This window comes from Amaranthus tricolor, chromosome 14 (assembly GCF_026212465.1).
Source record: "Amaranthus tricolor cultivar Red isolate AtriRed21 chromosome 14, ASM2621246v1, whole genome shotgun sequence".
NCBI classification, from domain to species: Eukaryota; Viridiplantae; Streptophyta; class Magnoliopsida; order Caryophyllales; family Amaranthaceae; genus Amaranthus; species Amaranthus tricolor.
In genome coordinates this window covers 550,263-611,210 of record NC_080060.1, presented here as the reverse complement: position 1 = coordinate 611,210, position 60,948 = coordinate 550,263, and the positions used below count along the sequence as shown (strand labels likewise).

General features: G+C 30.9%; 5 protein-coding genes and 1 pseudogene across 5 annotated transcripts; 3 read left to right on the top strand and 3 right to left on the bottom strand.

The window, feature by feature from the left end:
• Positions 1-4,869: 4,869 nt before the first annotated feature.
• LOC130800105 (serine/threonine-protein phosphatase 7 long form homolog) lies at positions 4,870-6,690 on the bottom strand. The gene is made up of 6 exons (XM_057663457.1): positions 6,657-6,690; positions 6,471-6,568; positions 6,055-6,392; positions 5,815-5,968; positions 5,300-5,737; positions 4,870-5,220 (listed from the first exon to the last, which is right to left on the bottom strand). Exons 1-6 carry the CDS (start codon positions 6,688-6,690, stop codon positions 4,870-4,872), a joined length of 1,413 nt encoding a protein of 470 aa, XP_057519440.1.
• Positions 6,691-8,220: 1,530 nt separating this feature from the next.
• On the top strand, positions 8,221-13,663 carry LOC130800177 (kinetochore protein SPC25 homolog; annotated as a pseudogene).
• Positions 13,664-14,197: 534 nt separating this feature from the next.
• On the bottom strand, positions 14,198-18,054 carry LOC130800176 (galactinol--sucrose galactosyltransferase-like). The gene is made up of 4 exons (XM_057663568.1): positions 16,402-18,054; positions 16,045-16,222; positions 15,117-15,484; positions 14,198-14,764 (listed from the first exon to the last, which is right to left on the bottom strand). Exons 1-4 carry the CDS (start codon positions 17,641-17,643, stop codon positions 14,198-14,200), a joined length of 2,355 nt encoding a protein of 784 aa, XP_057519551.1. The 5' UTR covers positions 17,644-18,054.
• A 5,063-nt stretch (positions 18,055-23,117) lies between these two features.
• On the top strand, positions 23,118-29,336 carry LOC130800175 (uncharacterized). The gene is made up of 10 exons (XM_057663566.1): positions 23,118-23,335; positions 23,705-23,813; positions 24,333-24,432; positions 24,712-24,763; positions 24,859-24,983; positions 25,053-25,142; positions 25,768-26,040; positions 26,993-27,198; positions 27,882-28,100; positions 28,381-29,336. The coding sequence occupies exons 1-10, from the start codon at positions 23,235-23,237 to the stop codon at positions 28,474-28,476; spliced, it is 1,371 nt and encodes a 456-aa protein (XP_057519549.1). The 5' UTR covers positions 23,118-23,234; the 3' UTR covers positions 28,477-29,336.
• A 14,404-nt stretch (positions 29,337-43,740) lies between these two features.
• LOC130800174 (short-chain dehydrogenase TIC 32 B, chloroplastic-like) lies at positions 43,741-50,774 on the top strand. Its single transcript, XM_057663565.1, has 8 exons — positions 43,741-43,972; positions 44,870-45,101; positions 46,033-46,112; positions 47,068-47,221; positions 47,967-48,045; positions 49,266-49,353; positions 49,725-49,771; positions 50,343-50,774. The coding sequence occupies exons 1-8, from the start codon at positions 43,846-43,848 to the stop codon at positions 50,526-50,528; spliced, it is 993 nt and encodes a 330-aa protein (XP_057519548.1). The 5' UTR covers positions 43,741-43,845; the 3' UTR covers positions 50,529-50,774.
• Positions 50,775-51,443: 669 nt separating this feature from the next.
• LOC130800173 (oleosin Ara h 10.0102-like) lies at positions 51,444-52,207 on the bottom strand. The gene has a single exon (XM_057663564.1). It carries the CDS (start codon positions 52,144-52,146, stop codon positions 51,622-51,624), a length of 525 nt encoding a protein of 174 aa, XP_057519547.1. The 5' UTR covers positions 52,147-52,207; the 3' UTR covers positions 51,444-51,621.
• Between the last annotated feature and the right edge of the window lie 8,741 nt (positions 52,208-60,948).

Sequence of the window (60,948 nt, the reverse complement as noted above, 5' to 3'; positions counted from 1 at the left end):
TTCTGTTGAGTTTGCCACTAAAATTGACATTTACAATTATATTATGACGAAAAATATTATATCCTATACGGTAAATTTAAATTTATTAAGCTTTTAGCAAAAATTTTTAGTAAAGTGATAAAAAAAATAGTAGGATTGAAAAGTATGACCTAAGATATGGACTACTAGTACATAGAAGTAGGAGCACTAAGAGGCCATTATGTACTCTACTCATTTACTCCGGTGTAGCCAACAAATGAAGACAGGACACCCTAGCTAATACCTTTAAGTTGTCTACTTGGTTAGGGCAAAACCAAGCATGCCACTCATATATCTTGGAAATTAATCCTACCCTAGCGTGGCTTGATCCTATAAAACTCTTCCTTCACTATAAAAAGAAGCATTTTTAGCGAGAATTATGTTTTATTTCAGTTAGAGTGTGTATAGTTTTTCTAAGGGGAATTTAAGTTCGATTCTTGACGTCTCAATTTTCTAACTCTCTCCTTATCTTAGCCTACTATGTAGATAAAACACATTAGTACATAGGCGAGTTAGATTAATTATATTGTTAATATTACTAAAATTTAATTTTAAATCAGCCAACATTCTAACACATCAATATATTATATGTGTATCAAAGTAAAATATATTTTTTTATTATTAATCTTTATCTTAAATTATCATCTCTAAAATAAAATACATAAATTGATTATGAACTTAATATAAAAATCATAATTATCCATTTTAATAACAATCAAGTGAAGCCTTAGCACAAAAGACTATAAAATCAAAGGATTGTTTAATTTCTTTAGCTAAAGATTCTTCTACCTATAATTGAACTCAAATATAATGATTCTTTTACCAATAATTGAATTAATTCATATAATGGTGGAATACTAATGGTCAAAAGACATGTACAAAAGTTAGATCAAGGGTATCATGACTTATGCAACATCAATCAAGATAATCTAGATTAATTAGGTTTTAATTGAATTAATTAATTAAATGATAATTAACATAAAATGGTACGTGGGGACGATCTTCATGTAGCTAATTAAGATAGTTGCTAATACAAAAATAAGTGATTTACAAAGTTCATTAATGATTAATAGGATCTTAGACTAGTCCATTATGAGCTAAATCAAACTCTTTGTTGCCCTATTTCTCTAGCTTTTTTAGCTTTTCTTGATGATTGAATGTTTTAAAGTAACTTCCAAATTGGGGGTATGTCATGCATATTTAAATTAGCTAAATAATTAACTACATTTTGGATAGGTTAATAATTATAATGAGTTATAACTGGAATTTTAAACAATAATTTATAATTCTCTTTATTTGTGTAAAATATTTTAAACATAATAAACAAAGTGAAATAGAAATAGTAAAAAGTAGTATTTTACCATAAAAATTCATATAACAACTGATTATTTAAAACTTTAGAATAAAGGTTTAAAATCGATATTTGTAATTTATTGGTCATATTTTGATAGCTAAGTTGTATTCTTTTTAAGGATGATTTGTTTGCTACCCTCTTAATGCGTGTCAAATAATCACTTAATACCCCTATAATTAAAGGGTGTTAAATATTTGTTATAATAATTTATATTATTTTAATTTGTTTTTTGATAACTTGTTTTTAGACCCTTAATTTTTGAAGTAAGCACAACGTACTAATAGTAACTTTAGTCCTTAAATATATATTATTGTATATTTTTATCATGTCATCATCGTCAAAAAAATATACTTTTTCTGTTCCATTATACTTGTTACATTTGACTTTTTATGCAAATTCAATGATTTATTTTGATCATTTATATATTGAATTATGCATAACTTATAATTATATAAAGTTAATATTATGAAAATATGCAATCAATTAAACAATTAAACAATTCAACTAAGATTCTAATTGACTATATTTTTTTGTATATGTTGTATTTTGTGACTTTAAATTATAATTAAACTTATAAAATAAAGTTACATAAATTAAGTAGGTTACAAAAACATATAACAAGTTCAAACCTTTGCTTAACATACACCAAATGTAAACTTCATCATCGGGAATCACCATATATCAAACATAGTAACAACAAGATTTTGTTTGTGACTTGATATCAATTCTAGGTGAGATGCTCTTTCCTAAAACATTATTTCCTCCCTACTACGGTGCTTGGGAATATAAACCGGAAATATGTTATGAGATACAAAGAATTTCACTAAATTTCTTGCACAAGGAGAGAAAACCTTAAATGGAAATTTACAATCGAGGATTGCAATTAAGTTCTTTCTGTAAAGTGCTAGAGTGGATAAGAAATTCAGAAATCACATGTATATTCCATGTATATCTCATATAAGAAATAAGTTACACATGCCTTATACATTTATAGAAGAGTATACAACCATTCATGAAGTAATATGTCCCTGTATGAACCGCAATATCGATTCATGAATCAATGTAGATATTAAATCAATCCATCCTAATTATTCAGTTAATATAACCATATTAGCCGTAGGTAGTTATTGCATAACTAACAAAACTGAATAAAACGAACATTGCAAAAACCAGTGTGAAACTCGCGACCCCCGAAATGTGTTTTTTTTCAAAACATGCTTCGAAACACTCGTGACCCGCGAGCCTTTTCGTGATCCGTGAAAAACACTTTCCACAAAATTATTAACTTTGCAATTTTGGGATATTTCCAATTAATTATTTATTTAATTAATTTATTTGATTTAATAATTTATTATTTCCGATAAACATTATACGATCTAAATGACAACAGTATACATTAGTCACAATGTATAAAATAAGTTTAAACGATGAATAGTACTAACAACTGTAATATATGAAGTATTTTAAAATTTAGAAATATATAGTGTTAAAAATTATTATTTTTAATCCCTTTAACACCAACTGCTACGTTTGACTAATAATATTTTGGTATAGTACTCATAGAACATAGAAGTTACGTTGAAGTAGTGAAAGTGGATCGGTCCAAAGAGAAAAAGCTCAAATTAAGATCAAAGTTCCACCGTCCCTAACTCTATTTAAAGGTATTTGTTAGAACAAAAAAGAGCACAAATAAAAGTAAATTTAAATGGAAAACTTTAAAGGTGTTTGATATTTTTTTTTTTTTAAAAGTGCGAAATTTTATGATCAATATTTTGATGTTATGTTCCAATGACCAATGTATATATTAGGTGGAGTATAACCTTATTTAACTTACAATATATGCTATAATTTACACTATATTTATCCGATTTTCTAAATCTCTTACTGCTAAAAAATTTATTTTTAATAATATTAAAGCATCATCCTAATGCATACGATATGTAACCAAAACGTTGAATAAATATGTTGGATGAATATATTGTTCCCACTTTTGATCCATATATTCAAACTTTCAATGGTGTATTAATATTTAATGTATGCACTTAAATAAAATACCTTAAAAATATTATCTTTTTTTATCCTTCAAAATTGACACTTACGCTAATACTGTTGCTGGTGGAACGATCAATGCTTTTTATTTTCCTTCTTTCGGCCAAGTAATAAAAAAAAAAAAAACTTTTGGAACATGTGATTTTTGTCACAAGCTTAACTAAGACTGAATCGAGAATATTAGTACAGGATGATTGTCGAACACTAATTTATGCACAAAAATTGATTAAGCTTTATTGTCATTTTTTCATATTTTATATTGCACAATTTTAATATTTATTGGGTTTTTGATCAAATAATTTTCAGACCATAATTAGAAAAGTAAATACCTAATTAAATTTTTCACCAAACACCATGAAAATGTTTAAATCAAAACAAATGACATTATCTTGCAAGTTTGTAGAAGAGAGAAAATCATTATACATGATTTTGTTCTGTATAAGATTATTATAAACTATTTGAAGAAAAATAAGGATGAGCACTGAACACCATTTGAGATGGATAAAAATGCGTTACAATTTTCAAAATTAAATCGTTTTACATTAACAACTCTAAGCTGTATTTAAGGTGTATAACTAATGACCAAATCAAAACAAACGAGTATTTTCTTGATTTGAAATTAGATGATCTAATATAAATTTATTAAGGTATAATTGTATTTGATCTCAGAAAAAAAAAAGATATAATTATATTTGATTTGCATCTGTTCGAATTTGGCCTTGGTAATAATATGTATATCAACCCACTAGAATTCCTTTAAAAACTCTTCCGTCTAAATAAAAATGCTATAATTTTCCATTTCATCCGTTCCATTAAATCAATTTACCATTTATATTTTTTTTTTTCAAAAAAATGTTTTAAGGCTTTTCGGACAAGGTCATGCTTTTTGATCACAATTTTCCGGGTTTGGGCTTGTAGGTTGGCCAATTGGGCCAGGTCATATACGAAGCCATAAGTAACATGTGTATTGGGGAATTTTTGAAATTCTTAAGTGAAAAAAAAAAATAATTAAATAAACTAACTTTCAAACAATTTCCAAAAGTAAGCGTCCGTACCTCAAAGCTGTGCTTTGGAGCTGTTCGCAGTTACTAACTGCGAACAGCATATAAGACAAACTAGCTGTTCGCAGTTAGTAACTGCGAACAACTATTTTGTCTTATATGCTGTTCGCAGTTACTAACTGCGAAAAGCTAAGTAAATTTTTTTTTTCCTTTATTTTTGAGTTGTTTGTTGTTGTAATTGCACTAGAGACATTAGAATAGATAATTACAAGTCGATGTATCTTTAAGGCGACATGATTCATCGCCAAAACTCCGATCATTCATAAGTCAATTAAAATATATATGCAACAAAATATATACAAATGTTTGAAATATACAAGTCAATTAAAATATATATATATATATGTACATAGTCGATCCAAATACACAAAAGGTAATCGTTAACGCTCATGAACCCTCATCTACCCTATCCAACTGGGTTGGTCTCCTTCGCCTCCTACGATAGAAAGAGGCGTTCGCGTGACGCACTGGCAGTGGAGGGGACTGGTACTGCGATGGCTGTGATGGCCCAGCCTGTGAGGTCCCCGCAGCGTCAACGGGATATGAATGATCCATCTCCTCCAAATGGTAGTCATAAGAAGGAGAGCATGCCATGTGCGTATGGGAGGTAGTCGATGAGTGCTGTGCAGCGACTTCCGGTATGAAGTGCTGGAACTGCGAGCCGAAGAGCATGTCATGTGCAATCTCCCTCACCGGCTCCTCCTGGCTGTACCGCATCACGTTTGCCGCACCTTGTGCCTGCAATTAATATTTAGAAAATGTAACATTTTATTATTTAATTGGCAACTTAATCAAATAAATACAAATGAAGACTTACAAATTTGGTCATCGCAGGCGCAACAGGTGCGTAATGTGCTGCTTCCAAGAGGGCACGTGGTGTCATCCATCGGCGCGTGATGGAGAGGAACCACGGCATATAGTCAGGTGTAGTAGGTGCGCCGACAACATCGATTGGCGCACCTTGTGCCAGCAGCTCAAGTCTATGATCCCAACGAGCGATGTGGCGCCCGTTGATCTCCATCCAATTTGCCCCAGCTTGATTTCTTCGCGAAATTAGGTGCAGCTGGGGTTTAGTGTCACAAGGCGGTGGAATGCCCTGTACCAACCCATATTGGCGCATTACGCGCTCTGGTAGATGTACTTCGACAATGTCGAAGCATATGAGTGGCACATAAGCCCTCCACGCCCCGGAATGAATCCCCGAGTGTTCGAGTACAGCTGTGTAGGCTTCCGCTGGGTATGGGTCCCACAAAAACTAAATACATGTTATGAAAAAGGTAAGTGATATGTTGATTAAATTGTACTAATGTTAATGAGTACTGAAATGTTTACCTGGTTGGGTCGTAGGAGGTCTAATTGATCTCGGTAGAATCCTAGACCGCTGCCGGTGTGCTTGCGCGTCCGGCGGGCAAAACTCCACCTCGAACCGTACGGAACATCGGGGGCTGGCTGTGGTGGAGGAGCAGTATCACCACGACCAACGGTTCTATAAGGTTGGCCGATAAGAATATGCTCCCACGCCCACAGCTAACGATCGCAAATGTAATTAATATGTAATTAATCAAATGTAACGGTGGAGGGCGTTCTCCCAAAATGCGATGCACCATGTCACGCCAGCCTGATAGCTGGCGTCCGCCTGTACAAACGGCACGTCCCTCTATGGGAAGCCGCGTTAGTAAGGCTACATCAAGCAATGTGATGGTAGCCTCACCTAGAGGGAGATGAAATGTATGCGTCTCCTGACGCCATCTCTCGACCAGTGCCGTGATAATGGCACGATCAACTCTGCCGTATGCTACGAGGTGAAAGTCGTATAACCTCGTTAGCTCTAAGTATGGGATGATCCTATCATCGATCACCCATGGAACAGAATCTGGATGCCTGGTGCCCAGCGTTTCCGCATCAGACACCTAAGAATATTGAAATATAAATAAGTTACTTGTATGTACGCAATAGTAAAATGTAAATCATAACTATCGTAAACTAACCTGGGCATCCCAAAGAGGAGTACTCCTGTGCTCATGCTGCAAGGTTAACACACTAGGGTCTACGGGTCCTGGAGCTGCTGGATCCATCTCCTGTACTCCTGTGTTCGAGTTAGTTTTAGTTAATATTACTATTATGTTCGTATGACCTCTTATCGATCATGGGCATGAAGTAATGTTCGTATGTACTTGCATAACTTTGACTAGTAACGTTCAAATCCATGTTCGAATTGCAAGCAAACAACTTACGTCTTCCCCCAACATAATGAACTTTGCCATTATTTTCTCTAATACAACCATTCCAACAACATACTATAGTGACGCAAAATGATGCCATTTTCTACATTAATACAAAGAAAATCAACATCAACATCAACTCATGTCCATACAAGTACATTATATTCATTTGATTATAATCTTTTTTGATCTACAAATTATTCAAATCCATAATGTAGCCAAGTTCATACATATATAATACACATAATCCAAATAATAAATCAATTCATAAGTTCACAAATAACATTTCTAATACCAACATCAACATCAACATTTTCTAATAATATTCAAATAATACAACAACATTACTTCAAAATCCAACATAAAGCTATAAAAACAATTAGAAATTACCTTCAATGCTTATGGATGATTAAGATTAGTCTTGATTTAACCACTACAAACCTACATTTGAATAAATAAACAAATTTGATTAAAACCCTAAAATCCAAATATACACCAAAAAAACACAAAAAAATTTACCTTTGCGCAAGCTATAGTATCCCACACTAATTTTGAAGTGCCAAATTGAAAGAGGATTGCACGATTTGATGGAATGAATCAATGGTTTTAGAGGGAGAAGGTGGAAATGTCGAGTGAAGTGGGTTTTTGAATTGGGATTTTGCGAAAAATAGAAACTGATCTGATTTTGTAGATCAGGTCTGTTCGCAGTTAGTAACTGCGAACAACATATAAGACAAAATAGCTGTTCGCAGTTAGTAACTGCGAACAGCTAGTTTGTCTTATATGCTGTTCGCAGTTAGTAACTGCGAACAGCTCCAAAGCACAGCTTTGGGGTACGGACGCTTACTTTTGGAAATTGTTTGAAAGTTAGTTTATTTAATTAATTTTTTTTTTCACTTAAGAATTTCAAAAATTCTGTATTGGGCACGTTTTAGTTATCTAGCTTTTATTTCAAAAAATTGACGTTTAAGTTTCTATAAGTATCGTTGTATGGTGAAACATGTTTATATAAATTAGTCCGTTTTGTATGAGACTGTCTCATACAAGAATTTGTGTATATTAATTTAATATATTTTAATCTCTAATAGAGTGGCAAAGTTAACTTTTAAAATAATTTATCAAACAATAAACAACTAAAATAAAAGCTTTTAAGTACAAAAGTGAATGATTCAATTAATTTTGTTAAGCTATTTAGTCTAATTTAAAATTAGTTTACGCTAAATCTGTCTTAAATATGAATTTGTCAAGTTTGTGTTCTTCAAAAATTGTTTGTATAGAGTTATATCATATATATTTTTTAAATTATAGCTTGGCCAAAGGAAAAAAATAAATGTGATATTCAACCCAAATATATTTTTATGATAATATTTTATTTTTAAAAAGTAATACTTGAACTGAGACAATGTCTTTTATATAACTTAAATTAATTAAAAAAAAGTTATAATAACTACTCTTCAATCTCCCTAATTTTTCACCATGAAGGATGAAAAAAAGTTTAAGATCTACTTGGAAAAAAAAAAACTGTTTTAAGTTCTTAAGCTTAGTGTCCGTTCAGAAGTGGAAATTTTTAAAACTCAATTTTAGTTTCGAAGATAAAAAGGCGGGCTAAACTTCTTCGTTCTCCTTTTTTCTCCTCTCATGGATTCCATGCAAACGAAACCACAAGTAACAGTTCGGTCGAAATTATCAGAGCTACGACGATTGTGCGACGACAAAATTGAAGTTCATCGGCAAAAATTGACTCAATTTCAGTTTCAATTGAGATATTTCTGCAATCTCACAAATCTATATCTCAGTTAACTGCTCAAAATGAAGGTTTCTTTCTTTAAAATCACTTCTATAGAGAGAAATTTATTGTTTCGTGTTTTATTTTTATGATTTTATGCTTTTTTGTGTTTATCTGTGTGTAATTAGGGTTTTTTGGAAGTCTATAAAAAAAATATGCTTAATTTGATAATTTTAGTTGATAATGCATCATCAATTGGCTTTTTGCAGTAACATTGGGAAAACTCAAAGTTGAATTGAGAGAATTGGAGGATGAACTGGTGAGAGCTTTATTAGGTAGGCTGTTAATGATAGCATGTCTGCTTTCTTGTGTATATTTAGATATCTTTGAATCAATTTCTTTTGCTGAGCTTAAATTTTCTATGCAATTGGTAGTTTGTAGGCTTGTAGCTTTACAAATCACTTGTATTGATTGTTGCACGTTGATAATTATTGCAATTTGTTTTTTTTTTTGTTAATGAAGTTTGTAATATTTGTTGATCTCACTGCTTAATCAAAGATCACATCTTTACTGTAGTGAGAATTTAGATCACAATAATGCCTCTTTTATAGCCGTAGAAGCAAAATTTACTTGGTCTCTTAAAATTACTATTCATATTAGATCTTGAGATTCGGACATTGTATGGACCCTTCATGTTGGGCAAAAAAGTATGGTATGTTTAAACAAAATAGCTGTAGTACACTTAGTTTGCACCTGTACTTCTCTTTGATAAGTTTACGCCAAGTGTAGGCAACATGTGCATAGGTTTTGATGCTGTTAGTGTATGGGTGTGACATGAGTGCACAATTGTGGAACTGGAACAACTTTGCTGAAGCATTTTCTTAGAAGCCTTGGATACACATGGGTGTTTGGTTGTGTTGGCTAAAGAAGGAGACAATATGGGTAGAGTTGAAAAGGATGATAGTTTCTTATTTGGTGCAAGATATGGAAAAAAGAGTTTCATGGAGTAGTGCGCATGGCAAGATGGTCAAGAGTCCCAATCCTAGGGGTGCTCGTTGGAGCGACCGATGTGCTCGAACAAACACAAAGATCAAAATGACTCCAGAATGTTACTTTCTCAGCTTGCTTGGACTTGCTGGGGTGTTCTTGCTTGAGCGCCCCCTTGCGATGCATCCTCTGTTTTTTGCGATTTTACTTATGTTTGTCATTGTTTTGTACTTAGCGCTTTAGTTTATAAAGGGGTTTACGCTTGGCCTAGATTACTATCTTTCTAACCTCTTGACTAAACATAACTGCCTCTCTAATCTCTCTCTCTCTAATTGTAACCATTCTATGAGTTCATGATTTAAACTCAAAGTATTTACTCTATAATCAATCAAAGCAAACCGCCACCAAGGAGGACGTGTCTCGTTTATTTTGCATTACTTGTTAGACTCTCATTACTTAGTTGTTGGATCGAAGTTTTCATTAAGAAGCATCCAACGACTGTTCTTGGGAGTTCTTTGCTTCCTAAGTTGTTCTAGTTTAAAACAACCAAGTTTAAGTGTTTAACATTAGATGTGAGTGTGACAATGACAATAAACCACCCAAGGTAATTGTAACCTTTGTTAGCCGAAATGTAATTCATTTCGATACATGGAACAGTAATGAGAATGCAACCTAGAGTGACTCGAGAAAAACTAGGTATGTGATACATTATGTATAGAATGTAAATTTAATATCAAAAGAAATCAAAATTGTCATTTGTATTCTAAAATTTTGTTTTTAAATATCCTTTTTCTATTTAGAGGTTGTATCTTCTCGATTTCCTCTCTTTTATCTTCCTTTAATCTGTAGATGGAGGCCAAAAAGGCTTTTAATTACTACACTATTGGTTGAAATATCTGTTATTGGGACGTCACCTTGAGACCTTGGGGTGGTAATTCGCGGGTGATCTAGGATGGGCATTTCGGGATTGTGGAACAGGTTATGTCTCTCGTCCCATCTTATTATGACTGTAAATCTATAATCAGTAATCAAGTGACTTTGCATGAACGACCCTTGCGTATTTTGAGGTAAGAGTGAACTCATCATAAGATTTATCAAATACTTGGCAGTAGGTTGTCAAAATAAAATCACGCTAGCCATCCCACAACTTGATTTCCTGATTGCTCGATTGGCATGCATCATAAACAATAAAAGCATACCATGCATGTTACGCTATTGTTGTTTGTCAACTAATCAACTGACCTTATTCTGATTACTAGAATTTGGTGGCTAGTTTCTAATGTACAATGATTGCATCATTTACTAGCATAAGTGATTTTGGTGAACAATTGATATATGAGTCAAGAGAGTTAGCAACTTCATTTCGAAATTAGAAAGTTGTTGATGCAGTTTTCTTTCTATTGATAGGTAAGACAAGTAAAGAGGCCATGCAGATTGAAATCAAAGACTGCCTTTTTGACGCAAGAGCAAAAGTGGATGAGCTTCAGAAGATTGTACGTGATCAAGCAGCTCAATGTTGTCTGAACAATCAAAAGGTAAGTATTTTCACTTAGTTGACTCAATTTTTGTTTGCTGAGAATACATGTGTCCAGACTACAGAATTAGTGTAATACTCTTCTTTCTCTTGCGTAGTTATGAATATATGATTAAATGAAAAACAATATGGCCATGTTGTTCTGGGTTGATATTAATTATATTTTTCTTCACTACTAAGTCAAATGAAGGTATGACATGGTTTCTCCACCAAATTGCTGTTTTCAGCCCTCTAGCTAAATTAAAAGCCAAAGTAAATATCTGTGCCTATTTTTTTTTGCTGAAAAATATTGAAGTCAGAGTAGTGTTTATGCAAGTTCTACTGATTGGATAGCAAAATTTGAATAAGACTAAAGGCATATCGTAGCATGTCATGCCATTGCTACACCATTTATTGTGTTTATTTTCTTCACTTTTAGATGATCAAGAGTCAGTTGTCTATTACCGTTTTATTTGTTTGATAACAAATAAAACCAATCATAGAATGACATTCTTTGCACTGCTGTGTCTGTGTTATACTGGACATAATAGTCGCTTAAAAGAAATTGTTGTAGGGCTATATATTTTTTAAAACACAATGTACACTTATTGTTTTAAAGTGATCACTTATAACCTTAAAGTGATCATTTATGGGTTTAACGTGATTACTTTTAATAGTCGTAAGTGATCAATTATAACTTAAAGTGATCACTTAAAACCCTTAAAGTGATCAATTAGAGAAATTGGTTAATTATATGGGTTCATCTCATAATGAGACGGTCTCATACAAGACTTGTTATACAAAATTTGAGATTTTCTTATATTTGCCTTTTTCCTTTGTTTTAAAATTTCGAAGCTCTTGCCGGGTCCGAAGAAAGAAGTCTTGAAGCTTTAAGGAGAAGAGAAGTATACAGGACACAATTACATGGTACAGCAGGGTTCTTGGTTTTCGTATCAACACAGGACAAAGTAATGTAAAAAGTTTTCTATTAATGAAGCTTTTTTATGTTATGTTAATTATAACTGCCTTAACGGTCTCTCTCAGACAGGTGTAACATTCTCATTTATGAACATCATTAAAAAATGGCCAAGTGAGGAGTATTCTTTCACCATTCATTACGTAAATGAACTCTATACTCGTAACTCGTAAGTGTTTTACTTGTGTGTTACAATGTGTTGCAAGTTAATTGTTCTTCTGTTGCTTTTGTTGGATGGTTAAGGATTTCTAATTTCTATTGAGTTTAATCTTTGATTATGATGAACATATTGCAGTGCTTGATTGTAAGCCTCACTTGAATGGCGTTGAAGAGCTGGTTCATGAGTTAAACAAAAGCAATGATTTATTCAGATTTGTTAAAATTACAAGAGAAAGATTGCAGGCCGCATCATCAGGTATGCTCAAACTCTGGTGTTCCCACTTTTATTGATATTTGATAGCATAGCAGACTTGTCAAATTGTCTTTGTACTTTGTATAATGATACATATTTCTTTAGTTCTTAAGAAGCTGCTTCATAGCTGTTGCCACAAATTGTAGAGATCAAGTAATTTTAATTGATTTGGAAGTTTCAATTTTTAAATGCTTGCTTCTGTATCTTGACTTGATAAGTTGTTTGGTTGGTCTTCTAATTTAAGGACCATCACGTCGTCTAATGCATAGATGATTCAATGTTTCTCAGGGTCTATATCTCACTTCATATATCAGGACCAAGTTTCTGCGTCACCTCACAGTCATGGAAAAGGCTCCATATCACCCCATCTCTTCCTATCTCCTCGACGTTCTCACCTTGTGGTATTAATTATAAATGTTTATGTCTATGCAGTGCTTTTTACACATCAATCTAACTTGTTTGCTAGTTAGAATTTCAAATCCCACATCCATTTTGAGTACTTGTTCATAATTTATTTTTTCCCGCTCTTTCTTTTCTTTAACATTTTTTCTGTACGAGTGTGTTGCTATCACCTATGATAATTGACGTGTCTGTTTGACCATTAAAATGTTGGGTATGATTTCCATACATTTGGCTGTGTTAATTTTTAGACACGAGTACACAAGGAATAACGAAGAGTTGACGTGACTTAAGTATCCACAACTTAGTGCTCATTAGGTTTTAAATGGTAGTACTAGTACACAGGACATGCTAATCTTTGGTAAAGCAGAATCAGATCTTAATACTAACAGACTTTTTGAAAAACAATGCTCAAGCCATTTAGATTATATACCCCGTATGTCTGTTTTATTTGCTTTTCTTGGATAATCTAAAGAACAAAATCCAATTTTCCCCTTATTTACATTCTACATTTCTCTGCTTTTTGATTTGTTTTCATGAATTATTTAGCTCGTTTTCATGTGCATAGGAAGGTTAGGAGTCTAGTGAATTGTATTATCCTGTGGGGGACATTTATGATCTTTGCACAAACAGTATATACCATTAATCTATCTCTGCCTGATTGCGTTTCGTGTATCATCTAGGATGTTAAAGAAATTGATTTATTATTGTGCTTGAACATTACAGGCAAAGAAACAGAGAATGGTTTGAATATGATTCAAGTGCCCAGAAACTGGTAAGTATTTAAGTTCTCATAACTACTTTTGCTTAAGATTGTCTACAGTGAGATGACTTTAAAACTAAGATCTCATATCCTTATATTTTGTATTGATTGGACTATTTAACCTATGTATGAGACGCATCACGTGTCTTATAATAAAACCGTCTCATATAACAATTTGTGTAATTTCTTTAAAAGAACATCAACTTCAGCTTCGACACATAAGTTGTAATGTAATCGTAAGTTATAATGTGATGCTAGTAATGAAAAGTCAAATTTCTATTTTACTATGTTAGTGAAGTACCTTATTATCTATTTTAAGTACATGCAAGATACTAAATCACATAACATAAATTGATAAGGAATCTTAAATTTTAGTTTATGTGTGTTTATTACCTCCTTAAATTTGTACTAAAAAATTTTGTTCACCTGTAGTTGATCTTACAATTCAATGGTGTGAGCTAGATATATACTTTATGTATCCCTCTTATTATACACAAGAGAAATTAAGTTGGAAAGAAAGTATAAGTTTGTGGACGATATTAAAGGGAGTGAGACCATTGTCAAAAACAAAAAAAGTGTAAAATCAATAAGACAAATTAAAAGAAAAAGTGGTGCAAAATAAAAGAGACTGAGGAAGCACTTCTATATGCCTATCATATAAAAGAAAGATTCAGTTTAATCAAAAAGTGTTAATTGTGTACAAAAAGTTTCACCATCCTAAAATTCATATTCAAGCATAGATTCTTTAGATAAAGAACCTTGTGGTGTTATTTGAACACTAACCATACAATCTTCATATAGAAATTCAACATCCTTACCATCAACACGACACGATTTTGGTTTCTCTGATGAGAACACCTTAAATTCACCAAATCCTTTTACTCCGATAGTTACTATGTTTTCGTCATCTCGGAATACAAGAGATTGAATAGCACCACTAGTATTTAGCATGTTAACTAGTCCGATGGGAGCAAACTGGATTAGTTTTCTCCCTAGGAGTTTTAATGGAGAGACCGTTAAAAGCTCGAAATCGAAGGCATTCAAGGATAGTTCCACGTTCTCATCGAGTTTTAAGAGTCTTAACCACTTTTCCTTAAAAGCATAAACCACGAATAATTTTTCTCCTTTGATGGAGATCGGGTTCTTTCCTTTGTTCCATTCAACATCTTTGGGGTTTGTCAAGCATTTTAACGCGTGTGAGAATTCGGATGCTGCTTTGTTGCGTCGCGTTTGGGGACACCATCCCCCTCCTTGGCAATTGAAGGCTCCAATTACACCTGTATACTGTTCCATATGTATTTATATATAATACATTAGAAATATATGACATCATCATCATCAACCCAATATTCCGTTCGAGCGCAGAGTTCAGGTGAGGGAAGAAACAGACAATCCATACCTGTACCCCTCAAAAGAGAGAACCAGAGGAATGTAATCAATATTACCTCTGAAATATAGGACACTAGTTGATTAACTATTTATAGCATCTAGCTCTTGAATGTGACGGTTTCATGTTATATAGGACGATTGCATAATAATCGAAGATAAACTTGAATAGTTACAAGTGGTTTCACAAAGATGTGCTCATGTGACGGTTTCATAAAAGGTTTACTTAGTTCAATATTTCGGGCATTACCTTGTTAAGGTTCCAAATCTTGAGCATTGTTTTGCCATCATGTAAAGGATCCTCAAATAAGCAATCTCTTGTAGGAAGAGCATAATGCTGACACCTTAAGATTGAACCATCAGGCAAAACCAACCTCTTAAGTAGCTCGAAATTGTGTTGTCCAACACAATCACTAACGTATATGGGACCACCGGAGATGGCTCGTGAGGCGGCGTGAAATTCGGCACAAGGATGAGTAGATTGGAACATATCCCAATCAGGGTGGATGAAATTGCCCATCCATAAGCTATTGTAAGCACAATGCACCATGTGAAGACCTTGTAGCCAATATGTCCCATTTGGGTCTCCATTTGGATCAGTGCACCAAAAATCATCCCCTAATCACCAATCGACTCAAAACTTATTATTTTAGGTGTGTAAATTAATTCAAAACTCCTGGTAATTCTTAGCAATTAGCTTAAGTTAAAAAAGTTAAAAAACATTTATGTGAAGTTGTAGATAATTTTTACTATTTATAGTCAATCAGAAATAATAACTATTATTAGATGAGTCTTATGTTAGGTGTAATTGACCAGCCCTAATATGTATCCAACTATCCTCATTTACATGTTTATTAACATTAGTGATGGCTTTTTAAAGCATAAATTGACTCAAAAGTTCCTCAGCAATTTAGGTATATAAGTATAAATTGTATTAGATTTCTTAGCTATTAGCTTATTTAGTCATTTGAACTTTTTCTCAACATAGTGTTTGCTGTTTAGAATCAATTGAACAATCATTCCCTTATCAGTTATCACAATAATATAGAAGTAGTATAGTTAAATACATTCGATACTGATAGTCAATTAATAACGTTAAAGTAACGAAATATCTCAATTCGGTTTAGATATTGTTATTAATGTTGTTTGTTTATTGATAGAGAAAAGAGATGGCTTACCAACACGTCCAAGACATATGGATTGAGTACCAAGTAACATAAAATCGTTACAATGTTCCATACTTGCAATAACACCATTTCCTTTGAAATGCTTCTTTATTGATGCGGTGAGTGCCTTGTAATATGCTTTGGCTAACTCCACGCGGCCCCCATATTCTTCTGACATCATTTCTAGCAACTACACATACACGCACCAACAAAATGCAACATAAATATATGTTTATAAAACATAAAAAAATTATTCTTTTCGGATAATCAATTTGCTAATTGAATTAGACATGTTTATTTAGAATTGATTTCCGATCTAGATTGAATCAATATAACACGAATGGATTGATGAAGTAAAGAGAAACTTACATGGATGACATCAACCTTGACACCATCAATTCCTGCCGCTTCAAGGTGGGAATGTAGGCCTTCATACATCTCCTTTGCCTTATCAGGTTGAATCAAACCGACACCGTTTTCAACAATCTTATCCACAGCCAAATCTTCCATAGTCATTTGCAATCCCTTGGACAACTTTGGAGTAATGACCCTAGATTTGGGCATATTTGGTACATTAGGTCTTATCCCACCCCAATAACCCATCAAAGCATGCCATACATATACATGTTCTATTGTCCTAAATTCATCTTTTAAGTCCTTTACAAATGCCCCTAACCCTATCCCCTTCCCTTTAGGACTCTCATAGTCCTTAAATTTGTAATTTTCTCCATATTTAACTAGCCTACATGGCATTTGTTCACCTGGTGTGGTCAAATCCATTCCCTCTTGGGTTATTGGGTCGCAGTCGTGAGAAATCGACTGCCACCCATCATCTATTAAGACTAACCCTGGAGGGCATCCGCCTTGGTTTAGGTGTTTGACACCTTTCCGGATGCCCTCCGGGTTAACTTTTAAGTAAAAAGCATCCCAAGTACACCAACCAAACTTATCCACTATACCTGGTGGATTCTTCTCCTCCAAGAGTTTAAAAGTACCCATATGGTGCTGAATGACCCGAAAAGCATCCAACACCAAATCATATGGATCGGATCCAACTTGCATGTAGAGGCAAGATTTAAAGCTCGACCCAATTACTTGGGTCGACCCGCTTTCCATGCAGAGGCATACATCGTCATTTTGGGCCGTTCCACGCTGAAGGGATGCTCGGAACGACCCTTCAAGGATTGGGACAAGCAAAACATATGGACGGCCCAATTCATTGTTCTCTAACATCATCATTTGAGTCTCATATTCAACATCATTGCCACTATCCCCGGTCCAAAGAGTAGTCCACCATACTTTGAACCGGAAGATACTCATGAACCGGATTCTCTTGAGCTTACCGATAGGTACCACGTGGTGACTATCCAGTTTGTTCACGTGGAACCCAAGAAAGCAACCACTTGATGGGGTGACAATAGTAGTTTTAGTAGGATTATTATTAAGTGGCTTGTCCAAGAGACTAGTAGTAATATTTGGAGGGACTTGAGTTAAAAATGGGTGGCCATTAGCAAAAAAAGTGGATGCTTCAAGAGTGATTGATGGTGGAATTGCACCATTATCTAGTAAGCCCAAGGTATCTAGAGCTCCTTTCGTTAAGCTTGGAGCCATTTTTGGGTTTCAAGGAAAGCTAATTGTTGTGCTTTTTGGGGTAATGGGTTAATTTTTTTAAAGGAGTGATATGCTCATACAGTCATATGTTAACAATACAAGAGTTTATATAGAGAATGGGTAACATGCAAAATGGTGGTCTCACTTCTTACTTTTGGTTGTCTCAAATAAAATAAGTGTATCTTATTGGTATAGATGTTTCTAGAGGTTTGACTATGTAGCGGTATAATGCTAGTTATGCCTTGTATGCTGTATCTCATTATATTATTATAAAGTGTACTCCGTCTTAGATAGTTCGTAATATTGTAAAAGGACAGGGAGATTAAGAATTTAAATATAATGGATTACAATATTGAAGTATTTAAAAATAAAAATATAGGGAGTAAAAATTACTAAAATTGTGTGCAAAATAGAAATTGGGCAAGCTTATTGAGATAATCATATGGAAGGTGATAACCGGTTTCTAGCACGTCGTAATACTAAGAACCTAGTTATGCAAATAATATTTATAAAACACCGTTATACAACCATAACGAGTATAGAGGTAAGTCGGGGATCGAACCACGAGGACAAAACTAGCAAGACTAAGGACTTGACGTAGATGGGTTAAAGGATGAGAGGGTGTATGGGATAAACTATGAAAGCAAATAACAAGCAAATATAAAGATGACTAGAAACGATAAGAGACAAACGGGGATGGTGACAATTCACCCTAGGTCGGTTTCTACGGTCTCATGGAAAGCTAGGTTAAGGGAGATCGAACGATGATTGATCGTGACACTCAAGCTAGCGAGGGGAAGTTTGACCTTATAAGCCACACGAACGACCCATAATCGCCTTATGTCTCTTAAAGCGTGGCAGGACAAGATTCAAATCGAATATCAATCAATCAATCAATAACAACCTCAACCCTAACCTAACACATGAAGAACAAGCATCAAACCTAAGGTTTCACCAAACCACAACCCCTAAGGGAACTACTCACACATGCTAAAGACTACTAAAACAAAGCAAATAAAAGAGAACATGATTGAAAGCATTAAGGGCAAGAAGTAAACAAGGGTGAAAGCAATAAATGAAACTAAGAACTACTCTACAAAGCAATAAATGAAGTAAAGCAATATTGAAGAGCAAGTAAACAATAAATGAAGCAAATACTCAAAGCAAATGTAAAGAAAGCAATAAAAAAACAATAAATGAAAGTATTGAAAGACAAGAAAGCAATAAAGGAAGTAATAAACTTACATAAACCAAAGCTTGAATGAAAGGAACAAAAGGAATGTAAAGATACGAGACTTGAATGTAAATGAGAAAGCAATAAATTCTAAGCTAGGGCATTAATGAAGAAGATGAAAGCAATAAGTGATGTTCTAAGTTGAGAGGGAATCTCTCAAAGTAGGCATGAGCAATACATTCAGAAAAGTTGAGTATTTATAGCCTAAAGACTAAGGGAACACAAGCCCTAAAATAACCCACGAGATTAGCTTGCGAAGAAATAAAGTCGCGCAGAATTTAATGCCCATTCGCCCGAATGAGGAAGGGCATTCGCTCGAATGGTGGTCAATTCGCCCAAATGGGCATGGTTCGGTGTTTCCAGCAAGTCCTGAGCTTGTTTCTTTGGTCATTAAGGTCCATTCGCCCGAAGGCCTTCACCATTCGCCCGAATGGTCAGCTGCTCGCCCGAATTTAGCTTCATTCGACCTTTCCAGTGATTCTCGAGCAACGATCATCCTTCGTAGCCTCATTCGACCGAATCAAGGGCCAATTCGGCCAAATGGTGTGTGATTTACACTCCTTGGCTACTTTGAAGCATCATAGGGCTTCCGAACTTTGCGAGGACCTTAGGGATGACTTGGGAAAGCTTCGGCATGTGCGTCTCATCTTCAATAATGGTGTCTATGCCTCGAACTCGTGCTACTTTACCCCGAAGCCTCCGAAAGTACCTGAAATAACCTTAAAGCACCTCAGAGACAAGAACAAGGTAAAATGGAGTGGAATATGTATAAAACCAATGTAAAACAAGACTCGACACTATAATAGGATTATAAATGTGCTCTAAAACGAGCACATCAGGAGGATGCAATATTGTTCAATGGCGTCAACGAACAGCTTTTTAACGAGTTATATATTTAAATATGCTTATAAGTGAACTGGTTAAGTAGGTTAAAATCTTGGTGTGTGACAACATTATTTCAAGTTCAAGCCTTACTATTGATACCATGAATCATGAGTTACATTTGATTCACATCTACTAGGCTATATTATTCCAGATCAATTGATATTTTATTAATAATAAATTATATAATGCATAACACTAAAAAATAGTAGTTGAATTAGTTTAACACACGTGTAAATTTCAATGTTTAGTATGTTTTATATTAATACCATAAGTTCACCTCCAAATCACGAGTTGATTGGCTAAAAATAGACTAGGCATTAAAAGATGAAAGCTAAGAATGATTTAAAAATATTCAAGTATTTACTAATACATATGGTCATATATTGATAAGCGAATTCATAAACAATAAATAGGTAGTGAAAATAAAGATCTAAGAAAAAATTCGTCCATTTTGCCATCTTTGACTCGGAGTAAGATAGAAAATTTTATAAGCAAAAGAGACTGATAATTCTTCTTTACGCAGTGAGAATCTTTCTCAAACTTTGTTGCATACTAACCTGTGATTCTCCATTTTGCCATCTTTGCTATTTCAATCGACTAGCGTGAGTTTACACTTAAGTAGCTTTGGAAGCATATAAGTTCCATTACAATAGTTTTATTTTACTTGTTACAACTCAATATGTTATTTTGATTATTTATATAAAAATTTAATATTATAAAAGTATGCGATTAGATAATTCAAACAAAATTTCAATTAATTATATTTTTTTACATATTAGCCACAATATATAAAATAATTTTGACTAATAAATAATGTTAATAACTACGATATAACTAATATTCCAAAATAGATTAATACTTAGTTTGGTGAGTAGCCGACCTCGTGTCATAGGGACGAAAACAAATTATGAGTGGGACATGCATGCCTATAATGGTCATAATTACTACGTTAATGGTGTGGGGTGCCATTAATGGTTGCTTGCATTTTCCCAGACGTTTCCATTAATTTCATTTATTTTTACTCTTGAAATGATTTAAAAAGGTCATTGTTCCATTGGATTATGTGGTTCGTTCTCGATACTTCCATCGACTTAATTTTTCTTGGATGTTTTTAATTTTATTTAATTACAGGTAGATCGACAAAAGAAAGAAGATCGATGAGAATTAATTAATTTTTTTAAAGTAATACTTATTCTCCAAATAAGAAAAGTAAACAGTTCTCTAATTTTTTTAAAATTTAAAAATTCTAAAAATCCAAAATTTAACTTTTTTACTAAAGAATTTTATTCATAATTTTATATTGCCGCCTAATAGAACCTTTCTAGATGGTAATATATAGTAAAAGTAAATTTTATAAATTAAATGTGATGATTAAAGTAAAACAAGCACGATTATGATACTCGTCAAATGATTTTTCAATCAAAATTAAACTAACTTTTGATTATCATTCTCATAATACATGTTGTGCTTAGTCCTAAATCTCCTAGTGTGGGAGAGGACTTTGATCATCTCATAGCCTACGCCATGACTTGTACACTAAAGAATGATGTTGGGGTGTGCAATGGGGCATAAGGGGTTGAGGTTTGGATCACTCCTTGAAGTGATCAAGAAAGAGGAAATGAAATGCTTTGAACAATGCAAGAGATGCCTTAAATAAGGCACGAAGGTCCTCAAGAAAGGCCTTAATTAGTTCATGCCTTGAACTAGGCAAGGAGAAAGAAGGAAGCTAAGGTGTCTTCAATGAGGCACAACTGATCCAAAGATTAGAATGCTACTGACCAAGCTCTCGTTCGAATAGCTTGGTGTACTCGGGGAAATGGCGGGTTTCTAGTCTTTGATCTATGCTTGGAGGGCATGTTTTGTACTTACTCTAGGGTTACTCTAATGTATTGAGGACTAAAAAGGAGGCTTAAATCAGATTAGAGAAGATAAGAGGGAGGCTAATACATAGAAGATAACTAGGGTATATAGCCATTAGAGTTTATTCATTGTATTAGAGTGAGTTTCAATTAAAGGTAGAAACTTTTTGCTTAAGAGAATGTTTTCAAGTGGTGTGTGAGGTTGAATCATTAATGTAAGTTGATTGATCAATAATATACAACTTTGTTTTAAAAGTTATCAAAGATACCTCATAAAACATCTTATATGTGTATTTATTGCTTTTTTTGTTACTCTGTTTTTTTTTTATTATAGTTTTACCTATTGTTTTTCACCAAGCACATCCTTAAATCTTCCATTTCAATACCGATGGATATTAGTGCTTATATGTGATAATTAGAAGATGCCTTATATATGTATATGCATGCATTGATGTGTGTAGTAAAATATAAGTCCAGCTGCTTCTATTTACATCGTCATACATGTTGGTAGGGGTGTTCATAATAACCTGATTCGGACTATCCGGTATCCAGTTTTATTTATTTATTTATTTTAACTTTTTTTCGTAAATTAAATAATAATGATATCTCTTAAGCTAACTTTAGGTTGAATATTTTTAGAGAGTTAGTATTTGAATTTTATGATTGTTTTTACTTAAACCAATGAACAATAATATTATTCTTTAATTTTCTTAATTAATCTTTTATGACTAATTAAGTTAAATATTTTTGGAAAGTTTGTATTTGAATGTTATATAGAAAAATATTTTAAGTAAAAATAGAGATAAACAAACGTAAGGTTGACCCGGATTAAACCGAATATCCGGATTCAGGATACCCGGTTTTATCCGGTTTGAAACCGAATCGCATTTTATCTGAAAAAACGGATCCGATTTTGAACACCCCTACATGCTGGTACATGTAACTCCATTGAGGATGCACCTATCCAATTTGCGAATTTTGAAAGTCTTATCTACAAGGTTAAGTTTGAACTTAGATATATAGTTGTTATAAGATATCTTAAAATATTAATTATCAGTTTAAACTTTTATTAGAGTAAATTTTTAACAAGGTATAAAAGTCAACATGATAAAATATTTACTATTATGCCAAATATATTAGATGAAAAGGTTCTCACATCGTGTATACTTTTACAATTGTACTTCTAATTACAACAGTATATTCATATGCTCCAACTCTTTTGTCCTACATATTTTACATCATTTAATAGAAAGCCGTATTTAAAATAACAAATGTATAAATAAAACAAAATAAACAACAAAACTTCATTCAATCTATAAAAATTCAATAATAGACTATCTTGACTTTCACAAAAGATATACTATAAATTGTGTAATCATCTAACCCTTAGGAAATTAGGAAATTTTAGTTGCATAAACAAACTCTGAAGGTGCCCTTAAATATTAAAAGAAATCAGTAAATTCAATATTATAATAATTTATATAAACCAACAAAACTTAAATTGGAAAAATAATTCTAAACAAATAATTTAACTAACAAAAAATAAAATAAGTATCTCAATTCTCATCTATAACAATTAAAATAAAAACCCTAATCCCAGAAAAAGGGGGAAAATGGAAGGCAATAAAGAAACTGATCTTTGTTTTGAAGAACAGTGCAATCAAGATGATTCATTTGTTTGGGATGATAATTCCCAGCTTTACTATCATGCCAGGTTTTCTTCATCCACTTCTTCTTCTTCCAATTTTTCTTTTTATTTAATTTCAAATTCCATGTATATTTGGTTGTTCATATCACTCTAATTTCATTTTAATTGATGTGATAGTTACAATGAATTCTTTTATTGTTAAAAAGAGATGAAATTTATGTTCTTCTGATTGATGAAAGTAAATAATAATTGCCTATTTGTTGCTAAATGGTGATTTCATTGATATTTGGGGTGAATTTATATGAAATTGAATTACCCATCAATTTTTTTGGGTTCAAAAATGGAAAATCTAGGGTTTGAGCAATTTGCATTGCTAAATTTTCATCTTTTTGAGATGTTATTGTTTTGCCTTATGAAAAATTTTGGATGATGCAGAAGTGGGTTTTATCATGACCCAATTGCTGGGTGGTATTACAGTACTAGAGATGGACTTTATTACAAATTTGAAGATGGAAATTACATACTATTAGCTTCCTATAATAAGGTATTAGAATCTTTTGATCTTTCCCTTGCCTCATATTATATCCTAGCATAGTTATGTTGGCTGTAGATCAACAACAATCCATATTTCATTAATGGCTACTATCTTGGTGGGGTTTTAAGGATCAGATGTTCGCAACCTCACTCTTTTACTTAGGGAGAACAAAGAGGTTGCTTTCAATCGAAACTTGTTAGCAAACATCATAAAAATACTCATGTTATTGATGAGCCACTTTGATATAGTCCACTGTTGTCACTTGGACTCAGGTCTGATGGTAGATACTGATACGTGTCCAAGTGTCGGATACGTTCAAAGATTCAATTTTACGCCTAAAATGAAGTGTCTAAGTGCCATACCAATGTCTGAGCATCAAGGATCAGACATGGGTAAGTGAAGCAAAATGAAAAGTCCGAGTAACATGACCGAAACCATAGAATTATAAATTTTTGGCCCCATCAGTCACATGACTTCCTTTTCCCTTGGGCTAGATGATTATCTTCATCAATTTGCTTTGCCGTGTAGGATCATCAATCAAATGTTGAACGCATAGGCGATTCTGCTTTCAATGAACCTCAGCTGCAGGTTGATCAAGGATGTGGACAAAACAATCTAGAAATCGAAGGTGAAAGTCACCAAATAATTTTATTTAAAATTAGTTTTCTAATTTTTTTGATGAATTAGGGAGTTGTCTTATTCTTCCTTTTGCTGCAGTCTTCTTTTCGTTACTTACTATTTCTTCATCTTTTGTGGCATTTTGTGAAATGTGAATCCTGGTGCACCATATTTACCTAATGACTGTGTTATGACTAAATCCTAATGTTGATTTTACTACAAACCTGATATTTTGACGTTTTAAAAATGTTGCGATTTTCCTTACACTTTGTTTTAATGAATATTATAGGCTCAACCGAGTGCACTAACGAGTTGTCCGATAATCCACCACCATCAGAATGGTAGGTAGCTACCTTGAGGTAAACCTTATTATTGCATCTTGTCAGAGCCCCTATTTCTAAATGGTTAACCATTGTTCCTTTTGCTTCCCTCAAAGGTTAGAAGATACATTAATTGAACTTTATTTGTCGGGTTATCCAAGTACAGCATGTAATGCTGCTGATGACTCTTTGCTGCCCGGGGAAGCAGAGGATAAGGATGGTTCTATGCTGATTTCTGATGGTAATGATATTTGCATATGTTGGCATAAATAATTTTTTTTATATCTAATTTAATTAACTTTTATTGTAGGAAACAACGACCCCTTTGTACATGGGGATAATGAGCTCAATTTGGACCATAACACTGCAGTTGATCCAAGTGCTAGTGTCTCATACGAAGGTCTTGTACTACTATTCTTTATATTGTCTTTTTACTTCTTGGTAAAATGGTAAAATCATATAGAGATTAGCACAATGTTATATAATTTGCTATCTAGTTCGCTTTTCAAATTCGTGATTCGTTCAAAATGACCAAAAACTAGCTTAAAACTGACCATAATTCACTTTTTTCGATTCGCGATTCGCGAGAAAATTAGCGAATCATGTGACATTGGATTAGCATGTTGATGCTTCTATAAGTCTATTTGATTTTAATGGGTGTTGGTTTTGAATTAGCAGACACCTCGTGTTGCTTATTGCAACCCTTTTACTAAGATCCAATGAGATATACATGCCAATTATTTTCTTTGTTTGACTTGAAATGATCTGCTTGCAGTCGTGGATCTAGAAAAAAACGAGTGATGTCAATTTAAGTAAAAAATAACTATTGAATTTTGATCCCTGGTCACATATGTGAAAGACACTACTCTAACAACTCATCTAGGGAATATTTACATATAATATTTGATTTTATTTTGGATTTAAGCGATGTCAACTTACCTCAGGGACATCACGCTAGATCCGCCGCTATCTACCTATGTGATTGTGTTTCGTTTTCTGTATTGATCTTATTACAATTTCTACAGAAGCATCATGGGAAGAAGAAAACTGGCAAGCTCAGTATGGTCAAGTCGTCCAACCGGAGGATGAGGTGGGGGCAAGATTTCGCTATATAGATATGTGGGATTGGTCTATTGTAAGAATGACCCCAAAAGAAGGAAATGTTCCCGTGGCCAGAATAGTGGGGAGGTTAATGCAACCTTCTGCCAAGCTTCATCCTTCTATGCCTTCTCATGGTGGCCGCTTGAGAACAGCTCCTATATGCAAGGTTCATCTTGATTTAGTGCAGGTTAGATCAGGTTTGCCGCCAACCTCATATTATTTAGAAATTTGAGAATATGATATACTTTCCTTCATTTTATTGTGTTGTTACACTTCAGTTTTCATGCTTGCCAATGGACATAGTGAACCATTAATATCTTGAATTATCATTATGTAAAAATTATAAAATGTACTATATATTATGAAATTACATTTTCTAATGAATCTAATAAGATCCCACTTGACTATGTGTTTCCTAAGTATAAATCGTTAAAAAGAAAGTTAAAATGGTTTGTGTGAATATTTAAAATGTCAAACCATAACAATCAAATAAAACCGGAGGATAGAATTTCTTCCTTCACCTTTCTCTCTTTTTATGTATACTTCATAACATTAGTAGCTATAGCTTTTAATTTTATTAAAATATTCCTTTTTTGAAAATGTTTCCGATTCTAATTATCTACTTCTGTGAATATGTAGTATTTTATTGGTTCATACTTGAAAGCGCTTAGGTGCACCCTTCAAAAAAATATTTTGTGATATGATGAGTAACCTTATTAGATGACTCGGAAGCATTAAGTTTTTACTTTTTGTCCCCAAGTTCATTGCCCCAATGCCATTAAGCTTCCACCTAGGTGGGTTTTGGGGGTCGGTATACACAATCTTACCCTTGTTATGTACATGTTAGTCATAATAAAGAGATTGTTTTCGATTGATCCTTGGTAGTAAACACCATCTGCAAAAATAAGAAGTGCACAAGATTTGATGAGTCATTTTACTGTAGTCCATCCAAAACCAAAGATCTATAAGTCTTGGCTCTATCGAAATAAGGAACATTTTTGTCGCCAGGTACAAGTTTTTTTATTTTTTTTATTTTTGGATTTCTATAGTATATGTCATCTTACTATATTTTCCTCCTTGCAAAACATGTTAGCCTATGTCTGTCACTGTCAGTGTCTCGCCGTAACATTGGAAGTGGTCTTTATGCAGGGCAAGTATATAAGCTGCGTACTCCAAGTGCTAGATATTTAGCAAGCTTATCGAGTTATGATGCTTCAAATCCAACGAGGGAATGGGGCTTTCCTGAATTGTCAATTGAAGAGATAGATGAAGCATGTGAATCCAAAGCAGCACTTCACGTTTCCTCTCAACAGCATACAAGTTCATGCCTTGATAAACCCTTTGTTAATGAAAAGGTATATTCTTGTACCTCAACACAAGTCTACTACATTCTTTAAAGTGATATTGATTGATGTAGGGTAATCGGGGAAACACGTGTCACTTCCAGGTGAGGAGATCATGATGGATAACAATAGTGATATAGTTTTGCACTAATACTACATTCTTCTCTTTGTGATTGATTGTAGAGAATCTAGGCTTGAGCATGCTTAGGTTATAATTCGGGTCATTTGATTAAAAATCTAATAATTAATGTTGAGTTGTCTTATAGCGAGATAGTAGTCGACTTGAAAGGAACAACCCTGAGATTTGAGAGCCCAGAGCAAAACATTAATTATACGCCCCTAACTATTAATATATCTATTATAAACCCTTAATCATTAATGATTTAAGCATCGTTTTTCTAATATTTTTGGATGAGTTCAGGGCACAGGACCCTCTTGTGCCACCTTATAGGGCCGGCCCAGCGACTTGGTTCATCATACACGCGGAGCTAAGTCGGTCACCTTGCACCACTTATTGATTAGTCTATGGATATATTCATGTTGCTCATGACTTGTTATAGCTTTTGCAGGACTAGGTTTTAGATGACATAGATTTTGTGTTCACCGTTCTTGCAAATTTACATTGGATAGTATATAATGAGCGGTTTATATAAAAAACTCTGTATGACAACTATATATGACCGTTTTTTCCTCAGCACAAAACCAACGTATATAGAAACAGAGCAGCTGAAAGAAGAGCACTGCACGGCAGCTTTGGTGCAGCCCCGGGGCAGAAGAGGTCAGCTGATGATATTAGTCCTCCTTTATCTCCTGTTTCGGTTCCTGTTGAAACGGCCGCTGCTGAAGCCTTAGAAATGTCCCTTGGATCGGGAAGCTATGCACAAAAGATTCTCAAAAACATGGGTTGGAAAGAGGTACTCATAACAATCAACACTTGTGGTCTAACTTCATGTCATTTCTTTTAATTTTGGTTTAATTGATTTAAATGAGTTCACTATTATCCATGCCAGATTATTGTTTAAAATTAAAGACAATTAATATAACTGCTTATGCACTGCTAACAATATAATTTTCCTAATTTTTACATGTTTTTTAGAAAAATATTATCATCATCGTGTATGACACTGGTGCTAACCTAGTATAAGCGTTGCTAATAGATACGTGGTTATAAGCTTAACTATAATTTTTTGACAGGGGGAAGGACTTGGGAAAACTCAACAAGGCCTAAGAAAACCATTACAAGGCGTCGGAAATAAAGGCACTGTTGGACTGGGGTGGAAATCTAGATGAAGGATAGGATGCAAGTTGTACATTCAAACTCAGTTTCGTCTCTTAAGCCTCCCATTCTTTTTGTATGCGAGGGTTTTAACCAGATTAGCGTAACAAACTCAAGAGGACAGACGAGCATGGAACAGTTTAGTGCCCTTTTATCGGGTTTTTTTGCTTCAATGCCATTCGATGCTCATGATCTACTCATGCCGTAAATTACGATACTGAAATTTTGTTAGGTATGCTAGCTTATGGATCAGGGTTTCCAATCATACACTCCATCTTTAGTCATAAAGGTGAAAATAAAAGTCTTCAACTACTAAGTCAACTCATGATTCTCGAGATTAGACTTTTGAAAAAGGTTTATGTTATGAGTGGGGTGGTTAATAAGCATTAGTTCGAGTAGTCTTGTTCGAGTAGGCCTAGTTGAGAATCCAGTAACCACATGGGCTTGAACTTTGGGCTCTAACCTATGGGGCTATCGGCTCACTGTTACTATCTCAACTTGTAAAGATCATATATTGATATGTGTTACTATGTTTGCATAATAGTGGCAGATTGGTTTGCTTTCATTTCAGAGCTTGATAGACGGTCTTTTTAATAATTGTTCATAAATTTTGACTCGACCAGAATACCTGACCAAATTTGGTCTGATTGAAATCCGATCGATCCAACTTATTTTTCTATAATTTGGTGAATTTTTAATTTTACGTCAATAATTCAGCGTAATAATTCAATTTAATAAGAAAATTATTTGTTTTTGAACTTTGATGGAACAAATTACATATTATTCCCTTTGTCCCTTATAATTTGCACTACTTTTCATTTTAGTTTGTCTTACTTATTCTACAATTTTTTTTTTGTTGGCAATGACTTTACTATTTTTCTTTAAATTTCATCCATAAACTTATTTTCTCTCTATATCTTAACCACTCATTTCTATAATTTAATTGTTTTTTATCTTATTCTCCAATCAAATTTCACATTCTATCAAATTTCACCCAAAATAATTTGGGTACATTCTCATAGGGATAGAGACAGTATCTTTTAGTTAATTTATAGCAATAAGAATTTATGAGTCATAGATCATACTCGACTGATCCGATCTCGAATTGATGGACCGATTTATGACGGGTTTAATTAGATAGATTATGAAGTGTGTGAGAGATATAGTAAACAGTACACTTTAACGCCCGTGCAATGTGCACTCAAAAAACAGCAGCTTTGCCTTTGAGTAGGTTGGTTGTGGAATGTGGAGTACTAGTACTTGGCTGGACCATTGCATGGGCATGTACACCGATCATATTTGATAAATGATGCGATACCAACCTCAATGGAATTGGTATAGTACTGTCCATACCAAATTGCATATGCGTGGTGCAGCCGCACTTATTGTATGTCATAATTGTGTCTACTAGTAAACATTGATAGATCATGTATTCGTGCATTTAGGACTTAGGAAGGCAAAAAGGCAATTACTCTATATTGGTGCGTAGAGAGGTATGACTTGAGTCGTTGAAATTTGATCGAAAACTAATGGATTATTTATATTGGACTGTTGGTGACTATTTATGAAGGCTGTAAACTGACCCCACAGACTAAAATAAGTCTTTTTAACGCACTTTGGTCTCATTTGTGCGCACCCAGGAAAACATCTCAGGATGTCCACTAAACATAACTAAGGAGTTCTTAGCAAATGGGCTCCCATAAACAGAAAATGCACCTTGTTGATAAATTCTATCAATCCTTTGTAAAGCTCAACCGAGATATCATAGAAAATATTAAGTCAAGGCTTAAAAATTGTAATTTATAGGCAAATAATCATAATTTAAAATAGGACGTTTTAATGGGGTTTGGATTTGATTTGTTACATTAATTCTAATTTGAGAATTGAGGATCGAGCCAATGTATTTAGAATTGTTAATTACCATCCCAATTAATAAATGAAAGTGTTTTAGGGTAAAGTACACTAGCTAATCTTGTTATTATGGATATATTTTTTAAATTAGATATGCTGGCCTGCAGGTGGTATATCCTACTTAATATGTATGGTATGAATGCATGATAGATTGATAGTATTTACGTCCCAGCTTAGGGCCATCCCCACAACGCCACAACCATTTTATTATATTTATACTCCTTTTCCATGAACTTAGGGATTCCATATTTTTTAGGACTAATAAAACTGCCTTTTTTTTTTAAAAAAAAATTGATTTTTATACTTTCAATTTTGTAAGGCATAAAGACTCTTTATAGTTCTAGCTTGATGGACCAACATTCGTGGAGTAAAATAGAAGAAACTAAAGACAACTTAAAATATCCATAATAGAATTAAATCTTGTTCCAGTTGAAAAATTATATTATTTTCTATGAAAGATTTTAAATTTGATTTTCACTTAGTCCGACGCTGCCGGCCCCTTAATCTACCCAGTAATAAACAACCAATAAAATCATATAACAATACAAGAAACGAGCAATTTTAAATCTCAAATCATATCGAAACAATAAATTATAGTTTAGTATATCATTTTAAACAAACATTTTGATGTATAGCCATTACTTCATCTGTCTTTTTAAATTTATTACTAAAAGTCAGCTTTTTTCTTACAGCATATTACTTTTTAATAGTAAACTCAAAGTACATTGAAGTATATGTTCATAGTTTTACTTTCTCTTTGTAAAATATACTTGTTTGAAGTGTGATTTAGTTATGAAGTTCTACAAACTTAGGCCCTTTTTTCTTATATGCTCATAATTAATTATTTGTATTTACTAATTTTTTTAATGATAATTTGTGATGGTTTATTTACATATAAAAAATGATAATATTGTGATTATTGTAATAAGAAATGAATGAAGAATAAATGATAATGATCCACTCTCTCCGTGATTGGCTCCATGACTATGAGCACGTGCGATGAACATGGCACTTATTAATTTGTTAATAGCACGTGAGGCACTAAAAAAGGCTAATTAAATTGTTAAGGCCATTTTTTTTGGAATTTAGAAAAGCATAATTTAAAAGGTTGATAAGATTGAAATGATGAAATGAGAAAATATAAGGATTTGTCGGTAAATAAAAGGTAAAATATTCTTGCTTTAGTTGGTTGGTTTCATCAATTCATGTTGAAAAAAATCGTCTAGTCTATTGTTTAGTCATCTTAATTATATTACTTTGAGAACCGAATTTAATCATCTGAATTAAATATACTGATACATTTACGCATAGTATATAATTGTAATTTGATATTTATTTGGATTCTTAGGATATTAAGACAAACAAATTGAATTGTATTGATATAATTAAAAGTGAATAAATAGTTAGATCAAATGTGTATTACCAAACATAGTAAAAATTGGGTTTTATTTCTGTTGGAGAGTAATTATCAGTTTAAAAAAATATTGAGTTCGATTTTACTTAATTTCCGCTCATCCCTTTAGTCTACTCTGTGATAAAAAAGATACACCCTGAAACTTAAAAAAAAGTCATTTTTATTATTATAAGCTAGATCAAAAGAATGAAAAGGGTATATGAACCCAAAATTTTATAAGAAGACTATATTTATTTTAACCGAAATAAAATCCAAGTATAAAATAAATAACTTTTTAAAAGGGGGCAAAATGTTTAGTTGTGAGTTTCCTACCACTGAATTTGGTAAAGTAGTTTGGAGACATTTTCTTGTGGTAAAAGTCCCATAATGTTTCCTAATTGTTTACGTTATCCACCATTTTGGGTTGTTGGGGTATAAAAAAAAGGTGAGAAAAATTTGTTTTTGTTAAATCAATTCATTCAATATTTGTTGAGGAGTAGGTAGAAAATAGACATAATATTTCGTTTTCATATAGTAGTAATTGTTGGAAACAACTAACTTAAGGACAAATTATTATTGCTTATCACTTATATAAAACTAATTTGAAGGGGTCAACTCTAAATATAAACAAGACAAGATATTGTGGGCTTGAAAATTTGATTTCTTATAAAATGTTTGCTAATTGTAATTTTTCCATTGTTTTACTTGTCACCTCCAAATGTTTTTTTTTTTCATGTCTCATCTCCATACTATTTCATTATTCATACGGTCTATTTAGTAATCGATATCAAAGGGTGAAAATAAGAATAATTTATATAATAGTGTAAATTTTTATGATATTTATCATGTCATTTTTATGGTAATAAAAGTTTGATCATAAAAAGATTTTTTTCTTCACAATTTTCCATTAGCACCTAATACAACATGTTTATATGGTAATTCATTAATAAGAATTTTGTGAAAAAAATGAGATTTTTGAAGAAGTATAACAATGAGTCCATGACTATTAAACTTGTTAATAGATATTTCTACCATTATTACATTAACTATCTATTATTATTTTCATTATTTACCGATTATCAAACGAGTTAGTAGGTCCATCTAAAATAAGATCAGATATTACCCAATCATACCCTAGCTAGTTAGTGATAACACTACGAAAGATGCACTTAAGCTATTAGCTCTTCATTCTTTTCACCAAACAAACTCACATAAGTCCCAAAAAAATTGTATTTAAAATTTTTGTGTTACGAAAATTGAAATTTTTTCCCAAATCAAATCCTATGGCATAATATCTATTAAATATCTTTTCCCCTTATTCTTGTAAACATTTCAAAAAAAAAAAAAAAATTGAATCAAAGAAAAAGGGGTGACTCACATGTGAACTACAAGTAAAAGTGCCTCAAAACTTAGAAGCATGCTTATGAAAGATGTATGAAATTTAGGGGACCAAATAGGGTCCATCCATTTTATAAAGGTTGGACCTTTACTCATATTCTTACACTCACTAATCACACTATATATTTATAATAGGAGATAGAGTACCTAAAAATTGTTGATGGGTCAACTTCATCTCAATAGAGAGTATATATCATTTTCAATCTTCTCAAATATCCAACACTAGCCATTATTTGTCAAAGGGAATCGCATTACAAATGGCTTCAATTGCCCCATAAATGTATGGACAAATTAGACGTGTGTGACACATTTGCACGCACCAAAAAAGCACATATTGTCCCCAAAAAAACAACCCTTTTACATTTTTAATCATGTTTTTCCACAATGGTGTGGATATATTTTGTAATTACTCCTTTTATTTTGAATTTACTTATCATCGATATATAATAACATATCTGTAAAGGAATCATATTAATTAAAAACTTAAATTGATGGTTAAAACCACAAAATATGTTATATTCACTAATACATTCTTTAACATGAGAGCTTTTGGGCTAGAAGTGTGGAAGCAACTAGGGCTGCACACGGTCCGGTCTGGTGTGGTTTGACAGAAAAATCAGACCAGACCAGAAATTCCGGTCTGAAAATTTTCCAGACCAGTCAAGACACCAGACCAGACCGTTCTAGAACGGTCTGGTCTACGGTTTTTTTTTTTTTTTTTTTTGTATTTTTTTATGAACATCAACAATCTGTTTTCAATTTAGTCTACAATCTGTTTTCAATCAATATTCAAGAATCTATTTAGTCTACAATATCAACCAATATCAACAACATATCAACATATCAACATATGCTAATTTTTTTATGATTTTGAAAAAGGTACTTTTATATGTCAAGAATCCAACAAATGGAGATTCAACAGACTAAATTTTACACCATTAAATCCAACAGCCAGCAGCCCAGCACCATTAAATCCCCACCCACAATTAGGAGTAACAAAACAGACTTAAAGTTCAATCTCAAGAATCCCCAAACAATGAAAACCTAATTAATTTTTCACTAAAATTACAAATTTTACACCCCCAAATTTTTCAGATTTCAATCAACCCAGAAAATGGAGATTCAACATCACTTCATGAAATTCAAATTCCAAATTCAAATTCAACAGAAAATGGAGATTCATCTTCGAATTTAAACAACAACTAATAAAAAAAACCCTAAAAAATAAAAAAATCAACCAATATACTTACATTACGAGATTCTACTCTAGATTTCGTGGTGAAGTGTTGAAGGAGGAGCGTCGAAGCCTCAAAGAAACACAGAAGCAAAGCACAGCTTCAGAAATCTTCAAAGATTAATCGAGGGAGAAGGAGAAGGAACGAATCGAGGGAGAAGGAGAAGGAGAAGGAGAAGGAATCGAGGGAGAACGAGAAGGGGTTGAGGGAGAACGAGGGAGAAGGAAAACTAGAGAAGGGATTGAGGGGACTGCCGGACTGGGGAGGGAGAACGAGAAGGGATCGAGGAGACTGGGGAGGCAGAATGAGAAGGGATTGATTAATAATGGTATAATAGGAGTAGTAAAGTAAGATATTAACATTTAAAACTTTAAATAAAATGGAATTTATTACGGTTTTACGGTCCGGTCTGGTCTGAAAATTTTAAAACCGGGACCGGACCGTAAACCGTTTTAAAAAAAAAAAAAACCGGACCAGACCATTTAGACCGTAGACCAGACCAAATATTTAAATTACGGTTTGGTCCGGTTTGGTTTACGGTTTAGACCAAACCATGTTCAGCCCTAGAAGCAACACATTCACTTCGTATACCCGGTGTGAAATATTTCACTTGAATTTTAGGGGTGGTTGATATTCGAACTCGTAACCTCTTGTCACATTGGCTCTGATATCATGTCCAGGAATTATCTCAACCAAAAATTTAAGCTGATGGTTAAAGCCTCAAAATATGTTATACACTCTAACAATATCATAATAAGACATTAATTATCAACATAAACTTTTGATTGAAATCTATATATCATATTATATAATCAATCTAATGAGAAAATATTTTTTGTGAGGTCTAAAGTAATATAATCATAAATTAATCACTTTTACTACTTGAACGTATAATCTTTTAAATATCCTAATAGAGTCTAGTTATTTTCATATAGAAAATTTTTAAACACAATTAAATTTACTTGCAATAATGATGCACACATTAATAAGCTCTAACTTATTTTCTTTACGATGACTTTTATGCGTTCTTCCTTATTACTTTTTACAGATGTCAATATAAAATTAAAAGTAAAATAATTTAATTATGCGTTTTAGAATATTATAAAAGTTTATATTTAAAAAAATAAAATTGAGATAAAGATATCAAAATCCCACATAAATATATTTTTTATATAGATCGATGAGAATTTAAAGTCAAATTTTTAACACTAAAAAATTAATCACGAAAAGAAATAAATAGAGCATAAAATAGGTTTTAAGAATTACTTATATCCATTCTAACCTGTTTTTATCTTTTTCTATTATATACACGTAAAAGGTAAATGTAAAGGACAATTCCAGTATCCTGCACAATGCAGGGTTCGGATAGGGGGTTTTTCTTTATCCTGAAAGATGTGGACAACTCATACCCGTTACTCAAGAGGGAGTAAAGAGAGATAGGAATCCCTTAACTAACATTTGTGCCCAATAAGGATCGAAACCCAAACCTTCTGCTCCATATATAAATTAAATGCTCTATCCATTGAAGTAGAAGTGTTTTTTTTCTACTATATACACGTGCGGTTAAAAATACTTTGAAAGCCATTCATGCGGTTTTATTGCTTTTGTTGTTTGTTAGATGAAGGTAATGTATGTTGTTGTTGCAATTGTCATAATAACTAAGAAGCATGTCTCCTTGACATAGCTTGCTTTTCTAAAACGAAAATAATACTTCCTCGATTTCCATATGATATTATTATAAGAAATGCTTTATTTAGAGAGAGAAATTTCAATGATTTTTCATAAATATTTACAAGTTAAAATATATTTATATTAAATCTTATTAAATTTATCTTAATGTATAGAACTTTATTATATATTTTTTTTTATTGTTTTTGTTGAAATTCATTAAAAAATTTCATGTCTCGATCGAACACATACTTTAAAAACCTTGCAAATAGCAAATAGGAACAGAGTAAATTTTTAGCAAATGGCTCATAAGTTAACTGAAAAGTCGAGTCTCAAGCTTTTTAATCTGCTTTTCTTATAGTCATACCAAAATTAGCATTTTATAATAACTGGTTGAAACAATTAACTTATCAGTCAATACTTACAGCCGGTTAAATCAGCTAACAACTCCAACTATAAGTTAGTTGCCAAACACACCCATATTAATAATGTTTTATATCATTTAAGATTGTTAAAGTCCATCTAATTAATTAACATGTAACATGATCATAATACATGTACAATAATCAAAATAAATTATTTTAAAACACAATATAATTTTGATATTATAACAAGGAATTTGACATTAAATTGGAAATATAAATCTAATTATAATCTTTGATCAATCAATGAAATAATTAACTATTCACCAGTAATAGTCGATGGAAATTAATGTGTGGATGAAATACAAACACCCCTTTATGTCTTATTTGTAAAGTATATATATAGGAAAACTCAAACATATTCTATGTGTGAGAGATTTTTCATTTGTTTCAATTGTTAAATTTATGTTTTCCCTAACCGATCTAAAAAAATACAACGTAAAATTTACATAGGCTAGCTGTAGAGGTGCTCATTCGGGTGATCGGGTTAGTTTCAGACGGGTGTCATTCGGTTCGGTTGCATTTCGGATCGGTTATTTTTCGGCTGTGTGTTACAACGGGTCACACTCGGGTCGAGTTGGTTAGTCACGGTTCGGTTGGAGATCGGTTATTCAAGCTATCGGGTTAGCATCAGTTCGGTGTCGGTTGAAGTTCGTGTCGAGTGTTAATCGGTCTCGGGTTGTCATCGATTACTAATTGGTTCGGTTTTGTCAGGTACAGATCCGATTCGAGTTTTTTTTTTAAAGCAAAATTCAGCTACGTATTACTAATTACTATCGATCGAATCAATATCAAATTAAGTTGTTAGTCAATTTTTAATTGATGACAAGATTCCCTTTATTTAAAGCAAAAGGTTAAAATGCAAATTAATTAGTAATCATTATTATTTTGTTACTTTTACTTGTTTTACCGGAAATTAAAATTATAAAGTTCTATCAATATTCATCTAATTCGATTAAAAGTAGTTAAATAAACATTGACCATTGATATTAACTCTAAATATAGGAAACCATGTATTTATAAAATTTAATTTATTAAAATATCTAACACTTTATTAGCTTAGCAAATAAAATGATTGAATATGAGTCTATCATACTTCTATGTTAAAAATTGGTTTAGGTTTACAGCAGCTCGATCTAAAATTCGTTCGGGTTAAGTCGGTTTTAGCCGGATAGAATTCGGTTTCGAGCATGATTAGGGTCGGATATGACTCGGGTCGATCATTATTAGGTTCGGGTAATCTCGGTTAATGGTTATGTGTCGGTTACAGCTCGAGTTCAGCTTTCTCATTTTCGGTTGTCAACCGGTTCGGATACTGTCAATTCAATAATCCAAAAAAAAAACACATTTTCGAGTCGATTTACTTTTAGTTTCGATTCGAATTTTCGAGTCTGGTCACTTTTAAATAGCTCTAATTAAGTGTACTCCACTTAAAAGTGACTTGAGAGTCTAGCTAGTATTTAGTATGATAGACTATGACTTAGCTTGTTTACAACTATGATTGATTTTTAACTAATTTGATATCTCTTGCGATACAATTAATCAAAATCAACTCATATCTCTATTATCACGCTCGTAAAAGACATTATTTTCTCATTTTATTTTACTCCCTCCAATTTTTTTTACTTGTCCTATTTTCTTATTGAAAAGTTTATCTTACTTATCTCATTTCTATTATAAGACCTATATTATAGGTGGTCCCTTTATTTTCTTAATATTAAAAATACTCAATATTGCACATGGTTCTACTATTTTAGGTAGTCCCCTCTAATTGTTAATATTAAAAACACCAAATATTGCACATGAGTCTACTATTTTAAGTGATCCTCTCATTTTCTTAATATTTGTGTCCAAACCAAATAAAATAGTTAAATTAAATCAGAGGGAGTACTATAGAAAAAATAAGCTAAGGCTTATAGATTTATTTGTCATCAAAATAATCCAAGATTAAATTTCAATCATTAAGGGAAGGAGGGAGTACTCTTTAAATCTTTTTGTCAAGGATAATATTGTGTTGCCTTGTTTGTGTTGTTTCAAACATGGTGCAATAAATTCTTATTAGGCTTAATCTTTTTGTCCCTATATATAGATAGATACAACAAGCTAAGGGGGCAAAAATCTAGACCCATAAATTATGTTTCTTCACTTTTGTTATCTAATTATCTTCCATCTACATCTAGCCTTAATTAATTCATAAGACTACCTTATACAAGGGACTAAATGATGTAAAGAGTTGATTAGGGCTTTGTGGAGTTCCAACTAATTTATACTTCTTCCGTTTTAGTTATGTTTAGTATCTTGCATTATAATCAACAAAAATAATTATGAAATGTTTTACTTCGTGTTTAATATTGAAATTAGAAATCAAACATTAACTTTGATAAAAGATTTATTAATTTCTGATTTTATCCATGATTTATTAATTTCTGATTTTATTATTTGGATATAAGTATTACTTTTAACATTCTTCTAATCCTATATAAGTATTTCTGATTTTATTAATGGACTAGTAAGATTACTTTATTGATGATCATATTCTAACCCATGTATTTAGCGTCGGATATAAGGAAGACATGTGTTGCATATCATACTTTTAATCCAAAAGAGTCTTGCGTAAGGAGCGTGTAAAAGGATAACATATTATCATGAGGACTTTATTCCCAACTTATGTTTTTAATTAAGTTGGTTCCTTAAAATTTATAATTCCTATCACTAAAATACATTTTATATTCAATCATAACCCTCGTCCCTTTCAATGACATTGCAACATATTTCTTTTGTATGCTAGATCTTTCCAAAGAAAATGCAATAATTCAATCAAAACAAAATTGTTGTCATTTAGAGGGTATAATGGTTATCGGAAATAATAAATTAATTAAATCAAATAAATAATTAAATTAATAATCAATTGGAAATATCCCAAGATTGCAAAAGTTTCTGTTTTGGTATAAGCATAGATCGCGGCTTGCGACATTACTTGCAGCTCGCGACATTATTTGCAGCTCGCGACTTTCGCGCTGGTTTTTGCAATGTTCGTTTTATTCGGTTTTGTTAGTTATGCAATAACTACCTACGGTTAATATGGTTATATTAACTGAATCATTGGGATGAATTGATTTAATATTGACATTGATTCGTGAATCAATGTTGCGGTTTATGAAGTGACATATTACTATATGAATTGTTGTATGCTTTTCTATAAATATAGAAGGCATGTGTAAGTTATTTCTTACATGAGATATGCATGGAATATACATATGATTTCTAAATTTCTTATCCTCTCTAGCACTTATATAGAGAACTTGCATTCCTCGATTGTAAATTTTCGTTTCTTCTTCCATTTAAGTTTTCTCATGTCGTTCTAATTTCCTTGTGCTAAGAATTTAGTGTCATTCTTTGTATCTCACAACATATTTTCGTGTATTTCCAAGCACTGTAGTAGGGAGGAAATGATGTTTTAGATTATTGTAAAGTGTTACTTTAATTTATAAAATAAACAATAGAAATAAAGTTACAAGTTTGTAGTAGAAAACAAATTATATATGACAATCAAAAACTATGCTTATGTACACCACCGAGAACTCCGATAAACCAATCTTCAATCTCGAACAAAGTAACAAGAAGATTTTGTATCGAACTTGATATTAATTTTAGGTGAGATGCTCTTTTCTAAAACTATAATAGTTAATTTGTAGATGCTGATAATCAAACTCCGATTACAAATTTTAGGGGTTAAAATCCCTCAACCTTTACGCTAATCCGATTTATCCAATAAAAAAGGTTTTTAATTGGTAAGTTGTACCAATTGCCAATTGGTAAAGCGAAAAATATTTTTTATCATACTACTGTTTGAATAGGTTTCGATTTTAATTAATTAAAAAACCTTTGATTTTTAAAGTTGTCAAGAATTAATTGTGGATGGTTAATTTCAAACAAACTTTTGACTAATGAAAACCCTAAGCTAAAGTTAGATGTTACTAATTGCCAAATAAATTAATTAGGAGGAAACTTCGCTTATTAAGACAACATTAACATTTGGTTTCAGCGTGAAAATTAAAGTTTGATGTAAACATTTTCTCCATTGGTACCCAAGTCAGCCTCAAATAATGCCTTTTTACAAATTGTCGTGAGAGACGGTCTCTTCGAGAGACGCATTAGATATATGGGCTAAATAGCCCAATTAATACAAATTAAAGAGAAAATAAAAATGCATGCTTCTTGTTTTAAGGTCGTCTCTTTGAGAGACGGTCTTTCACAAGAGTAGCTGAATTCTTTTTGATCTTTAAATTCTACCTTTTTCATAATCAATCAACAGAGTAAAAACATAGTTACAATAAATTTGGAGGCCTGTATTACTAGTTTTTATATTAAATTATATTTGAGATCTACAAAAATCAAATATTTAAATTGAAGATACAGTAAACTAACGTAAACTAATATGCTAATCCTTTTGATAAACATATATATGATATTTTAACTATATGTAGAATTGATATGATTTTTTTTTTTTTTGCAATATTGATTATAAAATTCCTAATTAACCATTAGTATATCATACCTATATGAAATTATTTTTACTTCAATAACATTTTTCTATCTCTCATTGTTATCCTTCCTTATAAACAACAATCCACTGAAATTGTGAGTCTTAATGAAAACTTCATTATTGTCCTTACTTCTTAGGGTTAGACATGCGATAAAATATTGAAAATATTTTGTAGTATAACTATAGTTATTATGAACAATGAAGATCCTAGAAGATAAAACTCTAACCATTAGTAATATAAATATGCCCAATATTAATAAAAATTCTCATGTTAAAACACATTTTGAATAAGACATGAAATAATATCTAAACTTATATGTATAATAATAATATGTAGTCTAATAATAATAATAATAATAACAATAATAATAATAATAATAATAATAATAATAATAATTATTATTATTATTATTATTATTATTATTATTATATTATTATTATTATTATTATTATTATTATTATTATTATTATGAAATAGACTATTTGTAAATTATCCCTTCTTTGATTATTAATATATAATACTCCCTCCGTTTTTTTAAGTTTGTCCAATTTAAGTTTTTCACACTTATTAAGAAAAATGGAATCTTTTATTGTAGTGAGTATTATTTTAATTAGATAGTGGCGTAAAGTAATGATTATATTGAAAGTATGAGAGAGAAATTAAAAAAAAAATTTAAGAACAAAAAAATGAGTGAGAGAGTGAATATACTAGAGAAATAAGGAAGTGAGAGAGAGAAATAAGGGTATATTAGGGAAAAAAGATTTCTAAAAATGAAAAGTATTCTAAAGTGAACAAATTTTTAAAACTACCCGTTATAATAAGGTGGATAAACTAAAAAAAATGAAGGGAGTAATATTCTAGAAGTCTTCCATAAGAGTTTAATAAAGTAATAAGCATCAATTATGGCACGAAATTTATCTAAGATTACATACTTTTACTACTCTAAGTAAAAACATCTTTATGTCATATCATAATTTTTTTTCTATAAACATATTAAAATTAAATAGGAAATTAATAATTAATACTCCCAAAAGAAAGCCTGGAAAGTAGCAAGTAATCTCAATTGCCACAAAGAAAAAAAGAGGAAACAAATAAGTATGAACAGTTTAATGCAAATGAAATAAAGGGAGACAACTTAATGTGGTGATTACCAATTGCACCTCCATAACTCTGGCTTCCAAACAAATTCCCCATTCAAAAAAAAAGGAAATGAAAAAAGAATCTTGTACTCAAGGAACAAATCACTAAGAAAGACATGATCACTCATATACTTACATGTGTCAGAATTTATGTGAGAATTATTCTTTAAAAAAAATAAATTAACAAACTATACATGTTATCCTATACAGCTGGTTAATTTGTCTTCAATGATGTGTATATTACGTTACTAAATGGTGATAATGAAAATGATTTGTAATATAAATTTTCATGAAATATTTCATGCATTATAGTGGTAATAAACTTTTGATCATATAAAAGTGTTTTTACACAGTTTTCCATTATCGTATGGCCACTTTCTCAAATTGTATTGCATTGAAAGAAATTTTATGAAGAAAATGAGACGTTTAAAAGAGAACAAGCATGAATATAAAAATTGATAAGAGATTTCCACCAAAACTACACTAATTTTCCATTAGCATTCTTGCCATTTAATACCGACTATCAAACATACCGTAAAGGTGTGAAAATGGCTTTTTTCAAGCTTTTTGGTGGTTTTATGGCGTGTTGATTGGTCAAATAGTTAAAAAAATATATTTGATAATTGACTTTTAAATCATAACTCAAAAGTTATTCTGAATAGCTCTTTTTAATTGGTTTTTTTCATTTTAACCACAATTATTTAATAAACAAACCAATCGCTAACAACTAATTTCTATCAAATGTATCATTAGTAGCTTGAAAATTACATGCAACTAACTTAATGGCCACAAAAAGTCAATGCTACCCATGTCATCAAAAAATAAACTTAATAAACTTAATGCAAAAAATTTTTTTTGCATTACTCTTTAATTGTCTTTTCACTAACCTACACTCTTTCGTCTCCACTCCAGTACCGACATGTCTTAACCCATATTCCTAAGTGTAAGGTTAGTTTACACTAATTTTAGTGCGTAAGGCCACACAAAATCAACTCATCATCAACATTTTGAGGAATTACATCTATGTTTGCTACGTACCCAACACTTAAGCATGATTCGTGTATGTGAAATAGGAGGAGAGGTAATGTTTTGAGATGGACGATCTCCTAAGAAATTCTCAATGTACTCATAAATGAGATCAATGTATGCTAAGTAAACTAATTTGATTTATGAGATTATTCCATAAACTATTAGTAATATTACCGATCCAAACAAGATCATAATGTGTAATGTGTTACAAATCCGATTTATTTTTAAGTTAAATCGAGTCAAAAATTAACGAATATAAAACCACCATTAATAATAAGCACTCTTATTTATTTTGTCATCACACTATAGCATCTTATGATATAGGATTCCTCTATATACTAGAATACATACTAGTTACAACACTTAGGATTAGGACCTAGATTATTGGGGATGGACCCACCAAGTATCTTGTGGTTTATGAAGGAGAATAAAAATAATCTTTGCTAGCTCCTATGGACCACCAACAAAATAAAATTTAAAGTAATATTTTAACTTGCTTTATAATTTTTATATATATATATATATATATACCTCATCATGGTAGAAACTTCAAACACAAATTAAATTAGTATATTATAAACAATATACAAATAATTTGGTATTATAAAAAGAAGATTAGTATATCTAGCTTGTTACCAAGCATGAAGGCAGCATTGAAGTACTTAGCAGGAATTGCAGGTCCAAGTGGTTATGGCTCTAATGCTACTGCTGATGAAGTCACTGAACAGTGTTTTTATCCTCCTAATCTTCTTACTGCAATTATCACTGGTAATTACTTCCTTAATCTCCTCCTAATTATCCTTTTTTTCATTCATTCCGGGGTAAAGATTATCCCCTGCAACATGCAACACTAGAGATGAGAGAATTGTTCTTTTTATAGGTGACCAGATTTAATTACTCAACACTATCACAATTCACAACAATAAAAGAAAAAAAATCTCCAACCACTATATCAACCCATAATTCTAATTCTTTATAAAAAAAAAAAACAAATTCTTTATAAAAACAACAAAATTTGCGGAAAGTTCTCTGTAATTAAAAAAAAAAAAAAACTAAGAGCATAATTTTTTTTGATGCATCAAGCTAAGTAGCTAGATAGATAAAAAAATACTTCTAGTCAGCAATAAAATTCTAGCATTCTTATATTTTCTTTTTTTTTTTTAAATATCATTCAGAATCATATGATGATCTAGTGATTGTATATAGGCTTAATTTATTCTTATAATAGAGATGTAATTAATTATGATTGTCCATAAAAAAATATTAATTCTCTTAATTCTTACCTTAACACCATACTGAATAAAAAAATATCTTTTAATTGATCTGATCTCTTGGTTGGAATAGTTTTTCCAGGTTAGATTATAAAATATATACTTCATTAGATCATACCATATCTTAGCTTTTATGGAAAGTTTTGATTAAAATTAACATTACATATCCACTTTAAGTAATATACTTATTTAATAATTTCAGCTTTTATCATGCTTGAGTTTTTTTTTATTTTTATTAAATTTGCTACGTTACGTCAATTTTAATAAATTCAAAGGTCAAGGGGACTAATAATTTTGACATTGGCATATATTATATATGATCATCATAGTCAAATTCCATAAAAATTAACATAATAGTGAAAAATTGATTTTGAAATGAATTAAAAATAAATAGGTGCAACATCTGGAATAGGAGCAGAAACAGCAAGAGTATTAGCAAAGAAAGGAGTAAGGATAGTGATAGCAGCAAGAAATATGAAGAAGGCAGCTGAAGTAAAAGAGGCAATCATAAAAGAAACACCCTCTGCTCACATTATTATTTTGGAGATTGATTTAAGTTCATTGGCTTCTGTTACTAGATTTTCTTCACAATTTTTGTCTCTTCATTTACCTCTTAATATTCTCATGTAAGTCAATTAATTGCATCAAATTCCTTAATTCTATTATTATTTATTTATTAATTAATACATCCTTTCTTTTTATGTTTGTCGATAAATTAATAACAGACTTTACACTTACTTAAAAGATTCAATTTTATTAATATTATCATCATCCTCAGTCCGTATTCCCCAAATTCTATATTTATGCGAAATATTAGGCTGATGACTACAATGATATTAATAAAATTGAATACGTAGAAATATTTTTATCTAAAAAATTTTTAAGTGATAGGTTTTACATTATATATATATCTGCAATTATAAATAAAAAAAGACATGCAAAAGGACAAATAATAATTAGGGTGGACTAACATGCATAAAAGAATGGAAAGAATAAAAATTAAGAATTATCTTCTTATATTTCGTTTTTAGTCGAGTATTTACATCTATATGAGTTCATTTTAGATTATTATAAACAAAAAATTGGTTGGAGTAGTAATTTTTTTAAAAAATTAGTAATATAATAGGAGTATCTATTCACAATCAAGTATATATATATATATATATATATATATATATATATATATATATATATATATATATATATATATATATATATATATATATATATATATATATATATATATATATATATATATATATATATATATATATATATAAAATGATTTTTTCAATTATGTGCATTTATAATCAATGCTATGAAGTTATATATAATATATTTGAAATAATTTATTTATTTTATAATAGTAAAGTTACGTAAATCTGATTTGAGATCACTAAATAATATTTCTATATTTGAAATAATTTATTTATTTTATAATAGTAAAGTTACGTAAATCTGATTTGAGATCATTAAATAATATTTCTATATTTGAAACAATTTTTTTATTTCTAAGTATAGATGTTAAAGGGTGGAAGGAATTTTGAAAATGTACAGAAACAATGCTGGTGTATATTCTCAAAAGTTGGAGTTCTCTGAAGACAAGATTGAGCTTACATTGGCTACAAATTACTTGGGTATCATTTTTATTTTTGACTTTCTAAATTTTCTTGTCTCTTTTCATCATACAAGCTAGACAAACTTACCAACCTTTGTCATCAAAATTTCACTTTTTTTTTCCTATGAAAATATTATTTTGTACGATTATTACAAATAATTCATTTTTAATCAAATATAATAAAACTCCATGCCAAGCATTTTGCGATTATTATCTCATAAAAACATTTTTAATCAAATATAATAATTTATAACTATAACTAAAAAGTAAAATACCGCTGACATTATTTTTCCCAAAATTATCTATGTACTATTATCTCATAAAAACTTTTGCCTCTGAAAGTGTTTAGGACTTTTGCGATTTGCAATCTTAATGTTTATTTTTTTTACAAATTATAGTCACCAAAGTATCAAAGTCTATAACACATTCAGGCCAATTCAAAGAATTTCGACCAATTAAACTAAAATTTCGACCACTAAAATAGTCGGAATTAAGTGATTTGGCTTGAATGTTGTAGACTTTAATACCTTGGTGGTTGTAATTCGTAAAAACAAAACATTAAAACAGTAATTCGCAAAAGTGTTAAACTTTAATTTAATGCATTAATGTGTAAATTATTCTATTATTAAATTATAAACACTTTTACCTCTAAAAAACTATGATAATGTCATACTCATTATCATTATCAAGATTTAAATATCAAAATGTAATTCAAATTATTTTTTCACTCTTGGATCAGAACATATATATGATTAATAAATTTACAAGATTAAACCATCATAATTAAAGGACTTAAAAAATAATTAACAATAATAATATCAAAACTTTAATCCTTTAATAATACGAAGTCGGCAATTATATTGCATGATGTGAGGGACATATAGTCAATAGGATTAATTAAGTAAATAGTTAATTATGCATAATAATGCATTGTGATTAATTAAAGGTATATGTCCACCTTGTTTTGTTGGCAGGGCATTTTTTACTAACAGAACTGCTATTAGAAAAGATGGTGGAGACAGCATCACAAACTGGGATTCAAGGAAGAATCATAAATGTTTCTTCTTTAACTCATGCTTGGGTGAAGAAAGATCAATTTTCCTTCTCTAAAATGCTCAATCCTAAAAAGTAAATGTTTTTTTTACCTTCTAAATAGCTCATTAATTCTACTTTTTGTATAAATATTTACACAAATTTTTATATAAGATGGTCTAACCATAAAACGTGCTTCAAACATGGAATAACCATAAAACGCGCTTCAAACATGGAATGAACTGTCCAATTCATTCTATTTTTAACATATTAATTGCTCTTTGTTATGAGATTATCTTATTTATCTCATTGAGAGATGATCTTTCACAAAAATAGCTCAAATATTTAATACATAATTACATTTATGATGCTTTGATATTGATTTTACCCTTATAACAATCATGTGTTAGCTTAATAGTTAAGGGTTTATTTATTTCATTCCTTTCACCCTTATAACATGGTTTCGATTTTCATCAACGGCGTACACGAAAGATTAATTTACACTTTCTCATTGTCTGTAGGCCGAATTCTCTAGTCTACCCCTGAATCAAATGAAAAATAATGATATAAGATGTATTTTAAATAAAAAAACACTATAAAGTCATTTTGAAAATGATAGTCATAAAGGTAATTTTGTGTTTGATCAATTATAAAACTCATACAATTTTTCCATAAATTAACTTAATTTCTTTTTTCGTTTGATTAAAATATGTGGTAATTAATTAATAAATATTATTACAATTATTGTTATTATTATTTTTATATACTTTCTCCAATATTGATTGTTTTTTTCTATAGATAGTTTTCTAAGAATGTGTTCTTTTGGTCCAAAAAATTGTAGTTATAATGGCACACGTGCATATGCTCAATCAAAGCTGGCTAACATTTTGCATTGCAGAGAATTGTCAAGAAAACTAAAGGTAACATCTCATACCTTTTTCTTTTTTTTTTTTTAATTGTAAATAGTTATTTAGAGCATGATTAGTTTGAAAATTTGAAAAGTTGGAGTTTCATTATGGTAAATCCTTAAATTACAAAATAATGCTAATAATTGAATAAGACAAACACGTAAAATCTATGGTTTCATTTGTTTTGTACTTATTAGAGCAAAATTAAACTGAATTTTTAGACTTAAGAAGAAGTTGGGGATGAAGAATCCTAATTCAATTAATGGTACTTGATTAATTAAATTTTTTGAAAATTAGATTAGCTAATGATGATATATAAGACTAATCACTTGGTTAGTTAAGACAAGACAATTGACATTAACTTAATTATATGATTAACTAACTATCTTAATCAATAACTATCCAAGCTAATAATATTTCTCCAAATAAATTTAGAAGCAAAAGAGGAAAAAGTTAAAAAGACAAAAGATTACTCCCTCCGAACCAATTTAGATGTCCCATTTGCTTGAGCACGGTTATTAAGGATGGTGTGGAGTCCATTAAAAAGGGTAAGTAGTAAATGGTAAGTAGTGAAGGGTAAATAGTGAAGGGTAGTTGGGTAAGTAAGGTATATGAGGGTATATTCGTAATTACTTGTGTGAACTAAGGATATTTACGTAAAAAAAGATTGACAAAAATAGAAATGAGACAACTAAAAAGACTTTGCCAAATAAAGAAATGGGACAACTAAATTGATTCGGATGGAGTATTAGCTATAATTAAAAGAGCAATAGGGTTCCTTTAATGGCTCCCCTGGGATAAGGCATAAGGGTAAAAAGGGAAATAATTAATATGGAAGGAAAAATTATCTTAGTTTTATGTGCTTAGAGTTGTTAATACTTGACTTTAAAATAGGAGTTAATATTTATTTACCCACAGAGACCTACGTATATAATTAAGCATTTTTGCCTTTCTCTCTCCCCCTGAGGCTAATCACATCTTCATGCTCATAATCTTCTTCCACCTTAATTTATTTATTGAAACAAAAATAATAAATCATCTCTTCCCTGTAAACACCCTTCTAAACTCTCTTATTAATTTTTTTCTGCATTTTTTTGAGAAATTTTACTCCACAAAATTTACCCTCTTGTTTAGTTGTTTGATTCCAGGCGGGGCTTAATATGTAGTCATATCCCTTAGTAATATAATTGACCTTTTATTTTATGTTTGTTTTTTGTTCTTAAAAATTGAAGGAAAGAAATGCAAAGGTAACAATCAACGCAGTACATCCAGGAATAGTGAAGACAGGAATTATCAGGGCTCACAAAGGCTTTATTACAGGCATGCATGCATGCTTCCTTCTCATGTATTCTAAATTTCCAATTATATCGCAATTTGATCTGAATAATAAACTTTGATAAAGTCGCTCAATAATATTTTTATTCATAGAGATCTAAAAATATAAGATAATAAATACAAGATAAGATAAATAATATTATGGCTATAATTTAATAAGTTAATTGTTAGGTCAAGATTTCTAAACCAAATATTTTAGGTTAATAAAATTCTTTACCTATAAAAACACTATATTAAAAATTAAGTTTTAAAAAGCACTAAAATTAAAACTTTTTTATTTTTCAACACTCATTAGACAAATCATTTTAAAATATAATCATAATAACTAATAAGGAAAATTACTTTGGTTATTGCAGATTCTTTGTATTTTCTAGCAGCCAAGTTGCTCAAGTCCACATCACAGGTTTGTCTCTTATACTATATCCCAAGTCCCAACTCTTTTGCTTAAGATTATGTTATAGTGGAGCACTATAAAAAGTTATATCGATATTCTTTTTGTACGTACACTAATTAAATTTGGTTTATGGATTGCAATAAAGAGCAGTTGTCTTTAAATTTACGTATAATTATGGTGATATTTTGTTAAAAATTTAAAATGTTATTTTATGGAAAAAAAATTAGTTGAAATGGCGTAAAATGAAGAAATAATTAAAATTATCGATGAAAAAATTATAAAAATACGTAATTTTAGTTGGTAGCTCGATTTTGAAGTTGTCATCGGCTATTCTTTGCATCTATTCTAACTTAATCATCTGAGACTTACAAATGGAAGAGAAAAATACAGTTGTTCACTAATTTATAAAAATATAACTATTTGTAAGAGATTGTCAACTAATAATCTTACCCGCGGCATTAAAAAAAACCAAGACGACCTTGATAATGATATGACTAGCTTGTAGTATATGACTGTAATTACTATTTATATAGTACATGAAAATGTGTATTTTTAATGAATTTGGTATTAATGTACGTAGGGTGCAGCTACAACATGTTACGTAGCTTTAAGTCCAAAAACAGAAGGTGTAAGTGGAAAATACTTTGCAGATTGTAACGAGACATGTTGTTCAGCTTTAGCTACTGATGAATTTCAAGCACATCGACTTTGGAAACAGACTCGTACTCTCATCTGTAGAACATTACAGATTTCTTGTCTTTCTTAATATTATTTTTTTTTTTCATTATTTTTAGTATTATTTTTTACTATATTTTTATTTTTATAGATGTGAAGTATATTATTACATAATGTAAATGTTTTTTTTGGGTTTTTTTTTTCTTGATTAATACCAAAAATAATCAATCTATATTTGACATATAGCTTATGTACAATAATCAATAAAACTATATTATGATGGGAATTTATGGGTTATTGTTGACTTCTTTAGTCAAATATGATATTTTTTGTTGAGATGATGAAAGTCAAATATAATTTGAATTAAATAATTTTTATACAACGATGAATGCTACGTGATGTAATTAGAAGATGCATTTACATTTTACATGTTCAAGTCCTTCACATAAATTGCAAAAACCTGTCATACTTATTATTTAATCCGTTTTAGAGTATAACTTCTATATATACCATAACGATTACTCCATCACTTATTTAATTTTTTCAGTAATTTATTAGTACTCGCTCTATTTATTTACATGTGTACATTGCAAATCCTTCAAATTTGATTTTTGTGAAGTAAACTTATTATTATAATTATCTCTTTGTAACTCAAATTATGTTCAATCAAAGATTTTATGGTTCCATTATTACATTGAATAGTGTATAAAACCAAATTAAAACATTTACACACCAATGAAGAAAGAAAGTATATTTTTAGTGATTTATTTGCACTGTGCTGAAATAACAGAAATAATTGAATGTGACATATTATACGATAAAGTGTCACTATAGTTGACAATTATATGTATAATGGAAGAAAAAAAGTAACTAGTAAGTTTAAGAACTTTATGATTATTTATTTTGTGAACGTTATTTTTGCTGTTTAAGGGCATATTTGTAGTGAAAAGAAAAAATAAAATGTTTCAAATTAAGGATTACACTTGTTAATGAATTACGACTTGTTAAGAGGTTGTTTCAATGAAAGATACTCTGAGTTAGCTACAACACCAAACAAAAGCACGCCATGGCCCATAGGCCCATCCTACACTAGCACAAGCTATTTGTTCACTATCATTCATCAAGGCCCACGGGCTTTATTTGCAAAATACAAGCTATGATTTGTCGTCAACAAACTATAGTTTTTATGAGCGGGATGGTAATTCATCACGAGCTTTATCTGCAACGTACTGGCCCATATCCTTCACTTTCTGGCCCATATCTCCAGCTTTCTCACGAGCCCATTGTGAAACACCCCCCACACTCCAACCCTCATCACCACCGCTTCGATAACTCCTAAAAAAATTTATAATCCACGAAAACGCCGACAAGCCCATTAGCCCACATGCACCCGAACTCAAAAAGCCCATAACAGCAAGCCCAATAGTAAGCAAAGCCGGAACAATAACTGGGCTAAAGAGAATAAACAATGGGCCGGTTATAGCCATACTAAAAAGAGACCCAATAAAGGTTATGCCTGATAAGCCCAAAAGAAAAAGCCCAAGTGGAAAAACAATAAGAAATGCTATAATATTAGAAGTTGTAATAGATTTTTCTTCCAGGAATTGCTTGAACCTTTGAATTGCTTCTTGGCCCTTTTGTTGAAGATCTTGGCCCCCTTTTTGTTGGGCCCACTGATGGGTATTTTGATGTTGAGATGAATCTGCCATTTTTGATGTTTAGAGAGAGAAAGAGAAAATTTAGAGAGAGAAAATGGAGGTGAAAGATGGAAGAGAGTTGAAGGTTTTTAAGAAATGTTAGAATGTGACGTGTGGAAGAATGAGGACAGATGGTTAAATAAGAGAGTGTGCGTGTGTTTGCATGGAGGGGAATGGGATGATCATATCATTGGAGAAGTTTATCCAGTTATCCTCGTCGGTACTTAGTCTTGCTATGCACGGTATTCAAAATAAAGATTTTATTATTATAGATTTATAAAATATATTAAATCAATGTTGCTAAAATACAAAAAATAAGTAATGAACATAATGAAACAATAACAATACATTTATGTATATATAAATATATAAGTAACAATACAAACAATTAAATTGTATTATTTTATTATCCCACAAAAACTTATTTACTATTTAATTATTATACATAAAAAAAATTATTATTTAAATATTATACTCAAAAAATCAATAGATAATTCATGAATCATATGACTTAGTTTTCTTGATTGAAACTAAGAGTCAAAGGACATGCAAATATTAGCAATAACTTATGAACAATATAACTATCTTTTTTTACAATAAAAGAACCATGATTTAGCACTAAATAATCCAAAATAAATGATGGAATCATGACGAAATATTAAATAAACTAATAAGAATGTGTCTTATATTATTTAATTTATTTCATAAAAAAATTTTATTATAAAAAATGCAGTTTCATAAAATCAAATATTTTAGATGTATTTGATTGCATTCCAATTCCTACACCAAAAAAAGGTATAATATAAAAAACTAATAATAACTTACACATAAATTAAAATTGAACCAAATTGAAAATTTATTAATGTCAATCTAACAATTAGTGTATCGAAATAAGAAGAATAAAGTAAATTTAAAAAATACCACTTATAACTAGGAATGGTCATGGGGCGGGTTTAGAGCGGGTCTAGCCAGACCCGGACCTGGACCCTTTTATTTTTTATAGATCCACTCGGATCCAGACCCTAAGGGTCCAAAATTTTTAGACGCAGATACAGACCCTCCGGACTTGACGCGTCTAAGGTCCTTAATGGGTCTTAAACAAAGTCTCTTTGACTTGTCAAAATTGAACCTTTTGCGAGTCTTTTTGTATTTTTGTAAGCAACTTATTATCGTATTACAAACACTTGTTCGAGTCCATGAAATTCAAATACAAAATAATTACTAAATAGTAAAAACACTTGTCTAAATACATAATTAAAAACCAAGTACTTGTCTAAATGCATAAGTAAAAACACTTGCCTAAGGGGAGGGTTTAGGGTTTGGATCTCGAGGTCAGGTCTGGGTCCGGGTCTGCACCTTGGGACCTGGACCCATCAGATATTTTTTGGATCCAGATTCGACCCGAATCCGATGGGTCTCAAAAATTAAGACCCAGACCCTTTAAAAAGGGGTGGGTCCGGAGCGAGTCCAACAGGGTCCTGGACTCATGACCATCCCTACTTATAACAAACAAATAAAACAACAAAACTCATCACTCCTTTATTATCATATATATAAATACCAAAACCAAATCTGGTAAGCCATATATCCATTAAACTTCTCTAGATACAAATAACAATATGACATAAACAAATTATAACATTTTTGGAATAAAGTTGAGGTGTGAAAAAACTTAAGTTCTTTCTTCTTATCTTGGAACTTGATAAATATATAGTAGAGTTTATAGAATAATCTAAGCTTTTCACATTATTAATAATAATCATATACTATGATTTACTAAGAATTTAATGGAGGTAATCAAGAGACTTGTTATTTGAATTTTGTGCGAATAGCCTTTAATTGTTAATTTAATAATACCTCAAACTTTAAATAATAGTTATATTTAGTAAAAATCAATGCTTTTAAATAATAACTACATTTAATGAAAACCATGCAAATCTTATTATGTAACACCCTCAGAATAGGTCGAACTTTTGAAAACACCTTTAGTAAAAAACATGAGCCAAAACCTACTCTTGGGCGTGTTACCGCCACATCTATTTCTAATAAAATAAATGTAAGGCTTAACGACTAAGAAATAACTTAATAACTTTAAATCCAACAAAGGGTCTTACAACATAAGAAAAGACTGAAACGTAATCTATGTCCATATAAAATTTAAACAACTTAAGGTAAAATTTAAACTGAAATACGACTCTAATAAAAGCTATGTTTCTAGGTGATCCTCACTCCACGATTTTTACTGATCAATAACCTGCAATATAAGAATGCAAGAAAAATAAGGGAAAAACTTCCAAAATTAGGTAATTGAGTAATTCCAACTCTATCCCATAAAATAATTAAGTTTGAAAATTATTTAAGAAAATAAAAACATAATTTGAGTTGAAATTAATTTTGGAAAGTAATATAAAGCTGAGTTAAAAAAAATCAATTTATGACAACAATATAAATAATATTACATAAACCAATTAGTTTATTTGATATTTATTAATGACAACACATATATCCAGTTATTAGTTTGAGGAAACGAGAACGCCAGTAGACCGAGGCTTTACCCCTATACCTACTTCATCAAGAGGTCATCACCCCAAATAATTCAAGGCCAACAGAGTAGTCTCAAGTAACCCTAGTGTGCACACCCCTTCTACTTGGATCATAACAAATAGAATGAAGACCAAACATCGTATCAACTAGCAGAAATAATAACCTGTCGGCAGCTATACTAACCAAATAGGGCAACCTGTTCATGACCCTTATACTTGGATCACAACAAATGTAAGAGCTTCATTTCCCTCATGTTTCACTTTACGTAATTTAATAGATTTGAATAATTAGTCGCGAGCACACAAACATTTAATCAAACATACATTATTTATTTTATTTTAGGATCATAAATTTTCCCAACAAGAATATATCTCAATAATTTTCAATTGCAATATTAATGTCATAATATTTTTCTCCCAAATTCAATCGCATTTAACATCATTATTAAAATAATAATATAACTTTCATCAAAATAATAATATTATAAATTTTTCTCTTTCAAATTAAACCGTATATAATTTCGTTATCAAAATAATAATATAAATTTTATCAAAATAGTAATTATAAATTCAAGTTTGAAAAAAATAATAGTAAATATAATTTGAGAATATATAAAATATAATATTATACAAAATAATGTCATATCAAATGATGCATCCCATTTAAACACATTAATTATCAGTTAGCACATAACATTAGCAGGATAATCCTAATTAGATAGACATTGAGAATTATGTTGTCACACGATCCTAGTACGCTCCTAATAATCTTTGTCTACGAATCCGCTGTCTACACGATTAAAATAATATATCTCAAATTAATACCTCAATCAACCCATTCAAAATAAATTAAAAGACTACTTTTCATTTTATATACTTTATTTAAAAAGAATAATTTAAACATGTAATTAAAAATTTTTAAAAAATGAAACCATAATTATTATATAAGAAATAAATAAATAAATAAAAGAATGGTGGGTTTTGAGTTTTAGGATACCCACGAAAAAGAAAGAAGAAAGGGAAGGAAGAAAGAGAAGGAGAAGGGAGAAGGAAGAAGGCTGCCGGCTGGCGGTGGCCGCCGTCGTACGCCGATGATATCTCGGTGACCGCCGTATCGCCGGTAAACTAAGGTCGGAATTTTTTTTTTCCATTTTTCAAATAAAAGATGGGTGTTTTTCAATTAGTAGTATAAATTTTTAGGTTTTGAATATAAAAAGAATTTCTAACAAATTGATGAAATTCATACCTTTAAGATCAAAATCTTGCCTTTTCTTGATTAAATTTTAAGCAATTGGAAGATGGAGGAAGTAGTTTGTAGGAGAAAAAGAAGGTGTGCGTAATAATATATGAATGAATTAAGTGTAATTGACTTAATTTATAGTGGGTAAATTAGGTTAGTTTTAAGGTTTAAAGGGAGAAGTGAAAGTTATTTGTTAATAGGGAGGGAAGTTGAATAATTAATTTTTGCAAAAACCCCTTTTTCTTTTTTTTTTTTCTTAAATTTCTGAAATTTGTTTATATATATATTTATTGTTACTATTTTATTTTCTTTTATTTTATTTATTATTTATTTATTTATTATTTTTAAAAAAAAAACGGATGTTACATATTAAGTCTATTAAGCTCATCAAGAGTCACAACATAAATTAAAAAAATGTTCTATCATTCATACGAAAACGAAAAGAATTTTATTCATTATAGATATTATTATTATTATTATTATTATTATTATTATTATTGTTATTATGATTATTATTATTATTATTATTATTATTATTATTATTATTATTATTATTATTATTATATTTATTATTATTTTTATTATTATTATTATTATTATTATTATTGTTATTATTATTATTATATTTATTATTATTATTATTATTATAACAATTAAATTTGGAAATTCAACACTATAATGACAATGAAGCAAAGTATGGAATGAGCTTTTGAGTTCCAAAACACTCCTTGATAGTGTCATAGTGTGACATGTAGACAAAGTTTTCCTAGATTATAATATGTATATGATTGGGGTATTTTTAATTTTCAAATTCTTATTAAAGATAAACGTGGAAGTCATCTCTATTGGTCAGAATTATAACTCTATAACATATTAAATAAACAGCTCATCTTATATTAGACCATCTGATCATGAGACGAGCTCGTAAAATTAACTTATTTTTGTCAGTGATCACTTTTTATTAAACAAACACACTAAATGTATGTGGGTCAGCGGGTTAGCCTAATAGAGATGGTCTCACCATGAGATGGTCTCATTTAAGAATCAGTATTAAATTAATTATTTATAATTTTTAAGTAAGAAATTGTAGAAACGAAGCAGTTTCATATAAGACGAGCTATTCTTATTTTGTATGGTATGGTATGTACCCTCTCCCTCCTTATGAAGTTGATAAATTTGTTAATTATTAGTGTTATGCGTAACAGTTTAATTAGGTATTACTAGTTGTTGAGATAAAAACACTTTTTATTTTAAAATTTTACTATTTGGTAAAGTAGCGGTATAAATTACGCTTAATGGGGTAAGTAATTGTTTTCCAAAAGTTGTAAACTTGTTGCATTCCAAAATCAAAAGTAGCAATTTTACGTTTTCTTTACATTATCATCAACAATTATGTTCCAAAATCTATACAACATATATTTTTACCTAACAATATTAATTTACACTTACACCTAAATACTTAATAGCTACAATTCTACGATTACAATTACTTACAACTATATCTATTTAATCAGCTAATAGCTATACACACATCTACCTTGAAATTATTTAAAAATTATGTAAACGACCACTAACACATTTGGATTTGTATTACAACAAAGATTAATGCCTTAATTAATCCTTAATTATTGCTTTTGGGTTGGGAGGGTGTTTCAATATGTATACTTCAATGCCAATCATGTAATTAGAGATGGCCAAGCCCTTACTTGGCCCGTTAAAGCTATAGTTCATCCTTTTACAATATGAGGGTGCTACACCATTTTTGGGCCTATAGGATATAGTGTGTTACAAATGGTGCAAGTGTTACGTGGATGATATCCCTCCCTCCATTAGAATTGAAACATTACTCCTAAAAGTTCTTATAGATATTTATATAATGCTACAATTTAAATGGGATAGAGGAGTATATATATAAGTAGCATAATGTGAAACAGTCAGCTTCGTGAAATGTTTCTTATTACATGGGTTGAATAGCCCAAGCAATACAATTATTAGCATATAGACTCATGGTCATCTCGTCAAGATACAATCTCTCAAAAAGCAGCTTTATACTTAATAATTTTTTAGTAGTATCAAACACACTAAGAAAATAAAAAGATTATGAGAGGAATAACAAAATTTGAATCTAAGCTTTTTTTTAAAAAAAAAATAGTACATACACTTAACCGAAAATTAATGCAATTCTCTAATAAATAACTTTTTCAGTCGGTCTCCTGAGAGATCGTCTCTCTACTATCTCTTTGAAAGACATCTCTCAGGTCCAGTACATTAAAGCTTAATTAAACTAAAATGATAATGAGATGTTCAAATTAGAGATGGTCTCTCAAAAAGATTGTCTCTCATAAAAATTTGTGTAACTTTTTTATTTTAATATATCAAGATGGTAAATTAATAACGCATGATAACTCGCCTTTCTGCCATGGGGATCCAAAAACTAAAAAGTATACGAAGTATCATTTAGTTTAGGAAAAATAGTTCGAGAATAATCCAACCTATTTTTAGTTACCTGTCAATAATTCCATCTTTTGAAATTTTTTTAATAATCCAACATTTGTTTTCAATTTTTTGCCAATGGACCCTTCAAAGAAATGACCTGCTGTATCTTTTCTTCCTTCTTTATAATAATCCAATCTATTTTCAATTACCTGTCAATAATCCCATCTTTAAAATTTTGTTCATTTTTTTTGTTGCCAATAGACCCTTCAAAAAGATAAATGAAATTGCTATTATTTTCCAAGCTTATGATAAAGTTGATCATTGCATAAATAGTAATGGTCTTTACATACATATCCCATCAACTAGGGGTGTTCAAAAATCCGACCCGCTTGACCCACATCTTAAATCGGGTGTTCAAAAATAATATAATATGGGTCGTGTACCCGACCTGCCTTAATCGGGTTGGGTCATGGGCTACAAAATACATTGAGTTGGGTATCCCGTATCCGCCACCCCGTTATATATTATCTTTATCAAGTTGAAATTTACATGTTAAAGTTTTATAATCAATATAATTATAAAAAATTAATAATAGTCATAAGTTTTTCACTTTTACCTTTATGTTTATTTGATTTGATTTGATTTGATTTTATTTTTTATTTTTATTTCTTTTTTTATTTTAATTTTAATTTTAATTTAATTTAATTTATTTATTTATTTATTTATTTTTAAGGGTAAATGTGTGTTGTAAGTTGCAGGCTTCAAGGTGCTTCACTCTCATTGAAGATTCTTTCCTTGAGCCGAGGGACTCTTTGACCACAATATCCTTCATGGGTATGAGTTGCCGTCTTTCTTCCCTCCACAGACCCTGATCATAGTTTTTCTATAATTGGGATACACTAGGTACGATGATAATGATGGTGAAGTTTTTCCTTTCCTTCAAAGTAAAATACCCCTTTTAATAAGTGGCAAAGAAAAATTGAGTATTTTAAAAATTATGGATTATTTGATAATAATTGAAGAGAAAATGTGTTTAAAAAATTAAAAGAGACTTAACATGTATGGATGAGATATGTTAGATTATTATAAATTAGTGACAAAGAGAAATTGAGTGTTTAGCTTCTTGAAGGGTCCATTGGCAACAAAATGAAAACAAAGGTTGGATTATTAAAAAAAAATTCAAAAGGTGAGATTATTGGCAGTTAATGAAAAATAGATTGAATTATTATAAAGAAGACGAAGATGAGAGATAATCTGATATAGCAGGTCATTTTCTAAATGATTCATTGACAACAAATTAAAAATAAAGGTTGAATTATTAAAAAATTTTCACAAGTTGAAATTTGTTGACAGATAATTAAAAATGAATTGGATTACTTACAACAATTTTTCCTTTAGTTTAAGAGTCAAAGAGATAAAGTCATAAAGGATGCTACATAATTGTACAAAGTAATCAAATACAATTAGTATATTAGTATATGATAACAAAATATACTATAGAAGTATTAATTTTTGATTGTGATATCGATCTTAATTACTGTATTAATATAACTATGGTCATATTTTCAATTGTCACGTACTGCTCTGTTTTCATTCACGGTCATTTTTTATTATTGCGTTTCAATGAATTTCTCATTTTTATAATTTTTAATACGATTTTAATATTTTTACTTTTTATATTGTTTCTTGTATTTTCAACTATTCAATTACTTTAACTTGTGTTTTCCAACTCCTCACTCTCAGTGTCAAAAAAAAAAAGGCATAATGGCTAGAACAAAGAAGTATTCCTATGTACTACTTAATTTGTCCCAATAAATGTGCTCAATTTCTGTTCTGATTATGAAGAGTACAATTAACACTCTTAGCAAAGTTGAAGAGAATGCCCTTTAGTGTTCACAATGATTATGAACTACTGGGGAGGTCTGAGTTGTTTTTCCAGCTATTTCACTCTGTATTCTTGCACAAAGGTAGCAAACGAGGGCTGGAGAAGGGTCCTCCGGGGGTCCTCCTCCGATGATTAAGTCAGTATGGGTTATGAAAGATTTGCTGGTAAAGCTTTTAGGGATTTTGAGCTATCTTTTGACGAGAGAATAATACTTGAAATTCAATGTAAAAAATTATCCTACCATTGGTGATGCATGACATCGTATATTTATAGTGGTGGGCTTTAGAAAAGGTCTCCCGAAACCCTAATGGGGGTTTAGGCTTTTACCTTAATGGAATCTTTCTTGAGATCAATAGAAAGAGAAACTGAATATCCCGCGAGTCTACGTGACGTTTGGTGGTTGCTGGTTTTTATACCGTGGTCCCCCCCTTTGTCGTTTAGTATACTTATATGGGTAGGGTACGAGGTAGGTGTGGTGCCTTGTCTTATACAAGTATTGGACAGCTTTTCTGTGCATAACTGTAGTTGTCTCCTGACACATCATCGTTTCCGTTGTAACCTTCTTGCAGGATCAACCATCCTACAGGTATTTAGGTTCTTCGTTCTATGTCAGGGTCCTTTTGATATGACCATGCCGCTTCTGTGAGTCCTGTCATTCTGAAACTTAGATGAGGAGTAAGTTTGGTCCTCCAGGAAGCTAAGTTGTCTTT

Bases quoted from the DNA above. Each gene is read 5' to 3' on its own strand.
- LOC130800105 (XM_057663457.1), bottom strand. From the start codon at position 6,690: ATGGATTTGAACGTTACTAGTCAAAGTTATGCAA. The intron at 6,569-6,656 runs GTACATACGAAC...ACTCGAACACAG, and splicing joins TACTAGTCAAAGTTATGCAA to GAGTACAGGAGATGGATCCA. The intron at 5,738-5,814 runs GTAAACATTTCA...ACATGTATTTAG, and splicing joins ACCTCCTACGACCCAACCAG to TTTTTGTGGGACCCATACCC.
- LOC130800176 (XM_057663568.1), bottom strand. From the start codon at position 17,643: ATGGCTCCAAGCTTAACGAAAGGAGCTCTAGATACCTTGGGCTTACTA. The intron at 15,485-16,044 runs GTAAGCCATCTC...ATTGGTGATTAG, and splicing joins CATATGTCTTGGACGTGTTG to GGGATGATTTTTGGTGCACT. The intron at 14,765-15,116 runs GTAATGCCCGAA...CATATGGAACAG, and splicing joins AGATTTGGAACCTTAACAAG to TATACAGGTGTAATTGGAGC.
- LOC130800175 (XM_057663566.1), top strand. From the start codon at position 23,235: ATGGAAGGCAATAAAGAAACTGATCTTTGTTTTGAAGAACAGTGCAAT. The intron at 24,433-24,711 runs GTGAAAGTCACC...TGAATATTATAG, and splicing joins AAACAATCTAGAAATCGAAG to GCTCAACCGAGTGCACTAAC. The intron at 26,041-26,992 runs GTTTGCCGCCAA...GTCTTTATGCAG, and splicing joins TTTAGTGCAGGTTAGATCAG to GGCAAGTATATAAGCTGCGT.
- LOC130800174 (XM_057663565.1), top strand. From the start codon at position 43,846: ATGAAGGCAGCATTGAAGTACTTAGCAGGAATTGCAGGTCCAAGTGGT. The intron at 46,113-47,067 runs GTATCATTTTTA...TTTTGTTGGCAG, and splicing joins ATTGGCTACAAATTACTTGG to GGCATTTTTTACTAACAGAA. The intron at 49,354-49,724 runs GCATGCATGCAT...TGGTTATTGCAG, and splicing joins TCACAAAGGCTTTATTACAG to ATTCTTTGTATTTTCTAGCA.
- LOC130800173 (XM_057663564.1), bottom strand. From the start codon at position 52,146: ATGGCAGATTCATCTCAACATCAAAATACCCATCAGTGGGCCCAACAA.